Source organism: Megalobrama amblycephala, linkage group LG19, assembly GCF_018812025.1.
Source record: "Megalobrama amblycephala isolate DHTTF-2021 linkage group LG19, ASM1881202v1, whole genome shotgun sequence".
Taxonomy (NCBI): Eukaryota; Metazoa; Chordata; class Actinopteri; order Cypriniformes; family Xenocyprididae; genus Megalobrama; species Megalobrama amblycephala.
This window is the reverse complement of record NC_063062.1, coordinates 23095873-23167961: the sequence shown is the minus strand read 5'-3', so window position 1 is coordinate 23167961 and position 72089 is coordinate 23095873. Positions and strand designations below refer to the sequence as shown.

Genomic DNA, 72089 nt, shown 5'->3' with positions numbered 1-72089 from the left:
GTGAAATCATTAAAAACGCATTGAGGGTGTAAGGGACACGGCTCAAATCCTTCTTGTTCTCTGTCCCTGGTTGAATTTGCATCGCTTTCAGTTGCTACATTGAAATGGCTTGTTCCAACATTTTCTCATAGTTCTCATGTTCAAGGCATTAAACAAGAGCAGGCAGGCAGTAACGTCTGGATGTGCACAACTGAATCATCAGACTATGCAGGTAAGCAAGCAAGGACAATAGTGAAAAATGGCAGATGGAGCAATAATAACTGACATGATCCATGATAACATAATATTTTTAGTGATATTTGTAAATTGTCTTTCTAAATGTTTCGTTAGCATGTTGCTAATGTACTGTTAAATGTGGTTAAAGTTACCACCATTTCTTACTGTATTCACGGAGACAAGAGCCGTCGCTATTTTCATTTTTAAACACTTGCAGTCTGTTTAATTCATAAACACAACTTCATTCTTTATAAATCTCTCCAACAGTGTGTAATGTTAGCTTTAACCATGGAGCACAGCCTCAAACTCATTCAGAATCAAATGTAAACATCCAAATAAATACTATACTTACATGATCCGATGCATGCATGCAGCATGCATGTTGAACATTTTGTAAAGATCCATTTTGAGACACATTCAGGGAACACCTTAGACTTATATTACATCTTGTGAAAACGTGTTCTACGGCACCTTTAAAGAGTGCAGAACTTATTGTCAATGCTGTCATGCGATTTAGCAACAAAATCACTTAGAAAGTTAGCATATATGTATTTCTGCACAGACTGGTAGGACAAATTCACACACGCAAATGTTCTCTGTCTAATCTAATTGAAATAATTCAAGGCGCACATTTTATTATGAAAAACTCTTTGCCTTTTACCATAAGCGAGCCCCTTTTGAACTTCACCAAATGAATGTGCGTGCCACTCAAACCAGCAATAGATAAAGGACCAAACAATCATCTAGACTGTACTTTGCTGTTTGATTATCAAACTGATGTGTCAGAGATGAATATGCAGGTTTTGAAGCGTTTTAGGTTTCTTCTCATCATAAATTTCTCATTTTGAGAAATCCAATGAAAAACCAGAGAAAAATATAGCTGCAAGCAGCCATTATGGGACCATTATGGAAGCCCGTTTCCGCCACAAAAAACAAAACAAAAAAAAACTGAGATATAAAGTCGCAATTGCGTGATATAAAGTCAGAATTCTGAGATATAAAGTCGCAATTGCGTGATAAAAAGTCAGAATTCTGAGATATAAAGTCGCAATTGCGTGATAAAAAGTCAGAATTCTGAGATATAAAGTCGTAATTGCGTGATAAAAAGTCAGAATTCTGAGATATAAAGTCGCAATTGCGTGATAAAAAGTCAGAATTCTGACTTTTTCTCACTACTGTGAAACGTTATTTCTCACAGTTCTTACGTTGCTTGCGTTTCCTTTCATTGCGACTGACCATCAGGATTGCTGCTTTGTTATTATTATACATAAAATAGAGGACATCATAAAGGATTATTTTTAGCGCCGATTTACCAATAAAGAAATATTGATTTTACTGGAGGAGACACAAAGATTAGTCTCCGGACATATGCATTATGCAGGAATATGCATATAGAATGTTTCCACGGTAACCTTGTACACAGCGTTTCAAGGAGAAAAAACAGCTTTTACTGCCATCTAGTGGGCTTAATAATAAAACAACCAATACCTATCATGTTTCATTAACTTTGCAACTCAAGGGTAGAATCATGCAATTCTGCAAATTACAGTCGAGGTATTTGGGCAATAAAAGTTGTTTTTAACACAATGGATACACTAATGAATTTTACACAATAATAACAATATAATAATAATCATAATAAGAAGAAGAATCAGCTGTGGCAGAGGCGCAATAAATCAGACAAAGCTGAAGTGGCACATTTTATACACCAACAGCTTCAGACTTCACTGCAGCACGGCTATCGTTGGATGCACTGTTACAGACAGAGATACTGACCATCAGTTAATTGCGAGAAAAAAAGTCAGAATTCTGACTTTTTATCACTCAATTGCGACTTTATATCTCAGAATTCTGACTTTATAACTCGCAATTGCGACTTTATATCTCAGAATTCTGACTTTTTATCACTCAATTGCGACTTTATATCTCAGAATTCTGACTTTATAACTCGCAATTGCGACTTTATATCTCAGAATTCTGACTTTATAACACGCAATTGCAACTTTATATCTCAGAATTCTGACTTTATAACTCGCAATTGCGACTTTATATCTCAGAATTCTGACTTTTTATCATGCAATTGTATTTTTATCTACTTTTTATCACGCAATTGCGACTTTATATCTCAGAATTCTGACTTTATAACTCGCAATTGTGAGATATAAACTCGGCGGAAACAGGCTTCCATAGACCATGCCCTTTCAATGGTTCCATGGGTTCAAAAAGTAGATAAAAATACTTTGGTTTCAAAACTCTAAAAGTAACTTTTAAAACCAAAGTATTCTTACTTTGTATCTTACAAAGTATTCTTACTTATTATTGTAAGTTGAATGTGATCAGCATGATGAGATCAATGAGTTGAAAAAGTAGCTAAAAAATACTTTGTTTTCTAAAGTTACTTTGTATGTTGTTGTGGATTGAACATTGACAGAACATTGGTAAAATGCTAAGCTAAGCTAACTTAATGCTAATGTAGTTTATGGTTAATCTGATAGCTAAAGAGCCACATTAGAAAGAATGGCAACTGATTAGCATGTTAACCAATTTGCATACTAAGCTAACTAGCATAAGAAAACAAACACAGGCAGAGTCAACTTTGGAGTGATATTTCTCAGGAACGGTAGAAAATATCAAAAATCCATTTAGTCATCTGTGTGGCTCAGTCCAAAGATCATCTTAGCCCATTTTGGACAAAATTGGGCAAAATTTGTAGTAGGAGAAGTGAAAAAACAAACAATTGCTTCAATATGGTGGACAGTCACATTGTTGGAAAATGACAAATGAGATATTGTCAGAATCGGCATAAACCAAGGAACATAATTACAAAAAAATCTAATTTTAAGCTATGTTTTCAAAAGTTATAAGCGTTTTTGCAAAAAAAAAAAAAAAAAAAAAAAAAAACCTTATATCTCTGGAACACTAGGTGGTGCTTTGTTCAAACTTCTCAGGTACCTTCAAGTCAAGTCATCTTCATTTATATAGGGCTTTTTACAATACAGATTGTTTCAAAGCAGCTTCACAGTGATAATAGGAAAATTAATGGACAGAGATTATTTTGGCTTTACAGCAGCTCTAGGAAAGAAAAAGTAATTTTTTGATTGAATCACTTCTGTTGTAAAAATCATTAATTATTAACTTAGGGCCGTTTAAATGTCACCTTTTTAACTGAAAACAGAAGACTTTTAATGCGTTCTTGCCGTTCATTTACGTGTTTAGTCTATAGGTATTGTTGATATCAGCCACACCCTGCTTCATTAGGGAATGCAACTTGTCTATGCTACTTGTACCTCTTCTGCTTATAAAGAATAATAATGACAACACAACTGAGATTTAAGAAGAAAAATCATTTATTGAAATATGTGATCTGTAAGTAATAATAATGACAACACAACTGTGATTTGAAGATAAAAAAAAAAAAAAAACAGATATTTGACTTATAGAGAAACAAGAAAAAGCTGTCATAAGAGATATATTGGAGGAAGAGACATGTTCGATAACTTGTTTGTTTGTAAACAGTGAAAAGAAGTTATGAGAGATAGCTGTTTATGAAGGACAGCTGTCATAAGAGATATATTGGAGGAAGAGATGTTTAATAACTTGTTTGTGTGTAAAAAGTGAAAAAAAATGCATGATAATTTGTATATGATAACTGTTTATTGAGGAAAAGGAGATAAATGGGTTTTTATAAAAGTGTTTAATAAGATAATAGCTCATTAAAAAAGACAAGACAACTGTTATTTTAAAAGTACTTTAATAAGAATGTAGTTTATAAAGAAAAGAAATAAAACACTTTTTGTAAAGCTTTATTAAGAAGATTTTTATAAAGGAAGACACTACAACTGTTGTTTTAAGATTTTAATAAAGCATGCTAGTAGAACAGTAAGGACATAACATGTATTAGTAAGAAAGGCAATCATTACCATTGAAGAATGTCTTGAAGACGAGGCGCAGGACACAGCAGAGGAGAAGAGTCCGAGAACAAAGGGACAAGCCTTTATATATAGACTCAGATGAGGGGAATTCCAAAGAAGATGACCTCAAGAGGTCAGATAGTCTATAAAAGGCTGGAACGTGAAGAGAACAGGAGGGGCTGCTTCGCACCTGAGGCTGCTTCTCCGACACCAGAACCAACGCTGATATTGCCTTGACTGAAGAACTCTTTAATACTTATTCTTTATTTAATTACTTGTATAGAATGTTTGTAGAATATATGCAATGCTAGAAATACTAATGTAATAAATAAATGAACTTATAACTTTATAATTAAACTAGGCCGCATGTGGCATTAATTTAAGTCATTGAGCCTGAACAGACCATGGAGAAGTCTTCTGTCTGATTGTAAGTATTTTAAAATGCTTATAAATAAGATCAGATTTGACTTACTTACCTAATAATAATAAAATAAGAGAATAATAAAAATAAGGTAAAGGTGCTTAGAGACACACAATAAAACAGTATGTATGCACGTTTGAATGTGTTTGTGCACAGACGCTTAGTCTTTTTTACAAAGTGGTATTGCCAAACTACTTGTCTGGCCCACATAATACAGAATTATTAGTCGTTTCCGCCGATTCATGTGAAATGCAGTGCAGCCAATGCAGTGTTGACAAAACCAGGCTAATATGGTCATACTTCCTGATTCTAGTAAGAACTCTAGCTGCTGCATTTTGGACTAGCTGGAGTTTGTTTATTAGCCATGTAGGGCAACCACCCAGTAAAGCATTACTGTAATCTAGCCTTGACATCATGAACGCATGAACTAACTGTTCCGCATTTGTCATTAAGAGCATATGTTATAATTTAGATATATTTTTAAGATGGAAGAATGTGGTTTTAGAGATGCTAAATACAGAATGGTGATACAGAACATAGAAATATTTATTTCAAGATGCAAAAAATTAAACTGTACAACTGTACACTTGATATAACATGAACTATATTACATGAACTTCTGCAATGTCACAAAAAATAAAAATTCCTTTGCACCTCCAGAAAACATAACTGTGCAGTAAAATGAAACTAAGTCTTTGCAAACTGACATAAAAATAAATTTTTGTAAAGCATAAACTGCTGAATAAAAATGTACCAGTGCCAACACTGGATTACAGGAATGCCAAAATACAACAAATAAAATCGGACTGAGAGTTTGCTTTCTGAGCACCTTGCAGTGATTGAGTAGAATGGATGGTAAAGTATAAGCAGTGTGAAACATGAAGCAAGACGAACAAGATTCAACTTTTCCTGGTCTGGATCCGTGAAAGGAGGAGGACAGAAAGCTTGTAGCACTATAGGCCATGGAACATTGGTCAGAACCTTTGGTATATAGCCCAGTTTTGGGTAAAGGAATGCTTTGACCATCCCTGGAGCAAACTAAAGGCACGTAGGGGATACAGATAGGGCCTGAAGGTATCCTACTCTTTTAAGGGAAGAAATAGCCAGAAGGAAAACAGTTTTTAACATCATAAATTTTTCTGAGGCATAATCCAGTGGCTCAAATGGAGCTATAGATAAGCCTTCCAACACAATGGCCCAATCAGGAACCCTTGTGTGTGCTGAAGACCTCAGCCTCAGAGTGCCACGAAGGAAACAATACATCAAAGGGTTCTTCCCCACAGTTGTACCATCCAAAGGGGCATGGTATGCAGAAAAAGCTGAAACGTACACCTTCAGTGTAGATGGGGATAGCCCTGACAAGAAGCGATCTTGTAAGAACTCTTGTACTGAACCAATAGGGCAGTTGACTGGACCTAACTGTCGCATCCACTTCAGGGCATATAGTTTCCTTGTGCAAGGAGCTCTGGAGTGAAGAATGGTCTCTACAACCTCAGTTGAGAGACCAGATTCTATGAGTTGGGCCCCCTCAGAGGCCAAACCCACAGGTTCCACATTTCTGGGCGGGGGTGCAATATCATGCCCTCCGCCTGAGATAGCAGGTCCCTACTGATCGTAATCTTCCAAGGTGAGCTATCGAGGAGAGACACAAGGTAAAAGAACCATATCGGAGTCGGCCAGTAAGGTGCTACTAGCAGTAGTCTACTGCTAGTAGCCATGGCATCCAAAGACCCCCCTGTCGATTTATATAGAAGACCACTGATGCGTTGTCTGTCTGGACAAGCACATGATGACCTCTCAGGTCTGGGAAGAAATACTTCAACGCATTGAAGACTGCCATCATCTCCAGGCAATTTATGTGCCACGAAAGATGATGACTTCTCCAAAAACCTTGAGCTGAGCGGCCTTCCATTACCACTCCCCAGCCTGTGAGAGAAACTTCCGTCGTGAGAGTGACTCGATGACATTGAGCTCCTAACACAGGGCCCTGGGACAGGAACCAATTTTTCTTTCGCCGCGTGATCTTGATCGTACGAAGTGAGTTCCCCTCGGGGAAAACCCTTTGGTCCAGCATGTACAGCAGGCCAAAAGGTATCACATTGGATGCAGCTGCCATCAGACCCAACAGTCTCTGAAACTGTTTTACAGTGAGTGACTGGCCTAGTTTCAACTCTTTCACGACTGAGAGAATAACAGTGATGTGAGCGGGCAAAAGACAGGCCCGCATCGTCACTGAATCCCACACCACACTAAGAAAGGTGTTCCTCTGTACACCTCCTCACCTTGCTCACCTTCCAATGCCGCGATCGACATTTGATCATCCGCAGGCGCACCGAAGGAAACGGATGGTCACTCCGTAGAGGGACCAGCACGATCCAACAGCAGCACCACAGGCTGCAGTGCTGGAGAGGGGGCAGGGGGCCCTTACCGTGATCCTCAGATCACCTTGCCTACACGCCGATGCGTCGTCACCCTGGCCAGTGCCAGAGAAAACTGCAGCACGGGGCATAGGGGAGGGGATCCCTGCTCCCTGAGAACCAAGGAACGAGAGTCTCGATCTCAGTACTGTGATAGTCATGTTCCCATAATGAGTACATGAACTATCCACAAAAGCAGCTTCAGCGCGCTGAATGCCCAGACACGTAATGCAGCGATTGTGACCGTCAGCGGGGACCAGTGAATGACCGCATCCAGTAATGCACAGACAAAATGACATCTTGATAAAGACGCAGGGTTCATCTGTGAAGCTCTTTTAGAGGGGAAATTCAGCTCTCTCGTGCCGAAGCACACAGGGAGTGTCACGATGTGTTCGGGTACACCACTCCCCAAACACAACGGAGGAACAGGCCCAAGTCGCGACAGACAACAGTTGTTGGGAAATTGCCGTGAAAGCAGAAGTTAAGAGCTTAAAGCTCAGGCTCCTCGGGAAGCTCGCGACCTTGCTGAAGTGCCATAACACCAACACAAGACCCTGATTTTTCTCAAGGCTTGTTGAGTTTCACTCTGTTAGTCTGAAAGCTGGAGAACGGCAAGCGGTTGGCTCCAAAGTGAAAGACAGAGTGCGATTGCATCTGCTTCCTATTTATATCCTCCAGATGGAGGCGGTGCGCATTATGCAAATATCGCACGCCAATTCCATTGGCTTGTTTTAGTTATCTCGAAGCTGATAGGGCTCTCTAGGATATCCAAATTCGACAGTCACTACTGACGTACGTCGAACATGACCGACTGAAAGGGAACAGATATTCTCAGTTTATGTAATTCGTTAGAAACCAAGGAGAGGTTCCTTCTTTTCCTTCTCACTTCATTATCTGTAATGAGCTGAGACCGCCACACCCCCCGTGCCATTCACATGGTAAATAGCTTGTATGCATCGCACACCCCCCCTCAGTCAATGCTACAAAACATCAGATTCACTGAACATTTGTCGCGTTTTGAGGATGGTGCATTACTCCGGTAAATAGGCCCTTCAGATGATTCTGGACAGCAAGGAATAATTCATCTTTTCCTCTGAGAAAGATCGAGATGACGAACGGTTGCATTTCGAACAGTGAATTGACCACCGATGAGAATATAAGTTCGGGATAATTCGTTTAGTGTTATATAATTCTTTTTCTGATAATATAAAACTCGTATGAATTTTCATACTAAATTTTGCTTAGTTTTGGCTTGCTCTTGTCAGCTTACAGGAAACACTGCCTTACAATGTCCCTTACAAATATCTAAATGTATTTGTAATATACTTCGCCCAGTTTTGGTTAGCTTATGAAACTGCAGCTAAAATACTGCCTCGTGCCTAATGTAGCTTGTTTGCGAATATCTGCTTAGGTGTAATATGATGTGAGTCAGAGCAAATATATTTTAGCCTACGGTAAAATAATGTGATACTGTGTAGACTTTATATTTTTATGGAAAATGCCAGGCATGCAATGTTTACCTATGTCTTCAGTTGAACAGGAACTGTTTTCAAGAGTGGCACAAAGATGTGTGACTGTGTTCAGATGTGTGTGCTCTGTTAACCACCTCCCACTGACCACTGGGCTGCAAAGATCATCGGTGTCCCTGTCCCCTTTATCCTGGACATTTTCCTTGCATGAGCAGCCGTAACACTATGTAAGCGTGTAGGGTATGTCAAGGTGGGTGAGTGGGGCTTTTCAAACCACCCATATCTGTTAAAAAAAAAAAAAAAAAAAAAAAAAAAAAAAGTCTCATCTCTCCCTGTGTACACTGTCTTCTGTACCACTACATGTTGTTTCATGTGTAAATTCAAGTATATGTCTTAACCCTCTACCGCATAGTGTTGCCATATGGCAACATACACTTTGTGTTCATTTCCTTGCCACTGTCTCTTTAAGAGAACATTTTTCTGTGGCGCGATTTTCTGACAGACTGCCATCTCTTGTATGTAGTTGCTGAAAGCAAATTAAAACATCAGTAACAAACAAGGACCCGCCCATGTCACATTCACAAAAAAATTGTTAATATCTCAGGTAAGTTATGATGACATATTCACCACTCAAATTTTTTTTTATGAAATTAGTTTTGGGTAAATCGATAAAATGTCTGTGCTGCCATATGGCAACACTGCGCAATAATGGAATGACATTATTATAATAGGTTAGATAGCTAGCAAAGGCCAGCTGCAGTCTGTTAAGCTGTAACAATAACAACATTAATGCTAGTGATATAATGTTGATTAGTCATATGTTAAGGACTGCCATGACATTTGTATTATGGATTAAATCAACATCGGAGACCTGCCACCACAGCCAGTACTACTGGCCCAGACCAACCACTGGCCTAACATGGTGTCTCAAAAAGGCAGGTGCAAGTGGCTGTAAGTGTATTGTTAGGGTAAAGTGCACCAAATGTGATGTGTACATGTGTCTCACCTCTGAAAAAAAAAAAAAAAAAAATGCTTTTTGAAGTTTCATACAGAAAAAAGGTGAAGTTTCAAGGATTTGGGGGGGGGGTCATGTTCATAATCTTCCTCTCATAAGATTGCGTAATGTTGAATTTTCATGAACTGCAATGTTTTTGGTTTTATAACAATGTTTTATGATACATGATGAACAGTACTAGATTTGTGTCTACATTTGCAATTTAAATAATATTCACGAAAAATTTAATGAAATTCAAAGAATATACATCATTATTCAGCAAAAGAGAATGGAATAAATAAAAGCACAAGATGTTGGAACATAAGTATAAGGTGTTGTTTATATTTACTGCTAAAGCTTATAATAGCACCAATTGATTCAATACAAACAACATTTTTGAGGAAAAATATTAACTATATGTGACCAGTCACGGAAAGTAGGGACACAAGTTGGTTCTGGGGCATTTTGAGTTATTCACAGAAAGTGTAGTCTCCAAGCTTTCCAACGATGTGTAACACATGGAAATCTGATAATATTTGGAGAAGTTGTGGCCATTTGAAGGTAGGCACTCAAAAAAGCTCAAAGGGCAGAAAAATAACTTCTAGTTTTGCAGTTCTCGCCTGTTCTCACCTGCTGGGAGTGACAAAAGGGCTCATTTACATCTCATTTAGATAAGCCATACCCCCTGTAAAGCTGCATGGTTGCAAAGCAACGACAGACGCAATGGGAAAAATCGGACCGCATACTATTAATAATAAAGGACAATGTGCATTGTAAATGTCAGTAATTTATCTTTTTTGACATTAGGACTTTTTTAACAGGATTCTGTGATAACCGTATAGTCCTGGTTTAGACCTCAGTTAGTGGTTGGACCTGGTTTGAGTCAAAGGATTAAAAAAATCCTGTACATTAAACTCTTCAATAAATACTTTTACTTTTGACTTATAACGCGCATTTTACGGCTACAGATACTTTATACTTTTACTTACGTAGGAATTTAATCTGATACATTTACATTTACTAAATCCTTGTTAAGAAGTAGTAACTGGCTAAAATTATTAGCGTCACATTCAATTCAAGAAAAGTAAGGTTTACATGAGCTAAGTCATTCACACCAGTCAATTCAAGCAGTTGAAGCGTTATTCAAATTAATAGCAGATGATAACATTACCATCTAAAAAGCCCATTTTAGTAATGGGGTTTTTTGGCAAGTGATACGATGCTAACGATTACAAATAAAACAACAGTCCTGAGCTAGCTAATAACAAAAGACACATGAGATAACGTGTAGCCTACGTGTTCTTAGAATGAACACAAAACGACAAACTTTGATGTTTATGGAAACTTACCCCATAAGATCTCGTTGCCTCCAATGAAATAAGTTGTTCGGGCACACTTTCTCTTTGTCGGGGTCTTCTTTGTGGATGTAACCATCTCTGAAGTTTGCACTATGCGTCTGTTTGCCTCTAAATGTCCAATAATTGGCATGTACTGCCACTCTTTTTTCCGCAGCTAAAGAATCCAGCCGTATGTTGTACTTCAAAACATTTTCGGTGTAACGGCCACGTTTCAGCTCGTCTGCAATATTCTTTGCAGCGTCCATCTTCATTAAATTTTGATATCAGCTAGAGCTGGCCAGAGCGCTGCATAAATAAGTAGCCACGCTTCCCTTGGAGGGCGGCGGCAATAACAAAAGAAACAAAAGCCGGCCTATCCGATTCCAGTATGGAAGTACAAACAGACAATGACACGCCCCTACTGCGAGATAGAATCCCAGAAAAACAAGCCGATTTCAACCTCAAAATGTACGCTTTAAAATATACCAATACTGCTATATAAAACACGGAGATGCTTCTTTGTGATCTCAACTAACAGATTCTGCAAAAAAACGAAAATCACCAATTTTGAAAAAAAAAAAAAAAAACGTTTCTTTCTCAGTTTGCTCAATAGTAGTGCTGCCGACTTGTGTCCCTGGTTTCCGTGACGGGTCACATATACACTTACACTTATTCTAAGTTATTTCCACTATTGTACGTTGTTGCCATATGGAAACATATCATAAAGTACCTTAAAATAATATTTTTTTTCCAAATTTTTTTTTACAGCACTTCAAGTTAAGTCATTCTAAGAAAAGAAAAAGAGTCTTTTTTTTTTTTTTTTTTAAATAAATTTAATCATAATGCGTGCGGTAGAGGGTTAAGTTTTATGTAAAGTATTTTTTGTTAAGTACAAAGTACATCTCCTAACAATCTTTGTTCAGGCTGCTTCACAGCATTCCACTTTGATGGTGTATTAGCAGAGGTGTCAAGTAACGAAGTACAAATACTTCGTTACCTTACTTAAGTAGAAATTTCGGGTATCGATACTTTACTGGAGTAATTATTTTTCAGACGACTTTTTACTTCTACTCCTTACATTTTTACTCAATTATCTGTACTTTCTACTCCTTACATTTTAAAAATAGCCTCGTTACTCCTATTTCATTTCGGCCTGTTTTCATTCCGGCTTGAAAAAAAAACCTATCCAGATAAATCGCGCCATCCGGATAGAGTGAATTTGATTGTGGTTGGATGAGAAGTATAAACATTTACCATTCTGACACCCTATTGGTTTGTACGCGATCCATCACACCTGCACATGTCACAGATCACGTCACACTCCAGCAAGGTGGACAGTGTTGGGAGTCGTTACTCAAAAAAGATTATTTCTTAAAAGTTATTATTTATCCACTAGGCCTACTGGCTCATTTAGGCTATCAAACGGGTGCTTTCTCTTCGTCCTCTGCAAATTAAGCTAGGTAGTTCGGTAGAGAGACGTTTGAATAAATTAGCGTATACATCGGTTTTTATTTTTTTTTTTAGCGCGACCCTTTTTATTTATGTGACCCATAGTCATATACAACCATGTAGCTAAACAAGCCAAAACGAGTTTATTTAAAACGAAACTGAAGGTAAGCCTGCGTTGCTCTCATGGTGTTACACCTCTCTCTTTCGGTGAAGTGGAGCAGTGCTCTTGCTGAATGGCACGGATTGTATATATATATATATATATATATATATATATATATATATATATATATATATATATATATATATATATATATATATATTTTATTTTTTTTTAAACTGTATTTTATTTTTTATAACGAACAAGCTCCGATGTCACGTTTCCAGTGCTTTGTTGTGTGTACGTGAGGCGCGGGCGCGATCAAACAGCTGTCTTTGCCTCATCGTCATGGCAACGGTTCGTAGCCAGGTCAGATTACGTCAGGCCCTGCGTTCCATTCGGAAGGGCTCATCCCTATGCCCTAATCCCTATAAAAGTGTTTACCCTCCGGAGTGAGAGCTTCGAAGGGATGAAGGGTGTAGGGGTCAAATTACTCCTTTTTTGGAACGCACTTCTGCGTCATCTTAACAAGACAATCAAGGAGGATAGATTGCGCAAGCTGCGCCCTTTATTTAACGTTAGTTTATTTATTTATTTTTGGTTTATCGCACCATAATGTATATTGTGTATATGTATTTGAAACATTTGAATGTTTTTTGAATAAAGGGAGCTGTAAAGTATTTTTGTTGAAGCACAATGTCGTTTTGACCATAATAATGTACTAAATCTAACTCGTAGAAATATTACAGTAGAAAAATACTATACATACATTTATAGATAAAATCGAACTCCGAGCCTCCTGTACCCATTCTGTGACGTCAAACAACTTCCCTGTGCAAAGGATCATGGGGGCCCGAAGTGTCCATCAGTTGTATCCTTCGAAATCCTTCATTCCGAAGGGCCCTTTAAAGTGGCCAGTTTTGAGCAATTCGGTTTGGAACAACCCTTCAATATTGGCGGCCATGATTGTTTTCACTCCGAAGTGCTCTTCAGAGGGCGATATATGCCGTTTGGAACGCTCCGAGAGTTTGTTGCCGTTTGTTGGATGCTCAGACGACCAAACAAACGCCGATTAAACATGTTCAGTCTGGTAAAAATAGACTCCGACCAATGCCAACAGGGTTATCACACCTATCCAACAAACTTCAACAGACGAGTGCGGTGTGAACTGAAACAGCTGAAAACTACCCGCATTTGGCAGGTTGGCGGGTGTTAATGTCAAGCCCTGATTGTTACTAAGCCTGCCCTGGGTACACCAAAACTACCCACATTTTTCTTGTCCGCTGCCCTCACAGATTCCTGCAGTTAAGTTTGGATGTACATTTACATTCCAATAAAGGTTATTGATGACATTTTGAGGAGGTGGAGTGCACAATAGACCCCTGTGGCACGGCCTAAGCTTTTGTCCTTAATGGCATTTTTTTTCCTTACATTACTTTTACTTTTATACTTTAAGTAGTTTTGAAACCAGTACTTTTACACTTTTACTTGAGTAAAAAGCTTGAGTTGATACTTCAACTTCTACAGAAGTATTTTTAAACCCTAGTATCTATACTTCTACTTGAGTATTGAATGTGAATACTTTTGACACCACTGTGTATTAGCCACTGTGGGAGTGTCTTTTGTCTCCCCTGGTGTGAATCACATAAATATTCATGGCCATCAACACTCCCATGCATACAGCAGTGCTGACAAAAAAAAAACTGACTTACAAAATTTAAATCATTATATTGTTGTTTGTGTTGAAGTGTTCAGAATAATTTTTACGTAATTGCTACAAACCCGATTCCAAAAAAAGTTGGGACACTGTACAAATTGTGAATAAAAACAGAATGCAATGATGTGGAAGTTTCAAATTTCTATATTTTATTCAGAATACAACATAGATGACATATCAAATGTTTAAACTGAGAAAATGTATAATTTTAAGGGAAAAATAAGTTGATTTTAAATTTCATGGCATCAACACATCTGAAAAAAGTTGGGACAAGGCCGTGTTTACCACTGTGTGGCATCCCCTCTTCTTTTATAACAGTCTGCAAATGTCTGGGGACTGAGGAGACAAGTTGCTCAAGTTTAGGAATAGGAATGTTGTCCCATTCTTGTATAATACAGGCTTCTAGTTGGTCAACTGTCTTAGGTCTTCTTTGTCGCATCTTCCTCTTTATGATGCACCAAATGTTTTCTATGGGTGAAAGATCTGGACTGCAGGCTGGCCATTTCAGTACACGGAATTGATGCAGTATGTGGTCTGACATTGTCATGTTGCAAAATGCACGGTTCTAGAACACATCATATGTTGTTCTAGAACTTGGATATACCTTTCAGCATTAATGGTGCCTTTCCAGATGTGTAAGCTGCCCATGCCACAAGCACTCATGCAACCCCATACCATCAGAGATGCAGACTTCTGAACTGATAACAACTTGGGTTGTCCTTGTCCTCATTAGTCCGGATGACATGGCATCCCAGTTCAAAAGAACTTCAAATTTTGATTTGTCTGACCACAGAACAGTTTTGCACTTTGCCACAGTCTGTTTTAAATGAGCATTGGCCCAGAGAAAACGCCTGTGCTTCTGGATCATGTTTAGATATGGCTTCTTTTTTGACCTATAGAGTTTTAGCCGGCAACGGCGAATGGCATGGTGGATTGTGTTCACCGACAATGTTTTCTGGAAGTATTCCTGAGCCCATGTTGTGATTTCCATTACAGTAGCATTCCTGTATGTGATGCAGTGCCATCTAAGGGCCCGAAGATCAGGGGCATCCAGTATGGTTTTCTGGCTTCGACCCATACGCACAGAGATCGTTTCAGATTCTCTGAATCTTTGGATGATATTATGCACTGCAGAAGATGATAACTTCAAACTCTTTGCAATTTTTCTCTGAGAAACTCTTTCTGATATTGCTCCACTATTTTTCGCAGCAGCTTCGGGGGAATTGGTGATCCTCTGCCCATCTTGACTTCTGAGAGACACTGCCACTCTCAGAGGCACTTTTTATACCCAATCATGTTGCCAATCGACCTAATAAGTTGCAAATTTGTCCTCCAGCTGTTCCTTATATGTACATTTAACTTTTCCGGCCTCTTATTGCTACCTGTCCCAACATTTTTGGAATGTGTAGCTCTCATGAAATCAAAAATTAGCCAATATTTGGCACGACATTTCAAAATGTCACACTTTCAACATTTGATATAATATATATATTCTACTATGAATAAAATATAAGTTTATGAGATTTGTAAATTATTGTATTCCTTTTTTATTCACAATTTGTACAGTGTCCCAACTTTTTTGGAATCGGGTTTGTACCTACTACAAGTTACAAGCTTGATAACTCAAATGTCTTGTGAACAACTATTCAGTATATGTTTTATGGCCTTATTGCAAGGACATTTTCCCCCCAAAACTTACTAGCCATGCATAATCTTTATTTAAAAAAAAAAATGCAAACATGTATATCTATTTTGCTAACATATTATTGTAACAGAGTTTGTGCTGAATACAGCAAAATTACATTTTGGCCAATAGTATGTTATAAGTAGCTGAAATAAGCACAAATGTCAGGGCATGTCAAAACAACTCAAGGGCCCCAGAATCACTCATACCCCTGGGGGTTAATGTCTTTTTATAGAGATGGTGCAGGCACCGTATTCTGAGGTGAACACCGCTCCACCCTGTGGGGGGCTGCCCTCAGAGGCAGCCCCCCACAGCTGCCACCAAGGCTGCCATAGAGCGCTCGATCTCTCTAGTGGTCTCCTTGGTGGCCCTAAGAGATAAATCTGTGACTCGAACTGCGTCAGGACTAATCCCCTCCTCGCCATCCAAATCCCTCAGCAGGTCAGCCTGATAAGCCTGCAAAATGGACATTGTATGCAGACATGCACCAGCCTGACCCGCTGCAGTATACGCTTTTCCAACTAACCCAGATGTTGTCTTTAGTGGCTTTGTGGGAAGCATCGGGGCCTTCAGGGATGATGCTGCACCAGGGGACGGATAACTCGCATCTGTTCAACCCTGTGCATCACCCCATAGACATACTCTTTCAGCCCCCTTATATCTGAATAGACTTTGACTTGAGGGCTGAAAAGATGTGTGGAGTATGGCTTTTTCCACTATCTAAATAACTCATTATGAAGATTGGGAAAGAAAGGAAGGCCCTGCGGTGAAGGTGCTTGGTGTTAAAAAGCGCTCGTCTAGCTTGCTTTTTGGATTTTTTCGGCTGGCCATTCCATGTTTAACTTAGACACAGCATGAGTTATCACCTCTACCAGCTCCTCGCATGCTGGGGAAAGAGATGGTGAGTCATCTTCCACCAGTCCGACGCTCAACACATCCACTTCCTCAGAACTGGAGTGCTGAAGCGACGGGCTCTCTCCCCAGGTGGAAGAAGCCGCAGCGCGGGCTTCTGACACCTGAGATTGAGCAATGGATCTATAAGGTGAAGGCAGAGAAAGAGCGCTTGCGCCCGTTGCAAACCTCTCCGACAGATCCATTTGTGATCCCCATGATTTCTTTCTCCAGAACCATGGGGAATGCTAGCCTGATCACTTTTCTCGAAAAGGCTCAAAAGCTGAAGACCGGTCTTACCGGATGTGTTTTATCCTTTCCTGGTCATGACGTCACCCGCCTGTGACGTTCACTCTCGCCATTGGACTAGTTGACACACGTGCATCAGAAGCAATCACGCTGAGGGCGTTCTCAAAGCATCCCTATCGGACGCAATGTGAGTTCCCTTGAAAGGGAAACACGCTTGTTCTTAAAACTATAGTTGCTATTGGAGACATGCTTGTTCTTAAAGCTATAGTTGCTATTTGAAACATGCTTGTTCTTAAAGCTGTAATAGCTATTGGAAACACGCTTGTTTCCTTTCAAGGGAACTCGCGTTGCGTCAAAAAATTGACGCTGTGGGAACGCAACGCGTGATGAAGCACATGAAATCCATCCAATGGTGTGACGAGACGTCAGAGGCGGGTGACGCCATGACCAGGAAACTATAACGCTAGCTTCAGTGTCTTCAGTTGCGCTATATGTGACTCCTTTGTCTTATTTGGTGTTGTATTGTCATTCTGATATATATATTATATATATATATATATATAAATATATTAATATATATAAATATATATATATATATATATATATATATATATATATATATATATATATATAAATAAATAATATATATATATAAAATATATATATATATAAATATATATATATATATATATATATATATATATATATATATATATATATATATATATATATATATATATATATATATATATATAAATAATATATATATATATAATATATATATATATATAATATATATATATATATATATATATATATATATATATATATATATATATATATATATATATATATATATATTTATATATATATTATTTATAATTATGGTGGACAAGCAGTTCAGATCGTGTGTTCATCCCTGCCCACGCTACATCACGAGTGGGGATACACACAATCTTTGTGTAGCTTGTTTGGGAGCGGAGCATGCACGGTCAGCACTCGAGGGTGCTGGCTATGAGCAGTGTGAGCTGTTTCCTTTATGAACACTCCGCTCCTGCCCGGCGCTCTTCGAGGAGGGCGCTCAGGCTCACATTCCCCAGGGTTCGGGTCCTGCTGCTGCTGAGGCACAACGCCGATCTAAATCTTGGGGATCGCAAATGGATCTAGCAGAGGGGTTTGAGACGGGCCCAGCCTTATCTCAGCCCTCACCTGATAGGTCCAGTGCTTTTTCTCAGTGTTTGGAAGCATGCTTTGCGGTTCCTTCCACACTGGTTGAAGCACCGGTGCTCAACATGTCCAGCTCTGAGGAGTTGGATGTGGAGAGCATCGATATGTGTGAGAGTGAGGACTTGCCATCCCACTCTCCCGCATATGAGGAGTTGGTGGAGGTTGTGACTCGAGCTGTTGCCAAGTTAAATCTAGAATGGCCAGCAGAGACGCAGGATGACGCACTGAGGTGTGGAGATCCTGGAAGAAACCAGCCTCCTATCCTGTGCATAGTGCTCAGACCACGCACTATGCATCGATAGTGGGGCTTAAAGAGCACGGTTATGGGGCGATCCCTAAAGTGGAAGAGACGCTCGCAAGCTATCTCTCTCCACAGTCAGCATCGTCCCTAAAGGCCCCGACGCTGCCCACTAAGCCAGTAAGAGTCACATCTGGTTTGGTGGGCAAAGCATATCAAGCATCTGGTCAGGCTGCAGCATGTCTATACACTATGGGCATCTATGGGCCTCTTCGGCGATGCAGTCAATACTGTCATCTTGAGGTTGCAGGAAGCCAATAAGCAAGCGGCGGCGTTCCAAAAGCTCCTCCCCCATCGCTCTCATATCCCTGGGACTGCTCAGTAGCAACAACAGCAGCCCCAAACATCAAAAGCCAGCTCCTCACAGCACCGTACCACCCAAAAACAGAGCATAGATCATAGCAAACAGAGCATCTGCCACCCAGATCATCATACGGTGCCCAGTTCTCGTCGGTGCCCTCACCGTTCTGCCAACCCTGCCACCTCGTGTGCTTCAGGGTGCAGCGGTCCCCAGCGAGCAAACACCCAAGTGTCCGCCCAGAAACGTAGCGGTGCTGGGATGCTCGCCCCCTCTGTGGAGGGTCTCAGAACAGTCAGTTCGGTCGCCCCCTGCTGGTGCGCCACTTCAGGGCAAAAAAAAAACAGAGGCCAGTCTCGAGAGACTGGTTCCCTTAGTAGAATATCTGACAGCATGGAAGCTATTGCCAAATATTTCTCAATGGGTCCTGCGTACAGTCGAAAAGGGTTATGCCATTCAGTTCGGGTCTCGCCCACCAAGATTTATGGGGGTCCTGCCCACTGTGGTGGGCCCCGAGCAGGCTCTGGTTATGGAACAAGAGGTAAAGGTTTGCGTCCCATTTTGGATCTGTGGCAACTGAACCAGTAATTTATGAAGCTCAAGTTCAAAATGTTAACCTTGAGACAAATCGTGTCACAGATCAGGTCAGAGGACTAGTTTGTCACGATCGATCTCAATGATGCATACTTCCATATCTCCATCCTTCCGAATCACAGGAAGTTCCTGAGGTTTGCTTTCAGGGGCAAAGCTTACCAATATCGGGTTCTTCCGTTCGGCCTATCGTTATCACCCCGCATATTCACCAAGTGCATGGATGCAGCTTTGGTACCACTTTGTCTACAAGGCATTCTAAACTACATTGACGATTGGTTAATATTAGCCCAATTGCAACAGATAGCAGCTCGGTATCGAGATGTCGTTCTCGCTCACATGAAAAAGTTGGGTTAAGGTTAAACGCCAAGAAGAGTGTGCTTTCTCCAGCTCAGAGAACCACTTTTTTGGGAGTGGTTTGGGACTCTGTTGTGATGCAGGTGCGTCTTTCACCCGCTCGAATAGAATCAATCCTTTCTGGCATAAACCGGATACAGCTAGGCCAGTCACTCACTGTGAAACAGTTTCAGAGACTGTTGGGGTTGATGGCAGCAGCGTCCAAGCAGACCCCTGCAGTGGTGGCTCAGGACCAGGGAGTTTTCTCTGAGGGGAAATCCTTTTTTTGGGGGCGATCCTAGATGGATGCTCGACGCAAGGTCTGTGGAGCGAACACCACCTCTCCTGGCACATCAACTGCCTGGAGATGATGGCTGTTTTTCTGGCTCTCAGGAATTTTCTCCTAGACCTCAGGGGCCACCATGTTCTTGTCTAGTCAGACAACACATCGGTGGTCGCCTACATAAATCACCAGGGGGATTTGCGGTCGCATCCACTTTAGAAACTGGTGCACCAAATCCTTCTGTGGTCCAAGGGGAAATTGTCACTTCGAGGAGCATATATCCCCGGGGTCCAGAATATCGGAGCAGACGTCCTGTCGAGGCTACGCAAAGTTTTATAAATGAGACCCCAGGTCCGGATCACCTTTATAGCCCTGCGGCCTAGCAGAGTGTGGCAGAGTGTGGTTTTCGGACCTAGTATCTCTCCTAGACAGCTCTCCCTGGGAGATTTCGATCAGGAGAGATGTCCTGTCCCAGGCAGGGGGCACAATATTTCACCCTCACCCAGAACTTTGGAACCTGTGGGCTTGGCCTCTGAGGGGGCCCAGCTCATAGACTCTGGTCTCTCAACTGAGGTTGTGGGTACCATCCTTCACTCTAGAGCTCCCTCCACAAGGAAGTTATATGCTTTGAAGTGGAAGCTTTTCACTTGTTGGTGCAGTGGTCATCAGTTAGACCCAGTTATTTGTCCTGTTGGTGCGGTACTGGAATTTCTGCAGGAACGATTCACTGCAGGGTTATCTCCTTCTACCTTAAAGGTTTAGGTGTCGGCCATTGCAGCTTACCACACACCTTTAGTGTATAGGAAATTTGCAAGCTCTTTCGGTTGCCCCGTCGTGCTTGGAATTTGCACCTGGTATGGTGAAAGCCTTCCTTCATTCCAGACCTGGTTACATTCCTAAAGTCCCCACTAATGCGGTTAGGCCTATTGTACTGCAAGGCTTCTGTCCTTCTCCCTTCGGGGATTCAGACCAGGAACGCCTTAATCTCCTTTGCCTGGTTCGGGCGTTGGATGCTTATGTCCACAGACTGTGGCGTAAGTCAGAACAATTTTTCATTTGTTTTGGGTCCCCTAGCAAAGGGGCCCCAGCATCTAAGCAGAGAATGAGTAAGTGGATAGTTATCTAACTGGCTTATGAGTCGGCCGGACTACCTTCCCCTTTGGCAGTTCGAGCCCACTCTACTAGGAGTATGGTGGCCTCTAAAGTTCTTCTCTCCGGAGTATCTTTACAAGATGTTTGTGATGCGGCAGGCTAGTCCTCGCCACACACATTCGTGAGGTTTTATGACCTTAGCTCCACCCCTGGGGCCCGGGTTCTTTCTAGTGTTGACGAGTCACAGTCGGTTACGACTGTAACCTTAGTTCTACCAGAAAGACTCGGGAAGCAAAGAAACATTTGAATACAATTTATTCAACAGAATGAATGTAAATATCAAAGAATGATAAAAGTTCTTTGGCGTAGGCCCCGTCCATAGTACAATCCGGAGGGTAGCAGACGTTTGCAGATCCTGCCTGAAGATGAAGGCAGGGGCGGAGCCTACCCCCGATGTATGGACAGGGACCGACCTGGTAGTGGTGGGGAGGATGGGGGTGAACGCCGGCGATGGTATCTGCGAACACGATAGTGGGTGGGAACAGAACTTATATACTCAGGTGACGTGTAATGATTGGTTAGAAAATGAGCAATGACGTGCATTAGAGTCTTCCGGGTAGAACTTGCGCAAAACGCTCCCATTTCTACCAGAAAGACTCGGGAAGCAAAGAAACGTTTGAATACAATTTATTGAACAGTATGAATGTAAATATCAAAGAATGATAAAAGTTCTTTGGCGTAGGCCCCGTCCATAGTACAATCCGGAGGGTAGCAGACATTTGCAGATCCTGCCTGAAGATGAAGGCAGGGGCGGAGCCTACCCCCAAAAGAACTGGGAATGTGAATGAAATACGCACCAGTTGGAGGATTCTTTGAATACGTTCCTAAATATTACCAAAGAGAAAGAGATAATGAATGCACAGACATTAATGAATGTTTAATCATTAACAGAAAGAATCATTATGTCGTAGCTTTAAGGATGTCAAGAATGCCGCATAGGCCATAACATTGCCACATTAGGTCGAGCATGAAAACCAAGTAGGCTGATAGGCCAGCGTATAAACATGCCATGTAGATCATGTATGATGCCACGACAGGCCATAGTGAGGGGAAGACAGAGTGGATGAATGAGATACCCTGATATGCCAAATAAAGCAAGCCATATAGATGTAAATAGTAGGAATAGAAACTGACGCCGTAACAGGTAGTTTGTCTCAATAGGATACTTACCACAGAAGATTTAAATATAGGATTTTGTGATAAGCTATAACCTTACCTAATTGCTTGTTATAAACATAGCCTTGGTAATCCTAGATTAACAAAAGAGCACCAGTGATGTGTGAATAGTGATTTGATGCTATGGTCAGAAAGACAAGTTAGTCTGCGATACTAGAAGACTGCATATGAGGACCATGGTCCATAGAGATAGCGTTCACTTGACCCTGAGTGAGTATAGGGAAATCATAACGAGTGATATTAAATCGTCTGAAAACACCACCACCAGCAGTTTGCATTAGTAACATACTAGTATTAAATTATGACAAATAAATGGCATACATAATGAATAACATTGACTGATAAAGATATGGAGTGAGGCTACGTTAATCTGATTTACGTGTAAAGACAGCAAAGGTCCTGTACCTTGAACAGTCAATATAGGCCAATTCGAGAAGACCTTGAAGTTACGTAAAACAGACTACCTGGTGGCCATGACAGGTTTTAATTATATGAAGAGCTAAGACAGGCCTTTGTGTAGAACCACGATATGCCAATTGATGCAAAAATGAAAACCATTTAATGTGAGGTAACAAGCCATTTGATGTGATGGCGACGATTTGCCCGATGGCGACGATTTGCCCGATGGCGACGATTTGCCCGATGGCGACGACCTGTCATGATGGCCATTATATTAAACCTTTAATGTTATAGGAACAATATTCCATGTAGCTAAAAGTTATTATTGCCATCAAATGTGAATGCAATGAGAGGCCATACAATGTAAAGCAATGATAGGCAATTTTATGAGATGTCAACAGTAAGCCTGATAACAACAATATACCTATAATGCTAAGAGTCAAAGCAATAATAAGCAATTTAGTATGATAGTGTGATATATTCTATGTAACGCAAAAGTCATGGGGCCATTCCAAGCAAAGCAACAATGTGCTATGTTACAAGAAACCATGATTAGGCCGTTATAAGTAAAGGCCACGAAAGGCCCATAATGAATACTGATTAAATGTCACGATAAGCCAATGATATGAAAAGGTACACATTTGTGAAGACCGAAGCTGAAGATGGAGTAGAAAACAATGACACCACCGCTAGTAACTAGCAGCCAATAATCGACGTAATTTGATTGCTATGAGTGAATGAGCATTTGAGTAATTTTAAGTAATTAATGAAAAGGTATATTTATTTTCTATAGGAAAGACTCATTCAATATGCTTAGGTGTGACTCCCGCTCACGGCTAGATAGAACTAAGCAGAGAGAACTTTGTCTAACTGTCAGAACCTGCTAAGAGAACCCCCAAAGAAATTAACCAGTTGGCATGACATAAGTACAAGAATACTTAATGCATGGGGCAGATAAAGATTGAGAAACCTTGTTGTACGATGCCCTTGCAAAAGAGAAGCACTTTACTTGACAATGCTGAACCTGGCTGGAGCTAGCAAACCTTTGCAAAAGTATAACACCATGAGCATCGTTGTTCAATACCTTGTATTCGGGAGTGCCCTGCACAGAAGGGGCACAATGAGCACAAGTGAAAATGTAACACCGGTATCACACCACTTACTGTGCCACTGGACCAGTTCTAGGTTCCAAGGAGTGGGGAGCAAAAACAATAATAATTACACCAGAGACCGTTGCTTTAAATACAAAAGGCCGGCAATTTACTGAATGCAAAACACACATGGAATATACAGTTGCAAAACAAAACCAAAAAAATACCCTGCAGGTTCGTAATATCGAGGTAAGTATAATAAATGAAAAGGTATTTCACTTTCTTTTTGTTCTCTAGTTCACCTAAGTTATTTTAATCAGGCTAATCTAAGTTAGACCGGTCTTTTCCTAGGTTGCACCTATTTTGGAATTCCTATTTTTCTTCCTGAGTTAACTCTTTTCTCTTTCTTTTACAGGTAAGAAAATACCTTCAATTTACAACCAAATCAAAGTGGACCACAAGCATTTCCAATCACGTTCAAACATATGAACTCAATATGAAAATAAAAGTATAACACCTTAAACACAAGTTCAAGTCCAAATGTGAGTTCAATTATTCAGTTCAATGTAGTTTCAGTTCGATTCAGTCCAAAAATAATAATTCAATCGGTTTCCAATTCAGTTCAAAAACAATTCCTGATACTCCTACCACTCTGGCAGCGAGTCACCGTACGCAGGAGATTTCCTCACTGATGCGATGGAAAAGATGAGTTGAAAGTCTGGGTCTGGCTCGCCATCCTGAATCCCGTCCGTGCATGTGCACACCCGCACACCGAAGACCAATCCTCGCTCCGACCGAGCCTCAAACCAAGCAAAAAAACCTGACCTGTGTAACAGGTCATAAACACAATAAATCTCTTTTTAAATCCTCAAATTACACAAATGAATGTTTCACAGTCTCTGAGTTGTAACATTACTGCTACGGTGCTTTTTCACCTCAATAATGGCGGCGGAGCGGCCTCTTTTAACTCACGGCTCCATTTCTCACACAAATACCGCACATCTTTCATTTACAAAGCATACGTTCACTTTTATAACATTCACAGTTTTCATAAACCCAAAATATTAACTGGTAAACAGTTTATGGCGAAGCATTTCCTTGTAAACAGCTACATTTTTTAATGTTAGCTCTCCGCCAGAGAAAGAGAAAAAAAAAAAAAGTACAACACGGCAAAATGCGAGAAAACAACTCAAACTCACCAAAACCGGTGTGGCTTAGTTCTCATAAAATCCCTGTCAGTTCCTGACCAGGTAAGTTATGTTTTTCAACAGCAAAATCAACTTTTTCACTCTTTTCTCTACTTATTAAACACAGCTCGTTCTCTCCCTCAGGTCTCTGCTGCAGCGTCACTTAAGTGCTGCATCTAACGTCACTAATCCCTTAAAGGGGCAGTGACATGAATTTTCTGTCGGCATACTTTTAATCTTAAACATTAAATTGTTGTATTAACATTTTTAATTAACCCTGATGAATTAATTTACATTAAATGAATCACTTAATTTCAGCTTTTAAACTATTTATTCTTATTTATGTCATATTTCAACATGGGTTACAAAAAGCTTATGACCAGGCGGGTGCGAAGTAGCCTACGGAGCACAGTAACTCTGATGTTCGATGTGTAGTAGGCAGCACAATATATCACTTTAGATATGACGCAATGTGCGCATCCACAAGTCATGACGCAAGGATAGCATAGGAGCACATGTTTAGGTCCTGTCAGTTTACGCGCTATTCTGTGTACGCACACGTTAAAGATGAATTGCTTTACCTATGCATCTATTTTTGCCTGGATAGACACATACATGCAGATTTATGTCAAAATGTCCTTGTACACACAGTGCATATGGCTTAGGTAACGTGAAGAAGAACTGATGTGTATCATTATAGGGTTTCCACGCATTTGATCTTAACTTACAGCAGGCTTGCTGCTGTCTGTGTCATTCATGTTAACCAACAAAGTACAGATAAATAACTTTGCAGCTTTAGAGATGATATGAAAGATAAAACCACTCCGATATTTATTTTTATTTTTAATTTTTTTTTATTTTATTTTATAATATATAGAACACTTTATGTAAATTGTGCGCATACATATCCTAATATTACCAAGATTTGTAAATTCAGAGAAAGTCACACATTTAAAAATATAGCTGCAAGCAGCAATTCGGGGCCAAGCCCCAGAAGGGGCAGTAGCGCAATACGGAGCAGGAAGAGCAAAAACAGCAGAAATTGAATGTACATACAAAACAGCTGGTTCAGAAGGACAGGTGGAAATGAAATGAAAATCAATAGAAGTTCAGAGAATGAACAGGGAATGAACTAAAAACACTTGTATCTCATTCAAGAGGAATAAAGATTAGTACAATGCTTATTTGGATAAAAAAGGTATCAAAATGACTCATTACACACAATTGTATAAAGGCACCCCACACGGGATTCGAACCCACAACCTCCGGGTCCAATGTCTATTTCTCATCTCATTGCACCACTGTGCAGGTGAATGGTGGCACACCTGCCGAAGTTCATTAGTTCATGTGAAAATGAACTCAAAATGAAGAATTTTTATAAAACTGCACTGAATGTTATATTTAATAACTACTTTAGATCATTCTGCAGCTCATCATGCTGTAGCGCAATACAGAGCAGGAAGAGGAAAAACAGCAGAAAATGAACAAACATGAAACAGCTGGTTCAGAATTACGGGCGATAATGAACTCAGAATGTACATAAGCTTAGATGAAAATGAACACAGCATGAAACAAAAAGCATTTATTTCTAATCCAAGAGGCAGTAAAGGAATCAAAACACACTATTTCATAAAACCGCTCCACCTGGGATTCGAACCCACTATCTTGGGGTGCAGAGCTCTTCAGGTAACTGACTTTACACATTGAGCTACTTGAGGATGCACATTCAACAGCCTGTGGAAGAGAACTTTTAGTGTAAGAAAGAATTTACAAAAAAGCATTACTTAGCATGCTAACCATATTAGCATGCTAAGCTAACTTAATGCTAATGAAGCTCATGGTTAACTTGATAGCTGAAGAGCCACATTAAAGAGAATGACAACTGGTTAGCATGCTAAGCAATTAGCATGCTAAGCTAACTAGCATAAGACAACAAACACAAGCAAGGTCACATTCAGAGACTAATATCTCGGGAATGGTAGCGAATATCAAAAATCCGTTCAGTCATTTCTGTGCGGCTCGGTCCAAAGATCATCTGAGCTGATTTTGGACAAAATTGACCAAAATTTGTGGGAGGAGTAGCGAAAAAACTGTTTCTGATTTACTTCAATATGGCAGACAGGTACATTTAAGGAAAATGACAAATCACACATTGTCGGAATCGGCATAAGCCAGGGAATAAAATGACATAAAGCAGACAAATTTTGGATAATGTTTTCAAAAGTTATAAGCAATTTTGCAAAAATCATTATATCTGTGGAACACTAGGTGGCGCTGTGCTGAAACTTCTCATGTACCTTCAGGACTCTCTGATGGTCATATGTACCAATTTTTGTGATGATATGTCAAATTGTTTAAAAGTTATTGCAATTTATGACAAAATTCAAAATGGCGGACACGTGGTTCATCCGATGTTGACAAATTAAATATATCCTCGGATTCGGCATGGCACAGGGAATCCATAGACACCAAGATCTTGATTTTCTAACAAAGTGTTCAAAAGTTATTGGCCAAAATAGCCATTTTTCAGATCTCATGACCTGTAGGTGGCGCTGTTCCCAAATTTGGCATGGAACCTCAGCTCATGGTCTTGATCAAGTGTACCAATTTTTGTTTCGATTGCTCAAAGATTGGCCGAGATACAGCCTCTATAGCAATTTCGGGTCAACCTCGTTAACTTCGTGACATCATAACTTTTGAACAAAGATGAATAAAAAAAATCTGTTCAGTCATTTCTGTGTGGCTCAGACCAAAGATCATCTGATCAAAGATTGGACAAAATTGGACAAATTTTGAAGGAGGAGTAGCGAAAAAACGGAATACTGTACTTTTCAAAATGGCTGCTACTGTAATGGGCGGAGACTTAATGTAAGAAGTTTAATAGCATCAGCATGAAGAGACGAATCAGATGTACTAAATTGTATTTTTCTAGTCATGCATAAGTCATAATACTTTATATATTCTTAATATTTTCCTGTCAGATGTTAAATAAACATTTAGTAAGCATCTTTAAGATGTATCCTCTTCGGAGAATTAAGTTATGTGTGTTTACTAGAGCTCCCTGTTATCTATACAAAATAAAACATGTTTTTACAGTAAAATCACAACAATAGTGTCTAGCATCTTTACACATTCAGCAGTTTACTCTACAGTAGCTCAACAAACGTGTTTTTGGTTTTCAATACTCACATTTGACAGCATCCGCGTCGCTTTTCTCCTCCGTGTTTGATATGACGTATCCTCTCCCGTGGCCTCCTGGGATAGAAAAGTATCCATCGATGAACGCTTCAGAATCTGGGCGGAAGTAGTAGGCCATCCGGGAACTTCTCGACTACTTATTTATGATTACTTTGGTTTCTGGCATACTTATTCGCTCGCCTACTGCTTTTCCCTATTATATAGTAGGTAAGTAGGCGGTTTCGGACGCACTTTAAGTAGGCGCACGGCCAAATCTCGCGAGACTTAGTACGTCACCCAGGTAATTTTCGCCTACTCTTTTTGCTTCTGACATACTTATCCGCTCGCCTAATGCTTTTCCCCTACTAAATAGTAGAGAAGTAGGCGGTTTCGGACGCAGCCAGTCATTTCACTCGGCGGCCATCTTTGAAATGCCTCTCGGGCCGTTTCTCAATTCCAAGAACGCAGAGTTGCGGACTTGCGTTCTTGTGGAGTCTGGTCTTGCCAGCGACCTGAAAGAACGAACTCGGAAGGACGCAAGGACACAGAACGTATTGTTTAAGAATTGAGATGTGCTGCAAACTTGTAGCTCAACTGACCACCCCAGCATATTATAAGGCTAATGCACAATAAATACAACATAACATCACGAACAAATGTCATAACCTATTAAAAGATTTCTTTCAAATTAGACATTATTTTCATATCATTTTATATATTTTTATTTCACCGCGTGTATTTATGAAAATGAGTAGCCTTAGTGTTACATGCTATGTCAATGTTACGATTTTTTATATTCCAATAAATATACTGCAGGCTTTCTTCAGGTTATCACTTTATTAAAATTAAGCGAAACGAACGGTTTACTTTCACGAGCCATCACGTATTTGCGAGCTTGTAGCGGGAATCTCATAAGTGAGAACAATAACTTTAAGGCTTACAGCTTCCGTATGTCGACCGCACCCGCAGACCTTTCTGAGGCGCGCGTCTGACCGGTTCTATAGAAACCGGTGCTTCTAAAGCCGACTGCACGATTTTCAAAGTAGTCGGGTCACTGTTCTTTTCACACTGCATGACTATCTTGGCCAGCATTCAGTCGCTGCTATGTTCATACTGCACGATGGATCGGCGACAGAAGGTTTCACACTGCATGACTTTACAATAGGAAGAATCGCCGACAACTCTGTCTGGCACGCAAACTACGTTTCACAACCAAACACACGCAAGACATGACAAGGAAACAACGCGCGCAAGACCAGAGTTCTCACGTGAGACTGGCCCTGTGTCTCAATCAGCTCCCTAGCTCCCTAGGTCGTGAATCAGTATATAATGAAAGCGAATGTGGCTGATACCCTGATCAGTGCCCTGACTGCTGAACTAGGGAGCTGATTGAGACACACGGTGGGATTATTATTAAAAATAGTAGCCCGCAAGAAGCTTGAAATACGAATTGCCTGTGCGCTGATTTGCAGCGAAAACAACATCAAGAAAAGAAGAATATGGAGAAGGAAATGTTTGGGGAGACACGAGGAACAAGGATTATGTGTTCTGCAACGACAGTTGGAGCAAAATACATAACTTTTCAATGTGCTGCTGTTGATGGTCAAGCAAATGTTTATGCTTTGCTTCTGTATGATAAAATTGTAATGTTTATCTGAAACGAAGCAATGCTTGCTGATGTTGTGGTCTATAACTCCTCCCCGAACTCTCCGCTGCTCTGTATCTTGCTCTCTCATTGGCATGGCGTTTACGAAATGCAACAGCTTTGCGACGAACTCGTCTTGACAGATGCCGCTCTAGCACATTAATGGACAGGTGAGCAACAGTACACGAGACGAATTAATGTTATGTAGCTCAACACCATGGATGGCTCAATATCATGCTGTTGATCTTGCTTACGGTCAACAGACTAATAGATAGCAGTCTACAACTTTAACACTCAAATGCAGTTTAATATGATAGTGTAACGTTAGACCAAGTGAAACAGCGATGCGTTACCTCAGTTTAATTCATAAAATAAACTTACCTGTATGAGTAGTATTTAAGCACTTGCAAGTACTTCAGTAGAATGAATTGACTCATTCCTATTCCTGGAAGTGCAGGCTGGGACTCGGGTGTGGCACTGAAATCAGTCTCTCGTTGGCAATCGCGCCCGCGATTCCACGCCGAGATTGTGCCTTTAGCACAGGTAAATTAAATTCATTTAATACAGTATAGACTATGCAGTGTCATTTTATATTAATCATTTCCTGGATCTGAATACTTACCTGAAATATGTAAAACATTTATTTCATTTAAATCACCCTAAATATTCTAGAATTAGGCTACTTTCCGAAAAGGGTTATTCAAATAATCTGTTAAATTTGTCATATCACAATATATTAAGTTAGTCGCAGAAAGATAACACAATATCTATGGAATGAAATCGACTGTCCCTTTTTTGCACAAAGAAAATCTGGTGCACGTGCATGAAGCTGAGCACATAGGACATCTACGGAGACTTTAACTGCAGAAATGTAACACGTACCGGTAGGCTTTTCTTTTTTTTTTTTCTTCTTTCTTCTCATTCAACACGTTTATAAGCAGTATGCATACGACATAGCCTTATTACCACGCAGGACATAAATAATCATGTTTCTGCCTCTAACGTTACAAGGGAAGTCACTCGACACTATGCGCCATGCATACCCAAGTTACAAAGCGTGTCGTTCTATCTGCTGTTAGACGACGAGTCCAACTCCGCTTTCGAGTGGATCATTACGACATGCTATGAATGTAACAATGCGAACGAGCACCGTTCCATCTCAAATAAATGCGTGCGACTGCACTGTACGGCTCTGCTGATGTTTATGTAAAGAGCAAAAGAGTATGATTATACACCCAACGACATCAAAATGCATAAAACGATGAAAATACTTATCACTGAGATGAGGTGGCTGTTGTAGTGATGATGAGAGAATATTGAAGATTGCTTTGATGAGAGCTAGGCCCTTTGATGATACTGCTGAAACGAAATTTGAAAATAGAATCCGCGGGTGGACCTGCACACTTCTTAAATTTAGAGACGGCGAATACGATCACTCTCATAGCGCGACCGCTTCAATGAGCGTTCAAAATGATAGGCTAACATGAACTTAAATGACGCTGCAGCATTATATCCCATCTAAAATAAACATTTTCACATTGTAGTACATCGGACTACCGCTAACATTGTATGTGTGAATATTTAGATAATCACAATTATAGGCCTGTACATGCGTCATGAGGAACGCCGGCGATGGTATCTGCGAACACGATAGTGGGTGGGAACAGAACTTATATACTCAGGTGACGTGTAATGATTGGTTAGAAAATGAGCAATGACGTGCATTAGAGTCTTCCGTGTAGAACTTCCGCTAAACGCTCCCATTTCCCTGAAGAGGGAACGAGACGTTGCGCCGCCCTGCCATACTTCCGGCATGCCTGTCAGCGACTACTTCAGACACTTTGAAGCTAGTGTTGCACTGTTTAAGCGTGCTTTATAGTTTCCTGTTCGTGACGTCACCTGCCTCTGACGTCTCGTCACAAAATTGGACAGATTTCACGTGCTTCATGATGACATCATGTGATGAGTTCCCATAGCGTCAATTTCTCAATGCAACGTCTCGTTCCCTCTTCAGGGAACTAAGGTTATAGTTGTAACCGAGACGTTCTTAAAACTATAGTTGCTATTGGACACACGCTTGTTCTTAAAATTATTATTGGAGACATGTTTGTTCTCAAAGTGCCCCTATTATGTCTTTTTTAAGGTTCCTAATATTGTTTTGGCAGTCTCCTACAACAGGTTTACATGCATGCAAGGTCAAAAAACACATTAGTTTTCTCATAATATACATTTAAGTTCACCTCAGTTCGTAAACAATTCTTTAGAAGCGGTTCGAAGAATCAGTTTCTCTAAACCCCTCCTATGCGTGAGCCTACACCGCTCTGATTGGTCAGATGGCCCAATCCTTTGTGATTGGTCTGCTGCGTGCACCTCGCTTACATGGCCATAACTGAATGACAACTATCAACTGGCAAGACATTGTATACAATATATGGACAGAAAAGATAGCATCAATTTTACAATATAAATTCGAGCCCGAGTCCAACAATACATTTCTGAAGTAGTTGATCAACCAGAAACTGATTCGCAATCATGACTGGAGCAGGACGATTCTCTGTGGCGTCACCTTAGTTTGTGTTATGTATAAGACGTGATAGCAGCGTCATTGTTATACTTTATGTAGGTGCACCTGTGGGAATTGTATCAGAATGCCAAGCGAAGCTGAAAACCTCTAAACATAAGATAAACATTTAGGCCAGATGTGTACATTTTTCACCATAACTATTAACAAAGAAAAATGGCTATATCATTGTTTGACACAAAAAAAGCGTGGACAGTGCGCACATCTTAACATTATATTACAATACAGATAGAGCTCCACTCTATTGTAATAATAATAAACACTCAGAGGAAAAAAACATTTTGTTTTACAGTTATGTAAGCAAACCGGGCCCACAGCTATGTTGTAAACTCCACGTTAGCCAAGCACAAACGTGAATAACTGATAATGCATTATGTTTGTGCATTACTTTGTAAACAAAAGTCATGCTGCATTCTTGATCATTACTCCAAGTAATAAGACAGACATGCTGTATGTAGTAAGATCAGAGTTTTGTAGGGAAGGAAGAGGACAGGGTCGGCGTTTAACTGCTGACTGAGCTTTATTCAACAAATCAAAAATGTCCAACAGAAAGACTGTGCAACGCACAACAACAAAATAAATAATCCACAGAGGGCTTCTCTCCAGTCTCGGTATACACAATCCACAAAGGGCTTCACTCCAGCACTGTTGTTGTGACCAGCATCTCAGTCAGCAGTTCCCCTCTCTCTCACACACTCCTGCTTCTCGCGGCATTTTATCCTGTCTCCTGGCCAATCACTGGAATGAGAAACAGGTGTTCGTGATTTACATTTAACCCGCTCACTCACCACGCGTCTCCTGACGCTCTCTCCCGTTGCAGACCCCGCTGAACCATGCCCCCCTCACCACACTGTATTAATCAACAAATTTTTAGACAATACTGGACCCACATCTGAACAGCAGAACCACAGAATTGTGAGTTAGCCGGTTAGCAGAAGACATACAGATGAGGATGTACACAACATAACATACAAAGCTACATATTTTGAATGATCACTAGAAAATATAAACATCAATTATTAATCATACTTACAGGTTGAGATTCAGAGGAGCAAGCTGGTCCAAATAAACTGGGCATTGATCCATCTTTTAAGACCAAATGTTTTGTGAATCCTGCTTGAACTCCCTGAGGTTTGAGAAGCAGTAGTCAGTAAAATTATGGCAATACAAAAAAAGATTGGGATTATACTGCTGTGGTATTGTTGAAAAAAATAATTTTAACCACTTCTTTGCAGCCTTGTCACTCAGAAGTAAAAATAAAACACATTTACTTTCACAGTGTAGGACACAGCGTCTTCTCGACATGATGTTTGTGGGCGGGTCAAGTTGTTTGTCAGCAGACAACATAGATCATATACGGGCATTTTGCTAATGTGTTACCCAGTGACGTGTGGCCGTCACAGAAGTGAGACTGGAATTCCTGATGAATCGTTTAGGTTGTTCAGAGTCTTTTTTTTTTTTTTGAGAGACAATAACTTTATTTATCGTGCACTTTCAGCTTCACAACTTTGCAGATCATTTACATTCACAGACAGATACATTACACACTGCATGAAAGGTAATATTCGAAAATACATAATAGGGGCACTTTAAAGTAAATTAAAATGCTTATGTGATACACCTTTATGTGATAACACAATTTAGTGTTTATATGTGAAATGCAGCATTTATTAAAATTGCAACCTTCATTGTGTAGGACAATATTAATGTAGGGGGAACCAAAGAAAGCAGAACCAAAGTGACATCTATCAGGTTGCAAAAGACATTGCAATTAACAGTCAACATGAAGAAGAGCTGAATGCGAATGATGAAGAAGGCTGCATGGAGTATGTAGTCTCCTACATGCAATCTGACACCTTACTAGGACTTGAGGATGAGGGTATGGGTCAGTTGTTGGTTTTAACCCTTTGATGCGCAAGCTATGAAAACCCCTTCTAATGCGCAACATGGGTCAAAAATGACCCGTATTCATTTCCTATGTAATTTCAATCATGGCTGAGTGTTTCTTTGCTGAATCTTTGAAATAAATGTATTTTATCATTCATTTATTCCAGGTATTCCTTAAATATCTTGTTTTTGATTGTCAAAAATCATTATGTTCATTTTTTCTTTCTTACTTTATAAACAAACACAGTTTTTGTATGTCTACATCAATTTTACACACATGGGTCAAAAATGACCCGTATTCATTTCCTGTGTTATTTCAATCATGACTGAGTGTTTCTTCGCTGAATCTTTGAAAGAAATGTAATTTGTCATTTATTTATTCCAGGTATTCCTTAAATATCTTGTTTTTAATTTTCACAAATCATAGCTTTTGTATTTCTACATCAATTTTACACACATGGGTCAAAAATGACCCATATTAGAAACCATTGCAAATTTTCACAAGTAGGAACATATTTACTGCAGACAACTATTCATCCGCCACACATTTCACGTCTCAACATGGCTGCTTTTGTATATTTGATGGATGAAAGTCATATTATATTTCATATAATAGGCTATATATTATATTTCATAATCTTTATTTTTTTGTCATAAACCAATGCTACTGGTCACCTTTTACATCTATCAGTGTTCCTAAAAAGTAACAGTTTTGAACAAGGTTTCTGTCCAACAGTGAAAATATATAATAAGTGTATTTGAATTTGAATATTTGAATATTCTTGTGCTTTTAATTTTCTTTATCTAGAGTGTTAGCGGCTGGTCCTCAACAGAACTGAGGTGGATGATGACATCACTGTAAAAAAAGTTGAAAGTATACTTTGTGAACAGTCGAAAGCAATTTAAATGTGTATGTGCAGGTTGCACATACACAGTTACAGAAATCTGGTGGAAATTATAAAAAGTTACAAAAATCTGTATGCCTCACATACGCATAAAACATGAAGTATACTTTGGCCTTTAGAAAGATAATGACACAAAAAAAATTTCATTCAAAAAGAAAGGAAAAATTAAAATAAGGATTTGTTTATTGAGTAATACCTGGAATAAAGAATGATGAAATTAATTTATTGTAATATATCGATATAGAAAATAACTCATTCAGGTCACTTTAGACCCATGATGTATATGTCCAAAACTGTTACTTTTCAGGAACACTGACAGATTTAAAGGTTGACCAATTGCATTGATTTATGACCAAAAATATAAAATTATGAAATATATAGCCTAATATATTAAATATAATAAGACTTGCATCCATCAAATATACAAAAGTAGCCTTGTTAAGATGTGAAATGTGTGGCAGATGAACAGTTGTCTGCAGTAAATATGTTCCTACTTGCAAAAATTTGCAAATATTAAAGATTTCTATATGGGTCATTTTTGACCCATGTGTGTAAAATTGATGTAGAAACTGCGTTTGTTTATAAAGTAAGAAATAAAAAATAAACAATTATTTGTAAAAAAATCAAAAACAAGATATTTAATGAATACCTGGAATAAATAAATGACAGAATACATTTCTTTCAAAGATTCAGCGAAGAAACACTCAGTCATGATTGAAATTACATAGGAAATGAATACGGGTCATTTTTGACCCATGTGTGTAAAATTGATGTAGACATACAAAAACTGTGTTTGTTTATAAAGTAAAAAAGAAAAAATGAACATAATGATTTTTGACAATCAAAAGCAAGACATTTAAGGAATACCTGGAATAAATGAATGATAAAATACATTTCTTTTATAGATTTAGCAAAGAAACACTCAACCATGATTGAAATTACATAGGAAAAGAATACGGGTCATTTTTGACCCATGTTGCGCATTAGAAGGGTAGTGATACAAAAATGATTTTTATTCAAAAAGTAAGAAAAAAAAAATTAAAATGAGGATTTGTGATGATCAAAAAGAAGTTAATTGAGGAATACCAGGAATACTGAATGATGAAATTCATTTCTTGCAAAGATATAGACCCCAGATTTTTGACCCATGTTATGCATCAAAGGGTTAAATGATTTGATAGGTAAAATAATTAATGCTGATGCTCCTGTTAATTTTCCTGTGGGTGCATTGAGTGATGGTAGCACACACGTTACACCTAGTCAGAGTCCATCCACTACACTCCCAAACTCTGCATCACAACCTCATTCTCACCCTTACAGTACAGTTATGCAAACACAACCTCACTCTAAAACACATACCAATACAACAACACAGTCATTAGAAGAACTGAGACAAGTGTATGAACAGCTGAGTGAGAAACTGCGACGATGTGCATCTACAGAGACCCCATCACCCCCAACTTATCCCCACCAGGGTGAGTCAGAGTTACACTGTATGCCGCAGATGATATCAGAGAGACCAGTAATACTGAAGGACCTTTCCTACCTGCAGCGCAGAGACTTCAAAGTGCATGGTGGTCAGGTTGGGGATCAGAACTCTGATTTAAATTACAACAATATCAGCAAACAAATCGACGAGGGAGTGAAAGAGGGCTTTGCAGAAGCAGAGGTGGTCAGAGGGGTGTTGAGGATCATCAGACCAGGGGCTTTTAAAGATATGCTTGTAAACAAAGATTCAATTACAGTATCTGAACTCAAAGGGTTCCTCAGGTCTCACCTCGGAGAGAAAGCAACGACTGAAATGTTCCAGGAATTGATGTGCGCCAGGCAATCAGACCAAGAATCACCACAGCAGTTTCTCTACCGCATGATTGGGCTCAAGCAGAAAATCCTTTTCCAGTCCCGACAGGCCAGTGCAGACATTTCATATGATTCCCAGACCATCCAGGAGGTGTTCCTCCATACTATCTATCAGGGTTTGGGGACAAAACATGCTGACCTCCGACAGAGACTGAGGCCTCTAATCTCAAACAGTCAAGTCACAGATGAGGAAATCCTTTGCCAGGTCATGAAAATAATAAGTGATGAGAATGAGCACCAGCGCAGACTGGGCCAACTCCCCCGACAAAAGGTGACACAAGCACACAGCGCCAAGGTTGAGACGGGAGATCATAACAACAATAACAAGCCACGAGATACACCATCAGACAATGAAAATCTCCATACAACAGCTCACTTTTTAGGTAGAGAACCTGACACACATGGTGGCTTCTTTGATCGAGCAGCGGACAGAAAATACTCGGGTGTCTTACTCTCCTTCTCAGCCAACCTCTAGCAGACCTGTCCAACCACAGCAGGGACAAACGGCAGTCCATGTGAGAGGAAGGACAGCTCGTTGCCCGAAATGTACCGAACAGAATGCACAGGAGTGTAACCATTGCTTCGTGTGTGGAGAGGTGGGACACAGAGCAGTCGGATGTCTGCAACGAGTCAGGGTGCAGGGAAACGGGGTTCGGTCTTTGTGGAGGGACGCCCAGAGACCGGTGAGCAGCTTCAGTCCCAAAAAGTAACAAATAACAAAGAACCCCAAGCAAAACAAACAGCAAAATCCACATGTATTGAGCAGCCAGAGTAACATCGCCTGCAAGGTTCCCCTAATTGGGAATAAAAGTCTGCTGAAATGTTTGATTGGTGGGTACCCAGCTACAGTCCTGTTTGATTCAGGTGAGCATAATTGACCAACAATGGACTGACACTCACATTCCTAATCATATCCTGAGACCTCTTTCTGAGCTTTTAGAGGAAGACATTGGTGTCTATACAGTCACTGGCCATGCTGTCCCCTACAGTGGGTGGGTTGAGCTCACTGTTAATCTTGCCGGGAATGAAGACCCGAATCTCACCATACAGGCTCCTTTCCTTGTCAGCCCACTGCCACTGCCCCAGCCCCTTCTAGGAGCCAATGTACTCCAGGAGATCATCAGAAGGAAAGAGTCCTCGGGTGATGCGGTTGCCACAATTGTCAGCCTTCTCCGCGGTGCCTTTGGAATAGAGGAGGAACAGGTGGAGGCCATTGTGAATTTCATCCAGTTGCCTCCTAGGACATACTGTGACCCAGTCACGATAAGAGTGGGCCAAGACCATACTATCATTCCCCTGGGCAGGACAGCCCATGTATGGTGTAGGGTACCCCCAAATTTTGATGTTTCTAACCCCATAGTTTTATTCGAACCGACAGAGGAAAGTGTTGTCTTAGGGCAGTTGAGTGTAGGTGAAGGCCTCTTGGAAATCAATAACACCCGACGGCCTTATGTTAAGGTGCCCATCTCCAATCACTCAAAGCATGAGGTCACCCTGCCGAGGAGAACCTCTCTGGGAACCATCAAACATGTTATCAAGGTCATTGATAAGGTCACCAGAGTCACATCAGGCTGATCCCACACCAAGAAAGATGGCATCAGTCAAGGTTAAAGCCGTCGCTTCTCCCAGCACCTCCCCACCAGAGTCCTGGCTTCCCCCTGTTGATATCAGTCATCTCAACCCTGAACAACAACAAGCAGTAAGAGAAGTGCTCTACGAGGAATGCGGGGCATTCGCCTGTGACAGCGACGACATAGGGTGCATCCCCTCCCTACAGATGGAAATCAGGACTAAGGATGACATCCCAGTTCAGAGTGCCTACGCATCCATCCCAAAACCACTCTACAGGGAAGTTAAGGAGTACATCCAGGAGCTATTGGTTAAAGGGTGGATTGTGAAGTCGCCCTATTCAGCTCCTGTTATCTGTGTAAGAAAGAAAGATGGGTCCTTGCGCCTGTGTGTCAATTATCGGCTCCTCAACAACAAAACCGTGCCAGACCGCCATCCCCTCCCCAGGATTCAGGACCTCACTGACTCCCTGGGAGGATATGCCTGGTTTTCGATCCTCGATCAGGGGAAAGCCTACCATCAAGGTTTTATTGCCGAAGGATCGAGGTACCTGACCGCATTCATAACCCCATGGGGGCTCTACGAGTGGGTCAGGATACCCTTTGGGCTATCAAATGCCCCAGTGGCCTTTCAAAGGAGCATGGAAAGTATGCTTGACACGCTGAGAGACGAATGCTGCATCCCTTACCTCAATGACGTGTTGTGCTTCTCCAGGTCCTTTGACGAGCATGTGCAGGTGCTACGCAGAGTCCTCCAAGCCTTGCAACACCATGGGGTAAAGCTGAAGCCGGAGAAATGTGAGCTCTTCCGCAAGGAGGTCCGATATGTCGGCCGGTTGGTGTCAGCGGAAGGAGTAAAAATGGACCCCAAAGACGTTAAGGCAGTGCGGGCACTGAAAGACAAGACACCACAGACAGTTGGGGACGTCAGGCAGTTGCTTGGGTTCCTGAGCTATTATCGAACATACGTGCAGGATTTCTCACGTATAGCCAAACCCCTGTACGACCTGCTCCAGTCGAAGCCCAGCACCCCTCCTGCCAAACCACCACGAGGAAAAACAAAATGCAATCAGCATCCTCCCGAACTCCGGTAGAATGGAACATACAACACCAACAGATCCTTGAACAGCTTGTGGACCGGCTGACCAAACCCCCAGTGCTGGCGTATCCCGATTTCAACCGCCCCTTCACACTCCACACAGATGCCTCCCAAAAAGGTGTCGGTGCAGTTCTTTATCAGAACCAGGATGGGAAGATGAGAGTGATTGGGTACCAGTGATGCGCGGGTCAATGTATAAACAACCCGCACCCGACCGACGTTTTCAACTAACCCGCCCGCAACTCGGACCGCAAAAAAAAAAAAAGGAAAATATTGTACCCGACCCGCTTCCTGACCCGCATTTTTTTTAAAGTAGTAAATACTCATTGTAGCGTCATTGGGCCATAGACGTAAGAACTAGGGGTGCGGGGGGGGGGTGTGGCCGCCCCCCTCCCATACGCCCCCCATCAGCCTCCCTGGCCAATAATATCCATTAATCCAGCCTGTGGAGGAGATAAATGTTTCAGGACCTGACGTGGTGCGCTCAGAGGTGCAGCGGCGAGAGCAGGCAGTTCTTGAGGTGGCCCATCATTTTCCATTTCAGCTGTCTAGATGCATATTATTGATGAATGCGATGTTTATGTTTCGACCCTGCTTGAAGAATTAATCAGCAGGTCAACTGAGAGAAGGCCCACTTTTGGAAAAGTGTGAAAGCCCTTAGGAGCGCAAACTGTTCTTTTTCTGAATGTTGTATGATATAGCCTAGTGTTATGTAATAAAGGCTTGATTTATTAATTTATTTCGTTTTATTTTCTTAACAATTAAGATGCTGCATGTGTTTATCCAGTCTAATCAAAGTGTGCGTCTCTCCCCCGACTTTCCCAACAAAAATCCCGCCCCCTCTCAGAAAATACATAAAACTGACATTAATGAGCTATATGCGTTTAAAAGTAGCCTATTAAAATGGTACAATGGCATTGCTCAGTTCAACGTGTTGGAAAATCGGGCATTTTGTCCCGCGTCAGCATTTATTCAAAAGTTAATAACGCTCAACATTCAAAAAGTAAATAAAGATTTCCCACTTGTATTAGTAGGCTTAGGCTATTTAAATGCAGGGATAGAATATGTTAATACAGTATTTATTAACGCATTTTAGACGAACAAAAACAGGTAGGCTAAGCCAAAGACTGAGGCTACAATATCCATAAATAAATGTTCACAAATACCCATGAAAGTAAAACTGAAACCTTTAGTAAGTAAAACTGAAAATTACAAAGGTTTAATTGGCATCTTTATTTCAAACGACCCAACCGACCGCGACCCGAATATCATTAAAAATATTTTTGGATGACTCGTAACCGCGGGTGACCGCTGTTGGGTACGGGTCACGCACACTAACCTCAGCCGAACAAAATTATCACCTACACAGCGGGAAGCTGGAATTTCTCACGTTGAAGTGGGCGATATGTGAGATGTTCCGTGACTACTTATTCTACGCCCCACATTTCACAGTCTTCACGGACAATAATCCCCTCACATACATTCTTAGTACTGCCAAACTCAACGCAGTGGGTCACCGGTGGGTGGGGAAACTGGCCGATTTCAACTTTGACATCAAATACCGGCCAGGCAAAACCAACATTGATGCCGACACCTTATCACGCTGCCCCCTGGACATTGACACTTTCATGGCTGGGTGTTCGGAAAAGATATCGGAGGAAGCAGTATGTGCTGTATGGGAAGGAAGCCGGAGAGCACAACAAGGAGATGTGGCCTGGGTGGCAGCCCTCAACTTAACATCCCACTGCCAACCTCAAGTTGAGCCTCTGCTGAAAGGCAGTCATGATGAGCTTGTGAGGGAACAAAAAAAAGACCCCGCTATTGGGAAAGTGATGGCATTGAAGGAAAGCGACACACCACTAACAGAGGATGACAAAGAGAGAATGGACACATACACAAGGAGGCTGTTAAGAGAGTGGAACAGATTACACATAGAGAATGACCTTCTCTACAGGAAGAGTGCAGGTCGTCAACAACTGGTCCTGCCTGCCACCTACAAACAAACAGTACTCACCCAGCTGCACAACATGTGCCACGTTGGTGTTGAAAACGTTCTGAGCCTAGCGAGGGAGCGATTCTACTGGCCTTTCATGAAAAGAGAGATAGAGGAGTATGTGACCAGGAAGTGCTCTTGCATTAAACAAAAGAAGACAGCCACACATGAAAGAGCACCAATGGGAAGTATTACATCAAATTTGCCCCTTGAGTTGGTGTGCATCGATTTCCTTCACCTGGAAGCCTGCAGAGGTGGATACGAGTATATACTGGTAGTGGTTGATCACTTTACCAGATTTGCGCAAGCCTACCCCACCAGAAACAAGGCTGGTAAGACGGCTGCTGACAGGCTGTTCAATGATTTCATTCCCAGATTTGGATACCCGGCCAAACTACACCATGACCAGGATAGAGAGTTTGAGAATGAACTCTTCAGAACTCTCAGGCAATTAGCTGGTGTTGCCCACTCGAGAACCTCCCCTATCACCCCCAGGGCAATCCCGCGGAAAGATTCAACGCACGCTATTGCAGATGCTCCGCACCTTGGGAGAGAAAGAGAAGGAGAGTTGGAAAGACCACCTACCCCATGTACTCCAGGCATATAATTGTACAAGACACGAGGTCACAGGTTTTTCACCATACTATTTGTTGTACGGCTGTCATCCTCGCCTACCAGTGGACATCCTCTTCAGCCTCCTAACAGATGAGGAAGCTGAAACGAAGGGGCAAAAGGGATATGCTGAGAAATGGGCAGGAAAAATGGTGGAGGCATACAGAATAGCAGACGCAAACAGCCGACAGTCCAGCTCCAAAGGGAAGACATACTATGATAAACGGAGCAGAGGTGTGGTTCTTCAGCCTGGGGACAGAGTCCTTGTACGCAATCTCAGTGAACGAGGGGGCCCTGGAAAGCTTAGACCGTATACTGGGAGCAGCTTATCTACATTGTGAGAGAACAGGTTGGAGATAATCCTGTCTACAAAGTAAGCCCGGAGGTGGGAGGCCAACCAGTTCGCACTTTATACGGGAACCTCCTTTTGCAAGTCAACGACCTACCTGTAGAGCCTCTTCCGAACCCGACTACCAACACCGCTGAGTCGCAGAAGAGAAAGAAGAGAGCTTCAGAGATCCCGAAACCCACGCACGAGACACAGGACCCAGATATAAGTGACTCTGAGGAAGAGGAAGGCGTGCCTCGTTACTGGTTGCGAATACCGATGGAGAAACCAAGAGCTGGAAGTTACTCACCTGTGCCTCATGTTACTCCTGACTTCCAAAACAGATCTGAACAGAATGAGACCCACCTGGGTGAAACGATTCAGGCAGAAACTGAACAGGACAGGGAGAGTGTTAGAGACGAGGAACAGGGGGCATCCAGTGAGGACGAACATGGCATGGAGCAGCTGCAACCTGCAACCGTTCAAGAGGAACTGCATGCTGTCCATCAAGAGAACAATGTCCCCACACCACAACCTGAACCTCAGATCCCACTGAGACAGTCCACGAGAGAAAGACGACCAAGTTATGTGTTTACTTACCCGTCCCTGGGTCAACCCGCTTATCACCCACGGCCCACTGTGAGTGCAGTTGGAATCCAGCCATTACAGTATACTTACCAGTGTCCCGGTACACCATACCTCCACCACTTCCAGCCCATCGCCCCATGCCCTTACCTACCTGTTATGTACCCAGCTCACTGTGGATGAGACACCATGAAAGACAATTACATACATTCTATACTCACCAGATGAGATCTGGCACACACACACTTTGATGAGACGCCATAAAAGACAATTACATACATTCTATACTCACCAGATGAGATCTGGCACACACACTTTACAGGACATATAGGATACACTAATTTAGAGTTAGAATGTGTTATGAAAAAAAAAAAAAAAATGTGAATGTTCAGAGTGAAATTGTGTCAGGAGCCACTTTTATTTGTTGGGGAGTGTGTGATACACCTTTATGTGATAACACAATTTAGAGTTTATATGTGAAATGCAGCATTTATTAAAATTGCAACCTTCATTGTGTAGGACAATATTAATGTAGGGGGGAACCAAAGAAAGCGGAACCAAAGTGCGGGCATCGTTACCTAGGTGACGGACGTCTTCATCTTCTCTCATACAGAGATTTGTATATGAAGATGGCGGTTCGCTCTTTCACTCACTGATTAAATGATTCTGTTTTCCAGGTTTGTACTCTGTAAAAACTATGACAAGAACTGTTTCCTCCTGACGTGTATGTGATGTAGTGAAACTGTGATGAGTTGGGTATGGAATTTTTGATGTGTGAAGCCGAGTTAAAGAGCCGCGTTTATAATCGCGGGAAAAAGGTTTTGTAACAATGGTGTTAGCGGCTGTATAGCAGATGTGTATTGTGGCTGAATGTGTAAATCAGTGTACTGGTGTCCTCACTCCCTGGTAATGCTTATTTCGTGTTTTAGGGTATCCTGACAGGTTATAAATTATAGTAAATCTTAAATGAAGAGGGTATGTTGTTTAACCCCTTTACGTTCAAGGATCGGCGACAGCCTCACGTGTGACATTGTTTACATTGATCGCTTGTTTACAATACATTTTATCAAGTAAAATGATCAAGTTGAGTGAAATTTATCAAGTTGTGTGAAAGATACAAGAATGCTGATTCAACCTGTACAAGCATTATACAATCAAGATAACTTTATAGTAGTTTTTTGTTATTCTGTATGACCATGAACAATTTCCTAAGACAACAAAAGGGAGGGGGCGTCCTTACCTTTTTGTGTCGTGGAACTGTAATGTTTGGCAGTATAATGGTGACATCGACGTTTTTTCCATGGGAAGAGTCCAATACACGATTTCCATAGTAAATATTTGTCCAAAAGCATGCAAACTGGTATAAAAATCGATATAACTTCTATTGATTACATCCTGTAAGTGCTATTCACGGGTGCGCTGTCATGTTTATTCGACGAACTGTCCACATCTAGCGCTTTATTCAATGAAATATAACTTATCACTGTATTTAGTAGAGTGTCTGTAAATGAATGAGAACAGCCCAGAAGATGTCCGATGAAAACTGGACACATATACATGTATAAAAAAAAAGTGGACAGGCGCTTTCAGTGACGTGTGATTACGCACAGGCAAACATAAGTGGGAAAAAAGTAAAAAGACAGCAATGGCAAACTATTGTGTTGACATGTAACGTTAGCCTATGCAATAACGATTATGCCAATGTGTTGATTTGCATAATCTCGCGTGTAATACATTGTTGTTTAGTGTGCGTAACAATCTGCTTCCAGGAAAAATAGCCCGCTGGCGTGACGCAAATATAGGAGACACAACTGCTGGCCACTAGCACTCGCACTGCTAGCATAATCTCGCGTGTAATACGTTCGTCAGCCATGGATCAGCGTCGTGCACAGAAGTTGTTTTCTCCTGTTTCTGCATTGGAAGAACTTATGCGAAGCAGTGATGAAGAAAATGTGGATTATTCGGAGGAGAGTGCTGTATCTAGCATCTTGATTGCAGTCTTGGTCATTAGCTGCTGGTGTAAATGTTCAGTAAGGGTAACAATAGAGTGGGTATGATGGTAAATTGCTTTGTGTAAATGATCCTTTGCATTTGAATAGAAAAATAGTAAACTGATTGTAACACAGTTCGTAAATACGGGAAGAAGGAGGCGGGAACCGGCGAACGTTCAAACAAAGTTTTAACCCTTTCGCACGTAAGTTTTAAATATTCTGGCTGACCCCCCAGCGTGAGTTTTTTTAAGCGACCGTTATTTAGAACGTATCACTTTATGGTTTCCATGGTGACGCGTCATTGCTTGTTATGTGACACACCGCAGCACTGTATGAATGATATAATCTGCTTTCATTTAATTTTTCCTTTGTTATTCAAAATATTCACAAATTTGTTGACTATAGCATGAAATATCTAATATTCCGATTGACAAATATGTGCAAGTGGATGTGTTTTGCAGTTTAAACACCTTTATAACGATCATGTTAGTTGAGCCATATGCGCGATGGGCGCCGCCATGTTAGTTTGCGCCGCACAGAGAATCGGATCTGTTGGATTTACAACCCGTGAATTTATCCACTTTTCCCGAAATACATGAAAGTAAGTGAGTCGGTGAACTGGGGAAGAACAGAGTAAGCTTTAAAGTTACTTTTACAATGTGTATCTAATATGAATAAAACGTGTTGTCTAATTATAATGGAAAGGGTTGTTATTTCCGCTTCTATAGACACCATTGTGTATTTTACAAACTCTAAATATATTGTTTTGTTAGTACTCGTGTGTATTTAAATGTCTGAAATCTACAATAAACATTATTTGGTTGAAAACACTGCATATATGTAATATATGAAAAGCGCTGCACGCGTCCGTCTCTGGTTTAGCGCCAGCCAAAGCGCGCACGCACATTTGAATTTGGCAGTTGATCACGCGATGCACTGAACGTTCTAATCACACCGGTGTGATCGTACGCTCCTGGGGCCAGACAAGACTGATCACACCGGTGTGATCGTACGTGTTAAAGGGTTAATACCAAAATAAACAAAGAACAAAATGAAAGTAATGCCGGCAGACCCTCGCGGACATCTGCCGGCCACACAAACATAATAAAACATAATAAAGTCCAGGCCTGGTCCTCTCTCGTCCTTCACTGTCGTCGCTCCACCTTTTATGCTCCCGGAGCTCCTCCGTGAGAGACTCAGGGCCGGTGCGCCTCCCAGGTGATGCTCGTTATCACTTGCGTCACCGGCCTTGCGCCGTTCCCTCACGGCTCTCGCCCGCCCTGGTCGCCACATACCCCCATCGCCCCTCGCAGGCCTGTCTCGGCGGCCGCAGCACCTGGGGGTAAGGACAGACGAGACGAGAGAAAGGAGACGGAAGCAAGGGGAGCGACAGGACGAGAGAGGGGAGAGAGGAAAAAGAAAGAAAAAAAATTCTGGGTCCGGTTCCCAGACACACTGCCGCTCGGTCCTCAGCCTGCCGAGAGGCTTTTCCTCGCGGTGCCATGCGATGGCACTGGACGCTCGGTGGACGGCCCGATCCTCGACCGCCTCCTGGCGGCCGGCGATGGCTCCTCCGGCTGAGGGCAGCCGGCAGCGAGTCCCCCGTCCCCTGCTCCTCCCCTTCATGGCGGACGGCAGCGACTCCTCCGCTCCCTCCTGGACGGCAGCCACCCCACCTCGTCCCAGGAGCACGGCATCCGGGTCTCCGTCCCACCTGTCACTATGCTCCAGCACCACCGCCTCGGGCAGCCTCTCGCGGTCTTCACACTCCTGCGCTGCCCGAACTCCGCAGCACCGCGATCCCCCTCAGCAGCGAGGGCTCTCCAACAGCATGTCCCTCCTTCCTCCCGGGTTTCGGCACCAATGTAACACATTTCGTAAATACGGGAAGAAGGAGGCGGGAACAGGCGAACGTTCAAACAAAGTTTTAATACCAAAATAAACAAAGAACAAAACGAAAGTAATGCCGGCAGACCCTCGCGGACGTCTGCCGGCCACACAAAACATAATAAAACATAACATAAAGTCCAGGCCTGGTCCTCTCTCGTCCTTCACTGTCGTCGCTCCTCCTTTTATGCTCCCGGAGCTCCTCCGTGAGAGACTCAAGGCCGGTGCGCCTCCCAGGTGATGCTCGTTATCACTTGCGTCACCGGCCTTGCGCCGTTCCCTCACGGCTCTCGCCCGCCCTGGTCGCCACACTGATGTAAATCTGCCATCAGGGCAACAATAGGGTGGGTATGGCTGTATATTGCTGTATGTAAATGATCCTTGGAATTTGAATATAAAATTTACCATTGTGTAAATGTGCCATCAGGGCAACAACAGGGTGGTATGGCTGTATATTGCTGTATGTAAATGATCCTTGGATTGCATTTTTCTAAACTTTTAAGAGGAAAAAAAATATACCAGATATAGTATATAAATTGTGCTTTGAAATATTGGAATGATAAAATGTATGGAAATGATCAAATAGACTTCTTATACTTCACAGTAAAAGGTGGTTACCAAGTGTCCCTTTGGCATCTCCAAGTGGCCTTTTTGGAAAGGTGCCTAGACATGCACTGAAATAAATGATTGTAAAAATGTTTTGCTTGTATCACCTTCAAATTTTAAACATATATTGATTAGACATATGGCTTTAGTTTGCTTATGTTTCCAGGCCCCTATGTATCTGCCTTTTGCATTTTTCATTTCCATAAACAATTATTATGAAAAAATATATATATATCCATTGTGTTTGAGCTTTTTTATCTCTGAATAAAGTCTTTCATAGTAAACTGTCAAGTGTCAGCTTTCAAATGATACCTTGGTTTTGTGTGTAGTCCGGAGGACTTGTTAGCAGCAACCATTTTATTTTGGGTATGTCATTTTTCACTACCTGGCCAAAAGTGGGGGTGACTGGTAAGGGGTTAAAACTTAAAAGGGAGTTATTACTAAAGTTATACAGAAGCAGTTAGGTGTCTGGGTGTCTGGTCTGAGTTTAACAATGTGTTATAAGTTGAACAGTTTTCCCTATGTGCTTAATTCATGTTGTGACTCTTAAGTCATTTAAATATTCATTTACAGCCAAAGAAGGTTTATGATTCACATTATTACATTAGTATAATTGTGGATTTCTGGAGTTAAAAAGAAAAAAGACAAATAGTTATATATACAAATGTATGTATATATATATATATATATATATATATATATATATATATATATATATATCCTTGTGATATTACTGCACTTTAAAGAAAGAGTGATGTTTATTTTTGTAAAAACATGATTATTTTGTGAATGTGAGTGTGAAAGAAAGATGTCACCCACTGATATGTGGAGAGTAAAGAAAAGAAAAACTGTATTGAGGTGTTTAAAATTGAAAGTAACAAACGGACTCTGAAAATGAAACATGTTTACACTACGGGAATGTTCTTGTTTTATACCTTGACTTGAGAAATTTGTAATAAAGATACAGAGATTTGTATATGAAGATGGCGGTTCGCTCTTTCACTCACTGATTAAATGATTCTGTTTTCCAGGGCAGACAACTAGAAGAGCTGAGAGTAGTGAACCCCAGTCAAATTCATTTGTTACTCCAGTTACACTATTTTGAAACTTGTAACACTTACAAATGTTGTTAAACTTTTAAATGTTATTAAACAATTCATATTATCATGCACTTCTTGAAAATATTAATATGGCATTAAACTTAAGTTCATATATTATCTAATGCACAAAAAGTGTTAAAGGGTGTAACACAGCATAAGGGTTAATACTGCAAATTACCCAAATACATATACATATTTTACACACATACAATGTCTATAATTTCATCAGTACTATTGCCCCCCAAAGCAAAATATTAAATAAATAAATAAATGTAGGGTAGAATAGGAAATTATAAAGGGATGGGAATGTGATGTTGTGATTTCCAGGAATTCCCACTTGGCACCACCTACTCATTTAAAATAACATCCCTCACAGCCTTCATCACAACTTAGTGAGCAGAGTGGGCGAGTGGATCAGAGAAAGAGGGTGATGTGGGCCACGCTAAACATCTGCCTGTATCTGTCCCTTAAATGCATCTCAGCAGCTTCAATCCTCCTCAGATCAGGTACTTGTCAGCTCCAGGGACGCTTCATGTTGAATGGGGTGTACCAGGACGGAGATGTTATACTTGGAGGTCTGTTTGACGTTCACTTAATTACTTTGTTACCAGAGCTGAGCTTCAGAATGCACCCAAAGCCACCATACTGTGAAAAGTGAGTCTGGGGCCTGAATGACTATCTCACTATGGGAAAAAAAAGACTTTTGTTGCTATTGAGGTTGGATACTGGTTATGGTTAGGGACAGGTTTGGTGGTATGGGTAGGTTTAAGTATGAGTTAAGGTGTAAGGGATGGGTCAACAGTGTAATTATATATGTAATTACAGAAATTAATTACAGATATATAATTACATGCAAGTACTTTTTAAACTGTATTGATACTGCATTGCATCAAATGATTAATTTAAATGTAAAACCTAATATAAATTGGACCGTATCATTTAATATCAACATTTAACAGTTTTTTTTTTTTTTTACTTCTTTCTTAGATTCAATATGGAAAACTTTAAGCATTCACAAATCATGGTTTTCACTATAGATGAGATCAATAAAAATCCAAACCTGCTGCCTAACATCACTCTTGGTTACCAAATTTATGACAACTGTGTGAGGCTAGGAATGGCGTTCCGGGCTGCCATGTCTCTGGCTAGTGGGACACAGGCTTCCTTCTCCAATCTCAACTGCACTGGCCCTCCTCCAGTGATTGGGATTGTGGGGGATCCAGGATCAACTCCATCCATTGCCATTTCCAGTGTGCTGGGTCTATTTCGTGTTCCTATAGTAAGATGGGATGAAAAAAAGTAAAAATACATTATATGCATATTTTTGCACTATATGTATATTTTTGGATTTTTCAAATACATTTTTAGCCAAATATATTGTATCTTAACACTATTTTCTCAACACATTGTTTCTAATGTGTATGTTGATCATTCATCTATTTTTCTGTCTCATGCATTCTCTCCATCTCCTCTAATTAGGTTAGTCACTTTGCCACCTGCTCCTGTTTGAGTGACAAGAAAAAGTATCCCTCTTTCTTCAGAACAATTCCCAGTGATGCCTTCCAGGTGCAGGCAATGGTTCAGATTTTGCACCATTTTGGATGGACCTGGGTTGGTCTTCTCTACAGTGATGACGATTACGGTATCTATGCTGCTCAGTCCTTCCAAAAGGTTGTGCAGCTGTTTGGAGTTTGTGTTGCTTATTCTAAAAGTCTGCCCCAAAACAACACTAGAGAAATTCAGCATATAATGGGAGTGATTCAAGCTTCTACAGCTAGAGTGATAGTTGCTATTTCGACTTCATCCTATCTGCTGCCTTTGATGGATGAAGTGGTGTTGCAAAATTTGACAGGGAGACAGTGGATTGCAAGTGAAGCTTGGTCCAACTCACCTACATTTCGCACTCCACGTTTCCTGCCCTTTCTGAAGGGCACACTGGGCATTGCCATCAAACGTGGAGAAATCCAGGGACTTCTTGAATTTCTTTTACGTCTCCGTCCCAGCAATGATCCAAGAAATAATATGCTGAAGATCTTCTGGGAGAACATGTTTGGGTGTAGTTTTGTAACAAAAACAGATGGGGAGCAAGTAAAAAAGGTGTGCACAGGACAGGAGGATCTGAGCACCACAAATACAGCATACACTGATGTTTCAGGGTTAAGAGGATCCTATAATGTCTATAAGGCAGTTTATGCCCTAGCATATGCGCTTCATGACCTGATGCAGTGTGAGGAGGGAAGAGGACCATTCAGTGAGAACAGATGTGCTGAAAAAACAAATCTGAAACCCTGGCAGGTAAGACCCACAGATATATTGCAGATTCTCTCCAGGCATGTAGAAGATCTGCAATAGCAAAATATGTGCTCTATATCAATTCAAATTGAAGATAAACATATAATACCTGACCTGTCTTCAAACTGTACAGCTGGTCCACTACCTTAAGAAAGTGAACTTCACCACAGGCTTTGGGGATCATGTGTCATTTGATAAAAATGGAGATGCCCTTGCCATCTATGATGTGATGAACTGGCAGCCAAGCTCTGATGGATCAATGAGGGTCCAAACGGTTGGCGTAGTAAATAAGGGGGTGGCAACAGGCATGGTGGTCACACTGGATGAGAATGCAATATACTGGAACTTTGAGGCAAAAAAAGTAATTAGACATTAAACATGTTAACGTCATCCTTTTTGCATATGTATAGTCTAAATGCTCATAAATATGAAAAGACAAATAATAAATCAATAAAACATTGACAAAAACATTTCTGATAACAGATGATGTCTCTTTCAGCCCCCAAAGTCTGTGTGCAGTGAGAGCTGCCCCCAAGGCACCAGACGAGCCAGGAAGAAGGGCCTTCCTGTCTGCTGTTTTGATTGCCTGCCATGTGCAGATGGAGAGATTTCTAATAGAACAGGTGAAGAGATTATTATTGGCAAAATTGGAATACAGTTTAAAAGTAATTTCCTTTCAAGTGTACACATTTTGTCTGTCTCTTACTCACAGATGCAGAGTGCATGATGTGTCCAGATGATTTCTGGTCCAATTCAGATAAGGATCAGTGTGTCCCCAAAGAAGTTGAGTTTCTATCCTATGAGGATCCACTGGGCATCTCTCTGACCACTGCATCTCTGCTTGGCACCTGCTTCTGTGCTCTTGTGATGGGTATCTTCGCTCATCATCGTAACACTCCCATAGTACGCGCCAACAATTCAGAGCTCAGCTTTCTGCTGCTGGTGTCACTCAAACTGTGTTTCCTGTGTGTGCTGCTGTTCATTGGTCAGCCGCAGTTGTGGATGTGTCAGTTAAGATATGCTGTGTTTGGCATAAGCTTTGTCCTGTGTGTCTGCAGCATTCTGGTCAAGACAATGGTGGTAATAGCCGTGTTTAAGTCATCTCGACCAGAGGGCAAAGATGCAATGAAATTGTTTGGACTACGTCAACAGCGATGCACAGTTCTGGTCCTAACAGCCATCCAGGTTGTGATATGTGCAGTCTGGCTATCAACTGCTTCTCCAACTCCCCATAAAAACAACCAGTATATCCGCTCTAAAATAGTATATGAATGTGCTATTGGCTCAGTGGCTGGTTTTTCTATGCTGCTGGGATACATTGGATTGTTGGCAGCAGTAAGTTTCCTGTTTGCCTTCCTGGCACGAAATCTTCCAGATAATTTTAATGAAGCAAAGTTCATCACTTTCAGCATGCTAATCTTCTGTGCTGTGTGGATTGCGTTTGTTCCTGCATATGTGAGCTCACCAGGGAAATATGCAGTAGCTGTTGAGATTTTTGCCATTTTAGCTTCTAGTTTTGGATTACTGGTGGCTATATTTGGCCCAAAGTGCTATATCATCATTTTATATCCAGAGAGAAACACTAAAAAAGCCATCATGGGAAGAGAAACACAAAAGAGATAGTTTTATATTATTGTGATGTTTCATCTTTGTGTAAAATTATTTAAAATATTTAAATTCCTGCTGTTTTATAGAATTATAATCATTAAAAGGATAGTTCACCTAAAAATGAAAATGATCCCATGATTTCCTCATCCTGAAACCATCCTAGGTGTATATGACTTTCTTCTTTCAGATGAACACAATCAGAGATATATTTAAAAATATCATGGCTCTTTCAAGCTTTATAATGGTAGTGAAAGAGGGTGTGATTTTGAAACCCAAAAAAATGTATCCATCCGTCATAAAAAGAATCCATACGGATTCAGGGGTTAATAAAGGCCTTCTGAAGGAAAGTGATGGGTTTTTGTAAGAAAAATGTCCATATTTAAAACTTCATTAATTAATAACTAGCTTCCAGCAGATGGCTGTATTCATCAATTTGCGACGCATGGCTCATGACGACTTGGTCAGTATGTGTAAATCCACCCCTATACAATCACAAAAATAACAAAAATAATTCCATCAGTGTACAGCTCCTACCTAACATCTTAAATAACAGAAATTTTCATTAAAAGTTTTAGAGCTTTTTCCTTGTTTAAATTAAGATATTTTAATTTAATTTTATGATTTTTTGTTTGGCAGCCACTGCTGCCAGTCATTTGACTTTTTTTTATGATTTTTTTACAGTGTAAAACTGTTATTTTACAGAATTTTCCTAGATTATTATGATCAAACACCTTCAATAAAGTGACAGTGTGAAAAGTTCTACAGAGAAACACTGTTATTTTACAAATTATTACAATAAAAAAACCTTCAGTAAAGTGTTAAAGCATGCTAAAATTCTAAATGTATTTATTATTCATGAGGGAATAATTACCTAATAATTCTAAAGGAGTCTTACACACATGATGTAGGCTACAGTTAGCCTATCTGTGCAACACATATTATAGGAGTGGTATCATGCAGTGCAAGAGATGCAGATAACTTGATCATGACCCTTAAGAAACTTTAATTAATGCTGTCACGTAACATATCTGCTTAAAGGTAAAACTGGCTAATTACAACATTGAAATAAAAACATAAAGCCTGTACAAATAGGAAATTGTGAATGTAGATAAATAAAAACACACAGTGCACATTTCATTTATCTACTAGCCTATAACTATGTCATTTTGGTTGATTGGTTGTTTTCTTATGAGAGGTACAGAAATGTGTCAATCGCTGCATTGATGATCGTGGTTTTGAGTATTGATACATCTGCCATTTTCGAGGAACACAAGAACACGCAGTAATCACAGATAATTTAATCCAGATATTTTAATCCAATCTGCAAACTTGTTTGAAGAACCAAATTAGCCAGAGTTCTGTTATCACGATTAGATAAGATCCGCCATCTGTCAAATCATCTCAGATGTATTAAGCGAGGTACGAAGAACAGACCCCAGAAGTGGACAGACACATAAAGAGCAATCCTCCTCCAAATCTCCAGTAATCAGCTGGATCCTTGAAAGAAAGAAAGAAAGAAAGAAAGAAAGAAAGAAAGAAAGAAAGAAAGAAAGAAAGAAAGAAATTGATTCACTGAAAAGTCCTTAAAAAGGGAGGATTTCATTTTTGTATCTTTCCTTTAAACAACATTTAACGGTAGCACTTTATTTTACAGTACGTGTACTTTCCTGGTACATATGTAGTAATTATGTTGTACATACAGGTAAAAGAGTGGTAACACAAGGTACTTACCTGACATGTATGTACATGGGAACTAATAAGAAACACTGCTGTACTTTCCAATGGTACATACATGGTAACTACTTTGTACCTATAGACAAGTGTCGAGTAATAACAGGTGCTTACTTATAGTGTCCGGATATGGTAACTAACAGACACATTACTGTACTTACTAATGGTACGTACATGGTAAATATTTTGTACTTACAGACAAGTGTGGGTAATAACAGGCACTTATGTGTGGTAACTAGTAAGACACATCACTGTACTTATTAGTGGTATATACATAGTAACTATGTTGTACTTATGGACAATTGTCAGTAATAACAGGCACTTACTAGTGGTATATACATGGTAACTATGTTGTACTCACAGACAAGTGTGGACACAAATAACAGACACTTACTTAACTACTGTGAAACAAATGTGCTTACCAAAATTATACACTGCAGTAACTATACAGCACTTCATAGTGTTAATACTTATCAAGTAGTCCTTTAAGCAAGGCTTTTGACACATGACAACTGAGTATACCAAGTACAGTAGTGTTACTGATCTGTATGTATGTCATCAAAATACCCCTATTAAGTGAATTATTGTCCTGTAAAGATTAGGCAAGTTGAACCGCAAAAGTATATCATCCAGTACTCAAGAAGTATCTTGTACCATGATTATACCTCACCCTAAGTAATGTGTAATTTACGCATTAACTAACTGGTATATTCACTAGTACGTTCATAATAAGTACATGGAAATAGGACTGTAAAATAAAGTGAACCCTTGTACATAAACCTTACATAGGAATTACCAGCTCTTACTAGGTGTAACGTACGCATTAACTAACTGGTATATTCACTAGTAAGTTCATAATAAGTACATGGAAATAGGACTGTAAAATAAAGTGAACCCTTGTACATAAACATTACAAAGGAATTACCAGCTCTTACCAGGTGTAACTTACGCATTAACTAACTGGTATATTCACTAGTACGTTCATAATAAGTACATGGAAATAGGACTGTAAAATAAAGTGAACCCTTGTACATAAACATTACAAAGGAATTACCAGCTCTTACCAGGTGTGTGTGTGTGTGTGTGTGTGTGTGTGTGTGTGTGTGTGTGTGTGTGTGTGTTCAATACTCACTGCTGTGTGTGTGCACTTGGAAGGGTGAATTGCAAGGCACAGATTCTGAGTATGGGACACCATACTTGGCTATAAGTCACTTCAGTTCTACCAGAAAGACTCGGGAGGCAAGATAACGAAACACTGATATTTATTATTGAACAGCAAGCAGAATATAAAGTTAAATGTTCTTTGGTGTAGGCCCCGTCCGTACCTCATGTCCTGAGGGTTGCAGCCTTTGCGTTTCCTGCCTGAAGCTGAAAGCAGGGGCGTAGCCGACCCCGGGGAGTATGGACAGGGACCATCCTGGTGGTGGTGGGGAGGATGGAGGTGAAAGTTTGCGTCAGTATCTGCGAACTCAGACAAGTGTAAGTACCAATATTTTATACTCCAAGTGTTAGATAATAATTGGTTAGATCTGAACTAATAAGTGACGTAACATTTGAGTCTTCCCGGCAGAACTTGCACTAGAGCTCCATTTCTACCAGAAAGACTCGGGAGGCAAGATAATGAAACACTGATATTTATTATTATATTTATTAACAGCAAGCAGAATATAAAGTTAAATGTTCTTTGGCGTAGGCCCCGTCCGTAGTTCACGTCCTGAGGGTTGCAGCCTTTGCGTTTCCTGCCTGAAGCTGAAGGCGGGGCATAGCCAACCCCCAAAACTGTGATGAGACATGACCGCCAGGGCAAAGAGTTCATTGAGTTGAAAGGAAAAAAGCTGTTATTAAGTTTAGAAAAAGTTACACCAGATCCTTGAGAGTCATTCTTAGAATGCTTCAGGAAAAGAGTAAAGAAATTGGGTGAAAAACATAAATCAGAAAAAGAAAGACAGCGGGCAGGATTGAAATGTTTAGAATCTGAGGTAAATTCCCCTGGGCGCATAAAGCCATAGAAAGCTGATAAAAACACAGCTTCTAGCAGAATGTTTATATAAGGGGAAAAGAGATCATTGCGGATGGAAATAATTAATCTTTGCAAAATAGACAAAGTAATTGGAAGGTGGTGATCTGAAGGTTTACTGGAAGAGTTGGCAATGCCTTTGAGTAACAAGCGAATAGATGGTACGGTGAAAAGACTTGGATAATTAGGATTAAAATACCTTGCATAAAATTGAATGCCTGCGAGCAACCTACGAATGGAAGAAATTTTAAGATTGCGATTTTCGAAATTGTGAACTAGAAAGGCACAAACAGTCGAGATCAAAATGGGAAATAACATAATCTGAAAGGAAAAGCAAAACATTAGAAATGAAGACCATGTGAAGTATAAGCCTTAAGTGTGGAGGGAGCCACGCCTTTTGAGATATAGTGACTAGCCTATTTGAGCAATTGGTCTAGTTTAATATGATCCTTGCTAGCGGGGGGCAGGGTGTTGGATCCTGATTGGCTGAAGGGCAGAGCCATCTGAAAGCCTGAAAACAAAAACGAGAAATTTAGTCAGCTATGATATTACAGTGACCAGGAATGTGCGCGGCCATAATTATGAAATTATGAACGACGGATTACCAAATTAAACGTCTCAAAAATGGCATGATCGTCAGATTAGAAGATCTACCTTTGTTGATAATAGCTACCGTGGCTTCGTTATCACAAAACATTATAATACATTTGCGTGACCACTCCGAGCCCCAGAGTACACTAGCTACCGCTAAAGGATAGATTTCATGAAGAGCGGAAGAGACAGAACCTGATTCAGGCTTGGGAAATGTGTTTGGCCATTTCTCAGCAAACCATTGCCCTTGAAAGAACCCCCCAGAGCCAATAGAAGGGGCAGCGTCAGTGAACAATTGCAATTCTTCCGACAATTCGGGAACATCATTATAGAAAAAGGAAATACCGCTCCAATTATTTACTAAGCGAGACCAAAATCTGAGATTAGACAAACACCCTTCATCTACCCGAATCGGGTCGCTTAAATTTGGCATGGAGTGAGCAAGAGTTAACAGGCGAGAAATAAATGACCTGCCTTGAGGAATAATACTCATCGTGAAATTTAGGTGGCCGAGCAGAGAAAACATATCGCGCTCAGATACAGATTGTAACGAAGAAAAAGATTCCAGAAACGTCCTGATTCGTAAAAAGCTTCTCATTTGGAAGAGAGGCTTGCATGTTGTCAGTATCGAGTAAGATGCCTAGAAATTCTAGTGAAGTAGAGGGGCCCAGGGTTTTCTCTTCCAAAAGGGGAATGTCGACGTCACTAAAAACCTGTTTAAGTATGTCGAGAATTGAAGTTTGGGAAGAAGGAAAATCGATCAGCAAAAAGTCATCAAGCAAATTTAAAATGAATGGAAGCTTACAGGCATTTAGCAGTTTAGCTTGCGGTATGATTAGAATGAGGAGAAGACACTCTTGAGCTGGCACAGCAGTGGAAAGACTGAAATTTGCCATAACAGGCGGGGCAGAAACATCTTGGAATGGCGTCTGGATCGTAAGATGAGAAGCTGGCAGTGCAGAAGAAGTCAAAGGCAGACACAATGAAAAGCTTGATCCAGCAGGAGGAGGAAAATTCGTTGGAATTGCTAGAGAGGTCGTAAGAGGATTAGCTGAAAGGTTAGAATTTGCGAAGGAATTTTCGAATTTCGACACCTTCGATTCTAAGCCTTTGACAGTGTCTGAAAGGCTTTGAACAACCTGGATGAGCTGAGAATTAATATCCACAGGTTCGGAGACAGTCGGAGGAGATGATATCCATGCAGACTGTGAGAATCTTTTGGCTGGATGTGGAGAAGACGACTTGGCGGACCTCTTCTTGCCGGCTTGTTTGGTCTGGCCTGACGGCGGTGAAGTTGATGCAGTGGTGTCAGCCGTAAGAGGTGGACTACCTAGGGTAGCAGATCTTCTCTGGATAATCCTTGGCTGACAGGTATACCGACAGCCTCGAGAGTGTTGATTATTTTATCCGAAGACCACTGAGCCCATGAGGAGTCGCAGCACTGAATGCGCGTACTACGACGCAGAGGATGAGGAGATGGTGGGACAAATTCTTCATTGGAATCTGAATAGTCGCACACGGTTTGTCTGTTAAGAGACATTATTTGGTTTGCAACTGAGCGCTAGTAACTGAACGTTTGCGTCAGCATCTGCAAACTCAGACAAGTGTAAGTACCAATCTTTTATACTCCAAGTGTTAGATAATGATTGGTTAGATCTGAACTAATAAGTGACGTAACATTTGAGTCTTCCCGGCAGAACTTGCGCTACAGCTCCATTTCAATTATCTCTATTGCAATACAGAAAATCCTTAATGCAATCTGCTAGCTAGCAAACACAGTTTACTGCATGGAACAAGCTGATTGGTCTGTTGCATCTGCAGCCAATGAGCTTGCTGCTCAACATGTGGTAAGCAGCTCAAATTAAATCTATAGCCCTATTCAAACAGGACTAGTTTTACAGGGGGTCGTTAGAGAAATTTGCGTTTCACAGACGTACTTTGAGATTTTAATCCTGTCCTAATCTGCTATGTCTGTGATTTTCTCACACAACCTCTGTAAAAATTCCAGAGCAAATTACCTAGTGTTTTTCAGAAAACCGGTCCTCTGAAAAAATCTAATCCCATTCGAATGCGAATGTCTCTGATTGCAAATATTCTACTAACGCTTCACCTCATGAGCTTTTTGACCTACATTACATGAGCTACCGTATGTGCATCAATCTTCCGTATACTTTCATTTCATTTCAATATGGATAGTATTTGACAAAAGAATAATGTTAAAACTAACAAATAGAGCCAAATCGCAGAAATTGTTAAGGTGGCCAATTTTTAATTTCAGTGTCAAGTGCTCACATATTTATTATAAACAGCCACTTGTACAACTCGTAAAGTTTACTTAAATATTGTTTTAATAATAAATTAAAATGATATCTATAAATAATGGATATATATACATCATAAATGATGCATGTAAATACAGTACATTAGCTTCTGTAATGCCCACATCCAGAACACACACACTCCCATCTCTGTGATAAACATGGAAATGTAGTCCGGTCCGAAACGGTACATGAAATAACAGATGTCAAATGATAAGAATTGTAACTCAAATGTCATTTAAAAATCTAGTCCCTTCCGAATAGGGCTTATGTCTCCTTGAAGTTAATGCTAAATTGGTTTGTGTCCTTTTTTTCTATTTGCTCTTTGGCTTCTGCTATTTTTAAATGTGTTTTTAAGGTTTTTCATGTCACAGTGCTCAACTAATCTACATCAAAATTCAATTCATCAATCCATCATGCTCTTTAGGATTACAACAGTCTGGGTTTCTGGTTGTACCTACGATATCTAAGTCCACTAAAGGAGGGAAAGCATTTTCACATTTGGCTCCTAAACTCTGGAATAGCCTTCCTGATAATGTTCAAGGCTCAAACTCACCCAGTTTAAATCTAGATTAGAGACACATCTGTTTTGCCAAGCATTCACATAATGCATTTCATAACCTTGTACTCCAGTTATATCAGATCAAATGCACATGATTATCTTTGGTTAATGTGATGAACAGCAGCTACACTATTTGTTTTCCATTTTCTTTTCTGTTTTATCTAGGGATACCCATCCCGAGTTAACGAGAGAGTACATCAGCTCCAGTTTTTTATCCAGCCTCTTATGAAGACTTCAGATGCCTCAACACCTGTGAGGACTTCAGATGATGCAAACTCTGGATCAACATGCACCAATGTTGCTATATATCCTAATCATTTGTTTATGATTAGGATACAGCCTCAAGAGGTGCATTTCCGGTGTTGTGCTGAATTTTGACTCCTGCTACCTGATTGCCCAATCCTCACCCCACCCTGCAACAAAATTCTAAACAGTACAAACACAGTATTTTTTATTTATTTATTTATTTTATTATTATTATTTATTTTACACAGCAAAAGTGAAATACATGACTGACATCTAGAGGACATTCTGAGAAAAAAAAAAAAAAAAAAAACTTGCAAGTAGAAAACATGGATAAGTAGATATAATTGATTAAGCAAATTATTTATCTCTTCATTATCTTTAAAAAAAAAAAAAAGCCTTTAGAGAACCTATCTGAACAGCAATAAACTGTGCATGTTTGGGGGAAATTTTGAGTTTCTGTATAATTCCCATATGATTTTACTTATATGCTTATGGTTAAATGATTTTGTTTTTCTCAGAAGTGCTTAAGTATGCCTACTTAGGGTGACAAGTGGAAAAACTCTGAAGTGGTAGACGTTCCTAATATGGTAAAAGGACAGAGGCTTCAGCCTTGGAGGTTAGAAATATAAAAGTGAGGGGAAGCTTTTGTTCTTTGTGTTACACTCTGCAGCTACTTGTGTTTCTGTTGACTGTCAGGAAGTATGACCATATTAGCCTGGATCTGTCAACACTGCATTGGCTCTCTATTAAACATCATATAGATTTTAAAAATATTGCTACTTACTTACAAATCACTAAATGGTTTAGCTCCCCAGTACCTGAGCGAGCTCTTAATGCATTATAGTCCTTCACATTTATTGCGATCTCAGAATTCTGGACAGTTGACAATACCTAGATTATCAAAATCAACTGCAGGCGGTAGATCCTTTTCCTATTTAGCACCTAAATTTTGGAACAGTCTTTCTATCGCTGTTCCGGAGGCAGACAAACTCTGTCAGTTTAAATCTAGACTAAAAACACATCTGTTTAAACTTGCATACACATAACACATTATCTACTTCTATAATTCAATTTATGTAAATTGTTAGGCTGCATAGATTAGGTCAGCCGGAACTGGGAACACTTCCCATAACACCTGATGTACTCGCTACATCATAAGAAGAACTGCGTCTGTGCTAATATTAGTCTCTCTCTGTTTATCCAGAGGTTTGCCGCAGCCTGCCAGATCCAGGCCGTATCCAGATGAGATGAAGGACCTGCATCTAGACATGATGATAACGCAGCCCTGACGTTTTAACTAAGGTATCCCCTGTGAAGGCCTCCTTCCCTTTCCTTTCCCTATGTATAGATACGACGTTATCAAAATTATTCCAATTCACATAGATCCGCAGACACAACTAATTTTTCTGTATTATGCGGACCAGACAAGTAATTTGCCAATATCACTTTTTAAAAAAGACAAAGCTTCTGCACACATACACACGCAAACTTAATAGACTAAACACGTAAATGAACAGCAAGAATACATTAAAGGTATTTGGTTTTCAGTAGAAAATATGTCATTTAACAATTTTTACAACGGAAGTGATTCAATCAAAAAACAACTTTTGTCATGTCCCTGGGCTGATCTGTCAGTTGTTCCCCTGTCTGTCGTGTGTTGTTGTTGTCATCTGTAGTACATGTGTGCGCTGTAATTGTGGCGTCTTTCCCCGCCCCCTTGTTATTCCATTCATCATCTCGTTATTGTTTCACTCTTTCCACCTGTTCTGCATCAATTAAGTCTCCTATTTAATCCCCTCTTGTGTGCTGTCTTGTGCCAGATCGTTGTTTGTGTTTTGTGCCAGCAAGCCTTCAGCTTTGTCTCATGTTCCGCCGTGTTGTGATGCTGTTTGTTTTTTCACCTCTCCTCCTGAATTCCCAGGCTGGTCTCCCCTGCATTCAGTCCTGGTTGCGCTCTCCGTGTTCCCGCACGGATTGCTGTGTCGCTGCCCTGCCTCACACGCTGCCTGAGCGCCACCCGCATACCGCCTCTACTGCACCCCCTGCTGCATGACACCGTCCTATTCAGGCTCTTCTGCGGCTGTGTTATTCTCTGAAGAACGCTGCTCTAAATTTGCTTTTGAGATTGCTCCTGTCTGGATTATTGACTGCTTTTGTGTTGAATATTTGAGAGGACTTTTGTGTTGCCTTTTGTTTAAAAGACTTTAAAATAAACCTTTTGAGAGCCTGCAGACTGAGTCCGTGTTCTGATCCAAACTGACAGAACGATCTGGCCAATTATGGACTCAGCAGGCACAGATCCCCTCAGGTCAGCAGTCACTCAGCAGGGCATCCTCTTGCGGTGGGTGAGAGAGAGAGAGAAGGAGAGATGTGGATGACTCTGTATATTACTCTATATCTGTCATTTAACTGTATATCTGCAGATTCAGTCCTCAGATCAGGTACCTGTCAGCTCCAGGGACGCTTCAAATTGAATGGAATGTACCAGGATGGAGATTTTTATACTTGGAGGCCTGTTTCATGTTCACTTTTTCACAGTGTTCCCAGAGCTGAGCTTCAGAACCAAGCCAGAACCACCATACTGTGAAAAGTGAGTTAGGGTCCAAAGTGACTACAAACCATAATAATAATTAATAATTAATAATTAATAATAATTAATAATTGATACTAAAAATGTAAATGTTAGGTTCTCGTTGCCCTCTTTTATCTCAGCTAACTTGCTCACATGATGTATTGACAGCCGTAATTCTGCCTTGGCAAAGAATCTATATTGAAACCACTGTAAATTTAACCAAGTATGCACAATAGGAGGGCTTCATAAGTGATGCTTGATTTCAAATGTTTTGTTTTTGTTTTCTTTTTCTATGCATTAATGCTTGCATTAATTAATATTTTAATCTCTTTAAAATCCCTTCATATCATCATTTATCTTGTTTTTTTTCTTCTTAGATTTAATGTGGAAATCTTCCAGCAGGCTCAGACCATGGCTTTTGCAGTGAATGAAATTAATGATAATCCAACCCTGCTGCCTAATGTAACTCTTGGTTATCATCTTTATGACAACTGTGTGAGACTAGGAATGGCGTTCCGGGCTGCCGTATCCCTGGCTAGTGGGACAGAGGAATCCTTCTCCAGCCTAAACTGCACTGGCCCCCCTCCTGTGATTGGGATTGTAGGGGATCCAAGTTCAACTCCTTCAATTGCGATTTCCAATGTTCTTGGGCTGTTTCTGTAACGATCACCGTCTGCTCCTGTCAGTTCCCGGACTACACTTCCCACAATCCTCCCTGCCAGTCAAATGGATCCCTGCCTGAGTCCGCAATCATTACAGAAGACTTCGCCGCCACCACGATCCAGCAGCTTCCCCGGAGAGCATCTGCACGGTATGGACATTACTCAATTGTTGTTGTGGAGTACGCAGGACACACGATCATTGGAGGAATATGTAGCGGAATATTTGGACATTGCACAATATTCAAACTTGCCTGACTGCGCACTAATAGACTTCTTCTGTGATGGTGTGAACCAACCACTCAAATCTCAACTCATCCATGAGGGACCCCGTACATCTCTAAGTCATTTCATAGATTATGCTTTATTGACTGTTGGCTCTCTGTTTACTGTGGGTGTTGCGGAGGAATGCAACACCTCGCTTAATCACGTAATGGCTGCCGCACCAAAGGACACTCACAAAATGGCGGCCCCCATCACAACACCAGTCTATTTCTCCGCTGATCGCCTGGAGCCTTGTCATGTCTTCGCTGATCACCCAGAGTCACGTCACGTCTCGAGACCCATCCGGGAGCAAAGAGGATTGGTGTCCAGTGTGAACGATCCTCCATTGACTTCAGCACGTGCAGCTGGCATTCCTAAGCCTCCATCGGCCGCTTCTCTCTCAAGCCCACCGGTCGCTACGCACTCAAGCCAGCCGGCCGCTTTGCACTCAAGCCAGCCAGTTGAAATCCCTAAGAACTTTTTTGGGGGGGGGCAGTATACCTGAGGGTGGGGAGCTTGTAGGTGGGGACCTTGCCCAGCCACTGCCGTCATCTGCCTTGGAACTGTTATGGCCGTTTATGGACTCTGACCCATTGTGGTCATTTATAGACTCTATCTTGCCAGGGCTGCCTGAACCATCTGACCTGCCGTGGCTGCTCAATCCACCTGACCTGCCGTGGTCGCCCGAACCACCTGACCTGCCGTGGCTGCCCGAGCCACCTGACCCGCCATGGTTACCCGTGGCACCTGATCCACTGTGGCTGCCCTGGAATCTGCATTGGAGACCATGTTCCCGCTGTAACTCCAATGCACCCACCCTCCCTCCCTGTTCGTGCCATTTACGTCGCGAGGACACGCCTTCCGGAAGGGGGGTGTTATGTAACGATCACCGTCTGCTCCTGTCAGTTCCCGGACTACACTTCCCACAATCCTCCCTGCCAGTCACATGCTCACTCCACACCAATCACCTGTTGCCACATACAGCCTAGCACACTACACTAATCACCACACCCAGCTGCAGCTCATTACCAGGACTATAAAGGACTTTCACACACACCACCTCACAGCGAAGTCTTGCTAACTACTGTTACAATTCTAAGCTTTATTATTTCTGTCTGCCTGTCTGTTGCCGTTCCTGCCTGTTACCTGTTTTACGATCCTGTGCTGCCTACCTCTGACCTGTGCTTTGTATAATGTCTTGTGAGTTCTGCCTGTCCTGATCATTGCCTGTTCCTTGACCACGATTCTGCCTGTCCATTGCTGTTCCTGGTTGCTCCTGATTGACCCTGCCTGTACGACCACTCTCACTTTAATAAAAGCTGCCAATGGATCCCTGCCTGAGTCCGCAATCATTACAGTTTCGAGTACCAATAGTAAGATGGGATGAAAAAAGTAAAAATATACTATGTGCACATTGTTGCACCTTTAGGTTACATGTTGTGTTTTTAGCTATATGTCCTAAATTTGTTTTTTACAGAACCTACTTTGGAAAAATATTCTGGTTAAAAAAGAAAAAAGAATAATACAAAAGCACTGATGGAAGAGGTTGTGTTGCAGAACATGACAGGCAGGCAGTGGATTGCAAGTGAAGCTTGGTCCACCTCACCTGTATACCACACTTCACGTTTCCTGCCCTTCCTGGGGGGCACACTGGGCATTGCTATCAGACGTGGAGAGATTGAGGGTCTTCATTAGGGGTGGGAATCGGAGGGTACCTCACGATACGATACGATCACGATAAATGGCTCCCGATAACATCGCGAGTTAGCGATTCTGCGATAATCGATATATCGCTAGACAATCCTATAATGATACATCGCGATATTGGTCTTAATATGAAAACAAAATGCACGTGAAAAGGTTATAAGTGCAGGTTAACGGATAAATCCGATCTTATATGTACATTTAATAGAGTTCACGTCACCGAAAGCAAGAAATATGAGGTGCATTTTATTGACCATCAGTTAATTTCAAAATCAAAGACTGCAATAGGAGAGAGCGGCGCCAGCACTGGTATAAGGTCTCATTACTTTTAATGAAGATAATTGTGTGTTGTGCGTCTGCGACTTACTTTCACTTTCATATGCGGCAGTTTGCGCGTCAGCTTGCTGAAGAGATCTGCGGCGATGTGTGATGCAGTAGCGTTGTCATATCTGACTCTCACATGTTTCAGTTTTAGTATTTTTGGGAGAAGTAAAATTTACATATGTAGTTTCAACAACCAGATGCATTTAGACTGAGCATAGACAGTTTTGACTGGAATGCGTCCCAGACCATCTCCTGAAGTGGTTTGAGCGATCGGATTTAAATCCATCTCAAATGCGTTTTTAGGCATTTAGGCATTTAGACCTGGTCTTTTCACGATCGGATAGCTATCCGATCAGAGAAAATGCATGAAGTCACCAGGTGCAAACAGACCCTTTGACGTTCTTCAAGCGCTTAGATATACACGGGAGCGTTCGAAAGCATGCAGGCGTCTATCAGAGGATCCCTAATATATGCTTTCAAATGCTCCCGTGTATATCTAAGCGCTCGGTGAAGAACGTCAAAGATATCTACGACTGTCACATCAATGGTATAAAAGTGCGTCAAGACTTTGAACTTAAACGTGGCTGGGGCATCTATTTTACTCACACTGCTGTCCGCCATCCTGTTAATAACCTCTTTTTCTTAGGCTAGTTAACTTAAGTTCACGTTTCCCTCATTCATGTGTTGAGCGCCGCCTTGAAGTAGGACGCTTTGAGCAAAGAAATCTATATATAGCGCTTTATTTTTTTAAATTAAAATATCGATATTTGGCGCAGCGATACGATTCTCGTATCGCACAGAGAAGGATGACGATATATCGCCATATCGATATTTTGTCCCACCCCTAGTCTTCATGACTTTCTGCTACGTCTCCACCCCAGTAATGATCCAAGAAATAGTATAGTGAGGATTTTCTGGGAGAACATGTTCAGGTGTAGTTTTGGAAATGAGGGAAGTGTGATAGATGGAGAGCAAGTGAAAAAGGTGTGTACAGGACAGGAGGATCTGAGCACCACAAACACACCATACACTGATGTTTCAGGGTTGAGAGCAGCTTATAATGTCTATAAGGCAGTTTATGCCCTGGCACATGGGCTTCATGACCTGATGCAGTGTGAAGAGGGGAGAGGACCATTTAGTGGGAACAGTTGTGCTGACATAATCAACCTGAAACCCTGGCAGGTAAGAACCACATGTATAGTGCAGATTCTCTTCAGGCATATGGAACAGCTGAAGGTGGAAAATCTAAATAAGTGCTGTATATTAATTAAACACTTGCTCTGTCTACAAACTGTACAGCTGGTTCACTACCTCCAGAAAGTGAACTTCACCACAGGCTTTGGGGATCAAGTGTCATTTAATAAGAATGGAGATGCTCTGCCTATCTATGACGTGCTAAATTGGCAGCCGAGTTCTGATGGATCAAGAAGGACTTACACAGTTGGTGTAGGTAATCAAGGGGCGGCAAAAGAGATGGTGCTCACACTTGATGAGGATGCAATATACTGGAACTTTGAGACAAAAAAAGTAATAAGCATTACATGTTAATGTCATCCTTTTTGAAGCAAAGCAAAAGTGTAGTCTGAATACTAGTCAAAGCTATGCTAAAACAAATGAATAAATAAATGGAAAGGCTAAGCTCATTATTTAAAAGAGATGACAAACATACCAAATAGCATATCTCTTGATGTCTACCATGATATCGCTTTCAGCACCCAAGGTCTGCGTGCAGTGAGAGTTGCCCCCCAGGCACCAGGCAAGCCAGGAGGAAGGGTCTTCCTATCTGCTGTTTTGACTGCCTGCCCTGTGGAGATGGAGAGATTTCCAATACAACAGGTGAGCAGATTATTTTTGGCAAAATTTTAATATAATTTTAAAGTAATTTAATCTTCAGTATTTTTCTTATATACAGATGCTATTGAGTGCACAGTGTGTCCAGATGAGTTCTGGTCCAATCCAGATAAGGATCAGTGTGTCCCCAAAGCAGTAGAGTTTCTGTCCTATGATGATCCTCTGGGCATCTCTCTGACCACTGCTTCCCTACTTGGCACCTGCATTTGCGCTCTTGTGATGGTCATCTTTGCTCATCACCGTAACACTCCCATAGTACTCGCCAATAATTCAGAGCTCAGCTTTCTGCTGCAATTGTCATTGAAAATGTGTTTCCTTTGTGTACTGCTTTTCATCGGCCAGCCGCAGCTGTGGACGTGTCAGTTAAGACATGCTGTGTTTGGCATAAGCTTTGTCCTGTGCATCTCCAGCATCCTGGTCAAGACTATGGTGGTAATAGCTGTGTCCAAGTTATCTTGACCAGAGGGCAAAGGAGCTATGAAATGGTTTGGAGCAGTTCAACAAAGATGCACAGTTCTGGTCCTAACAGCCCTCCAGGTTGTCATATGTGCAGTCTGGCTATCAACTGCCTCTCCAACACCCCATAAAAACAACCAGTATACCCGATCTAAAATGGTTTATGAATGTGCTATTGGCTCAGTAGCTGGTTTTTCTATGCTGCTGGGATACATTGGACTGTTGGCAAGCTGACTGTAAGCTTCCTTTTAGCTTTTCTGGTGAGAAATCTTCCAGATAATTTTAATGAAGCAAAGTTCCTCACTTTTAGTATGTTGATCTTTTGTGCTGTGTGGATTGCGTTTGTTCCAGCATATGTAAGCTCTCCGGGGAAATATGCAATAGCTGTGGAGATATTGCCATTTTAGCTTCTAGTTTTGGTTTACTGGTGTCCATATTTGCCCCAAAGTGCTACATCATCCATCTACATCCAGAGAGAAACACTAAAAATGCCATCATGGGAAGAGATACACAAAATAAATAGTTTTACATTATGGTTTAAAATTGTGAAGTCAGATTTTCCACTACTTTATCATTTTAGGATTCACCCCTGTAAACAAATAAGCGAAAATGTTGCAGTGCTTGCTGTTTTGTTATGATTTGTTTGCTTTAAAATAGCACTGTTTATTAATTGTTATACTGACTTTTATATGTTTTGTCCTCTTTGCAGTTTACCTCCTTTACATGTTCATTTTTCTAAAATTGTTTAATTTAAAAGGAAATATAAAATAAGGAGAAAAGACAGTTTGTCAGAGCAACTTGATTATAGATATGTCAAAAAGTTTCTCACAAGATAATGGCCTAGTTACATATGGCCACCATGTTGGAATTACTGATCTAGCGAGTGTGTGTATAGACACTTGACGCCAGTGCAGAGAGCCGAAGAATGCTGAAAATGATCTTTTAAAGTTGTTAATTTAATCTATTATTTCTAAGATGTATATTACTAGTACATGAGCAAATGGCATTTGAAACGCACACATGTTTGTGTCAGGTGAATGACTGAAATACAATATACTGTCCATGAAGAGAAAATTGACTTGGACTCATGGTGCATACACATACACAATGTCTTATTCCCTGACCAGTTATGCCTACTGTTAATATACAAATATGTAAATATAATTAAATTTAAAAATAAAATATAGTAAAACAAGGTAAGACATTATACAGACCCATCAGTTTTTTTACGCATCCACACCCATCAATATATATTTTATTTCTCGAAAATATTCATATTGCATGAGCTTGTGTAATATTTTAACTGAAATGGGTATAAAAATATCTTACTCACCAGCTGGAGTGCCCTTTATAGCCACCAGAGGGTACTCCACCCCAGACTGTTGTCAATCCATCAAGGACTACATTACACATAACTCTGCCCAGTCTCATCATCCATAATTGTCTACAGCTGTTTCTCATTACCATGTTTAGCCCAGCCTATATAAACCCTGTTCACTCAGTCATTCTCTGTGAAGTCTTGTATGTGTCTATACTGCATTTCTGAGCACTCCATTGATTAGCTGTTCCCTGGTTTTGACCCTGTTGCCTATTTCCTTGGTTTACCCTGTCTGCCTGTGTTCCTGCCCGGGTATATGTTTGGACTGTTTACCCCATGTTTTGACCTTTGCCTGTTTTTTGGACTTTAATTGTGGATTACCCTTTCAATAAATACTGTGTTTGGATCCTCAACCTTCGTGTTTCGGAGCAGTACTTGACAGAAGACTTCGCCATAGATGGATCCAGCAGTAAAAATCATCCACCTACGTCAATGTAATTGACCACTCAAGGACCACATCCAGGACTTTTTATACATTGCAAATTTCTATGACCTCCAAGGCTATGCTCTCATAGATTTCTTCTGTTATGGACTCAATGAATATTATCAATCAAGGCTCATCCATGATGGTCCTCGAGGGTTGGTGATTGAATTTTTGGACTATGCTCTGTTGTTGGCTGTTCCTCCCTCACTGTCAGGGAGGTTGAGGAGGATGCATCCCTTAAACATTTTTTTGGGGGGGTGAGGGGGCACAGTCACCAGCATGCCCAGTTCTGATGTTCACTAGTCTTGTGTGTTTTGTGCCTTCCTGTCCTTTGTTTCCCACAACAGAACCTGCTCACAAGGTGGCTGCCACAACCAGAGCCTGTGCACAACATGGCCATGTCAGAGTCTTCTACCAGCATGGCCACCACACCAAAGCCTCCAGGCTTCACGGGTGCCTCGTCAGAGTCTTCAGCCATCATGGACGCCACTTCAGTATTCCTGGTATCTCTGTAGTGGTATCAAGTCTGGGGGTCTCAGTGGTCAAGTCAAGTAAAGTCACCCTTATTTATATAGCGCTTTTTACAATGCAGATTGTGTCAAAGCAGCTTTACATTGATAATTGGTATATAATTTTCCTTTTAAAGAATAGTGTCAATGCAGGCAGATCAAAAGCACTGTTGAATAAATGTCAAGAATACTGTTGAATATCAAATGTCAAGTCAAATTTAATTAAATTAGGGCTGCACGATTAATCGTATTTTAATCACGATAACGATATCTGCTTCTCCCGATTGATTTTAAATAATCGTCACGATATTGGCCCACTCTATGAAAATGAACATAATTTGGAAATATTGGAAGTAATATTAGGAGTTTCGCTGTTTTATCTTTTGAAGTTCCTAAAGGTTTCACCAGTTTTCATAATGTTGATCAGCTAGAAATGATTGTTCTTTGCTTTACAAATTTGCCGGGCAATTTGAATCTCGTTTGTCTTATTGCAAACGAATTTTGTTGCTTTAAAATCTAATGTGAATACATATTACAAAGCGCTCACCAAAACCATGTTTTGTATTGATTTACCATCTAACGAAGTTATCGTAGTTGGTTAAATTAAGTCGTTGTGCCACCTACAGGCCTTTTGGGTGAATTGTAGGTTGGTAAAGAACTTGCAAAATAGCCATAATTACATTACTCTTTTTGATAGAATAAACGTAATTAATAATCGTGATTATAATTTTGAGGAAACTGTGGCACTGGCTGTCGTGTCGATGAGGCCTTCACAATGGATGATCTAGTCGACTCGATCTCTGCTGATACTTCAGGGCTGCGTTGTGGTCGTATCAAGGCGCCGGTCCTCGGTCTCATCTGGATACGGCCCGAATCTGGTTGACTACGGTAAACCTCGGGATAAACAGAAAGACTAATATTAGCGTAGATGCCATTCTTTTTCTGATGTAACGAGTACATCTGGTGTTATAGGAAGTGTTCCCGGTTCCGGCTGAACTAATTTATGCAGCCTAATAATCCTTTAACGGATTTGAAAATATCAATTTATAATGTGTTATGTGTATGCCAGGTTAAAGAGATGCGTTTTTAGTCTAGATTTAAACTGACAGAGTGTGTCTGCATCCCGAACAATGCTAGGAAGATTGTTCCACAGTTTAGGTGCCAAATAGGAGAAGGATCTACCACCTGCGGTTGATTTTGATATTCTAGGTATTATCAGCTGGCCTGAATTCTGAGATCGCAATAAACGTGAAGGACTATAATGCATTAAGAGCTCGCTTAGGTACTGGGGGGCTAAACCATTTAGTGCTTTGTAAGTAATTAACAAGATTTTAAAATCTATACGATGTTTAACAGGAAGCCAATGCAGTGACGACAGAACTGGGCTAATATGGTCATACTTCCTAGTTCTAGTAAGAACTCTAGCTGCTGCATTTTGTACGAGCTGTAGTTTATTTATCAAGCGAGCGGAACAACCACCCAGTAGAGCGTTACAGTAATCTAACCTCGAGGTCATGAACGCATGAACTAACTGTTCTGAATTCTTCATTGAGAGCATATGCCGTAGTTTAGATATATTTTTAAGATGGAAGAATGCGTTTTTACAGATGCTACTAACATGGCCTTCAAATGAAAGATTGGTATCAAAGAGCACACCCAGGTTCCTAGCTGACAACGAAGACTTAACAGAGCAGCCATCAAGTGTTAGACAATATTCTAGGTTATTACGTGAAGAAGTTTTCGGTCCAAAAATTAGAATCTCTGTTTTTTCTGAATTTAGTAGTAGGAAATTACTGGTCATCCAGTTTTTTATATCAGCTATACAATCTGTTAATTTTGTGAATTGGTAAGTTTCGTCAGGGCGCG

The 72089-nt window shown here is 40.8% G+C and overlaps 1 protein-coding gene, 1 long non-coding RNA gene and 1 pseudogene across 2 annotated transcripts; 2 read left to right on the top strand and 1 right to left on the bottom strand.

Annotated features, from left to right (window-relative positions):
- Positions 1 to 23854: 23854 nt before the first annotated feature.
- Positions 23855 to 25932, bottom strand: LOC125254707. Its single transcript, XR_007181723.1, has 2 exons — positions 24906 to 25932; positions 23855 to 24531 (listed from the first exon to the last, which is right to left on the bottom strand). It is a non-coding gene; the product is annotated as an uncharacterized LOC125254707 (long non-coding RNA).
- A 22471-nt stretch (positions 25933 to 48403) lies between these two features.
- LOC125254797 (extracellular calcium-sensing receptor-like) lies at positions 48404 to 53143 on the top strand. Its single transcript, XM_048169625.1, has 6 exons — positions 48404 to 49371; positions 49705 to 49996; positions 50197 to 51012; positions 51143 to 51370; positions 51509 to 51632; positions 51722 to 53143. Exons 1-6 carry the CDS (start codon positions 49148 to 49150, stop codon positions 52630 to 52632), a joined length of 2595 nt encoding a protein of 864 aa, XP_048025582.1. The 5' UTR covers positions 48404 to 49147; the 3' UTR covers positions 52633 to 53143.
- An 8496-nt stretch (positions 53144 to 61639) lies between these two features.
- LOC125253918 lies at positions 61640 to 68435 on the top strand (annotated as a pseudogene).
- The last annotated feature ends 3654 nt before the right edge of the window (positions 68436 to 72089 follow it).

Coding starts and splice junctions, on each gene's coding strand:
- LOC125254797 (XM_048169625.1), top strand. CDS start 49,148: ATGTGGGCCACGCTAAACATCTGCCTGTATCTGTCCCTTAAATGCATC. Junction 49,372..49,704: donor AAGCCACCATACTGTGAAAA/GTGAGTCTGGGG, acceptor CTTCTTTCTTAG/ATTCAATATGGAAAACTTTA. Junction 49,997..50,196: donor GTCTATTTCGTGTTCCTATA/GTAAGATGGGAT, acceptor TCCTCTAATTAG/GTTAGTCACTTTGCCACCTG.